General features: G+C 36.7%; 1 protein-coding gene, 1 long non-coding RNA gene and 1 pseudogene across 3 annotated transcripts; all 3 read right to left on the bottom strand.

The window, feature by feature from the left end:
- Positions 1 to 3,149: 3,149 nt before the first annotated feature.
- LOC121779716 (structural maintenance of chromosomes protein 6B-like) lies at positions 3,150 to 39,992 on the bottom strand. Of its 2 annotated transcripts, XM_042177106.1 has the most exons (18): positions 39,761 to 39,988; positions 39,547 to 39,652; positions 38,527 to 38,663; positions 37,352 to 37,407; positions 33,586 to 33,672; positions 33,143 to 33,463; positions 32,634 to 32,753; positions 32,130 to 32,264; positions 29,946 to 30,022; positions 28,478 to 28,552; positions 7,304 to 7,336; positions 7,124 to 7,226; positions 6,936 to 7,015; positions 6,752 to 6,830; positions 6,570 to 6,627; positions 4,555 to 4,652; positions 3,655 to 3,749; positions 3,150 to 3,403 (listed from the first exon to the last, which is right to left on the bottom strand). In XM_042177106.1, the coding sequence occupies exons 1-18, from the start codon at positions 39,918 to 39,920 to the stop codon at positions 3,346 to 3,348; spliced, it is 1,878 nt and encodes a 625-aa protein (XP_042033040.1). In that variant the 5' UTR covers positions 39,921 to 39,988; the 3' UTR covers positions 3,150 to 3,345. The 2 variants fall into 2 exon arrangements, with proteins under 2 accessions (XP_042033040.1, XP_042033041.1); XM_042177107.1 differs by lacking the exons at positions 3,150 to 3,403; positions 3,655 to 3,749; positions 4,555 to 4,652; ... (3 more) ...; positions 7,124 to 7,226; positions 7,304 to 7,336 and adding exons at positions 28,164 to 28,391; positions 29,773 to 29,848 and having other exon boundaries at positions 39,761 to 39,992.
- Positions 7,917 to 8,196, bottom strand: LOC121779717. The gene is made up of 2 exons (XR_006045891.1): positions 8,082 to 8,196; positions 7,917 to 8,003 (listed from the first exon to the last, which is right to left on the bottom strand). It is a non-coding gene; the product is annotated as an uncharacterized LOC121779717 (long non-coding RNA).
- A 27,923-nt stretch (positions 39,993 to 67,915) lies between the features above and the next one.
- The window catches only part of LOC121779003, a 7,583-nt pseudogene continuing 3,409 nt past the window's right edge, over positions 67,916 to 72,089 (bottom strand).

Raw genomic sequence — 72,089 nt, forward strand, 5'->3', positions numbered from 1 at the left:
TTCGTTTCGTTAATCGATAGAAGGATATAATCATTTTGGGGCCTATACCAATCATTCTTTTTCTACCCAATTTATTTATTTTTCCTAGCCCAATTCTTTTTATGAAACTACTTTTGAAAGCCCAATTATTCCATAAAGAATTAAACGGCCAACACAAAAATTTCAGCTCTATAAAATCTTTCAGGCCATGATCTGCGCTAGCTGAAAATTCGGAACTAAATCAGTTTCAGCAATAATCTATTTACTTTCACGTTACACACATCCAAATTTATGGAGGCGGTTTTGAATCTATCAAGGAAGAGAGAGAGGAGATGACGAAGGCGGAGTCTCGCGGCGACGGATGGTATGTGGGGCGCACGCAGCGGCAACCGCTGCACTAGGCGATGAGGCTGGACGGAGTGACGATGGCTGGAGATAACAGTGTGAAAGCAACGAGGCTGCGTTCTGACCGAAGGAGGAGCTGCCAACTAAGGAAGGGAGACGGCGAGAAAGAGAGATATGCAGCAGGACGGCGGTGGTGTGAATTGGAGGTCACCGGTGCTACAGCCTGCTGAACAGCGGGTAACACCGCGAAAACAGCACCGGGCAACAGGGGCGGGGCTGACTGCGACGATGAAGAAATCACTGCTGGAACGCGATGGAGTCTCGCGGTGGCATGATTTCGGATGGAGCAAGGCAGCGATAGAACGGGATCCACTCCGGGCTGAACCGATGTGGAGCTGCGACGGAGGAAGGGTGAATCAGCGAGCAGCAGCAGCAGCTCCTGCTGCGTCGCGGCATTGGCAGCGGTGGTGTTGTATTTTGCCGTTGGAAATCAGCGAAGGAGGAGAGAGACGGGACGGCGAAAGCACCGCGCGGCTGCTCGACGAGTCTCGAACAGCAGCGGCGGCAGGTCGTACGAGCAGACAGCAGCAACAGCCGCAGTGGAGGTCGCTGGAGTGGGCAAGGCGCCGGCTGGAGCAATGACGTCGGCGCAGAATTTGTGAAGAAGAGTCGAGATTTGAGAGAGAAAGAAGACGATGGAGGGGATGAGAAGTGAAAATTGAGAACAGAGGGAGAAAGAGTTGACGTGAAATTGGGGGAGAAAGATGAGTGATTATGGGCTGCTCTTTTCTTTTTGGGCCAAAGTAATAATTGGGCTTGTTGAATATTAATTTTGTTAGTTTAGGTATGCAGTTAGGAGTATAAATTAGTTGGGCTGATTTGAATACAAGAATCATTAGAGCTCGGGTGACCTCAAAAATAAATGAAAGACAAGACAAGCTTGGACTTAAGGAAGGGAATTCTCCGCGAATCAATTTGAAGTCGAAGTAAGAAATCAGAAAATTAAACGAACGAGGTGGGCTTTCTTTTTAAATAAGGGTTATGCCCTAAGTATATTTTTATGTGAAAATGATATGAATATTTGTCATGCCGTGTTTTGTTTTATTCTATGGAAACCTATCTGATGTGGCTTTTGCCATCAATGGATAATCGAATTCGGGTCTGTCTAGGGAGTGAGTCCCTATTCAGGCTAGTGTACACCTATGGAGATCGTGAGCCGTCTTTTGGGTCGGCCGGTCTAGTGACTTGGAATGTGGCCACGTTCCTTGTCATCAATGGATCAGATATGGTAGACATCCATGGGAAAATGACTGCAGTCACGAGTTTTACGATGGAAATGATTTTAGTGTCTTGGGGCGATTTCTAAAGTTAAAACCCCAAGGTCACTCAATGGTGGCATGATAAATACTTTTGTATAAAATGTTTTCGGCATGAGTCCACTGAGTGCATCAAGTACTCAGCCCTGCTTTTCTTTTTTAAAAATTGCAGGTTGAGAGTGACCGGTGCGGTGGGTGTTGAGCAAGACCGTTGAAGAAATTTAAGTGTGTAGAATGTGTCATGTCTTCATACATAGCATTATTCTACTCTCGAAATGCTTCCGCTAAGTAGTTGTTCTTCTTTTGAGTTCTTGTATCGTTGAGATAGTATTCATTTTGAGTTGTTGATTGTTGAGATACTCTGATTTTATTCGAGTTATTCCCATTTGTTTCGGGCTACGGTTGAGTTGTGTTGTTTTCCCCTTTCTTCCCCGCTTCTTTAATCCTCCCCTAGTCGCGATCAACTGTGTTTTCTATCCTTAGAAAATGCGGGCGTGACAAGCGCGGCAGTGATGATGTCGACCTCGCTCCGGCCGCTCCCGGCATTCCGCGACTCCTAGAGGAAATAGCCATTGAACTTGCCAATTTCTTCGTTGACTCGGCCGATGCAGTTGCGCACCATACTCTCGTTGCGCTCGATCGTTCCCGGCGGCCGGTTTGCATTGTACCGGCGAGAGACGCGCCACCAAAAGTGATCGCCAGATTGGTTCGTGCCAACCGCCGCATCTTCAGAGATTTCGAAGTACACCTTGAACAATTTATCCATCTCCGCCGGAGTGTACGGTGTTCGGACACCGCTACGAGTAGGAGCCGGTAGAGTTTGGGAGGGGGCGGTCGGCCTAGGCTCCGGTGTCCACCCGTATCGCCCTTCGGAGGCACCTTGGTCGTCTATTGGGTATGGCCGGTAGCCACCCGAAACGGCCGAATCTTGGGTGAGAGGAGGGGTCGAATATTCTGTTTCCGGACTAGGAAACGGTTGTGCACCAAACCATTCGGGGTTCCAATCGTGATAGGGAGGGTTGTCATCGCCTTGGCTGGACATTGTTATGGTATGAGAGAATGAAGATGAAAATGAATATGGGAGAATGAAGATGAGAATGGATATTTGAGAATGAAGATGAGAATTGTGTAGTTTGATGTGAATTTTTGGGTGTGAAAGTGGGGGTATTTATAGATGAAAGTGTGTATTTTTGGAGGGGAAAAAATAAAAAAAAATTAAAAAGTGTAAAAATCGGTAATAAACGGTTATAATTTTTTTGGGAAGTGAAAAAAATTTTTTATCGTTTTTTTAATTAAAAACCGATTTTAAATTAAAAAAAAATATTTAAAGGCAACGGCTATGCAGTTGCCCAATCGCCGCGCGGCGCGAGCGCAGCGGCGGCGAGACACATCCGTTCCAGCGGCGCGGACGGCGGTGGCGACGGCTGCCACCGTTGCGGATGCTCTAAGTAGGCAAAAATTAAGTGAGCAAAACAATGCTGTCTAGGAAAGCAAGTTCACACCAAGTCACTCCTCAACATGACTCGTAGACTAAGTGAAACTGCAAGCAAGAATCTGTGCCATTTCTGAACCCATAAACACCAATGCGAAAAACTTACATAGTTAAAGCGAAGAGACCACCTAACAGAGATGATAAAAAAAACCTAGATAATTGGCAGAACTGATAGTCGAAACACCCTGTGATACGAGTTGCAGTTTTGAAGAATCACCCTCGAGGAGCACCCATTTGTTGCTTCTTGATCCTTTCATCATTTTTAACCATACTGAACAAAGCGCAGAAGACGATGGATTTGAGTGTATGCCCAAGTATATTAATTTTCACTAAACTAGAAATTTCATCATTGAGATCTACCCATTCCGCACGATTAACATAGCTCTAAACGTATAGTTTAATGACACAAAACCCGATTTTTTATGCTCGAAGCTGTTAAATAGAAGCCAGCAGGATTTTGCACAGTAGATAAAAGTCTAGAAAAGCATAAGAAAATGGATGGGTTGATTTATGCTCTGTTACCTGATGACATGTGGGGTTATAAATATCCATTGAGAACCTTGGGCCAAAGCAAAATCCACTATAGCATCCAAGCTGATTTTTCTGCTAACTGCATCCTGCAATTTAGAGCAGCATATAAAATTATGGCTCTTATCTAGTTATTTAGTTTCAGATATCATAATGATGAGCACTGACTACATGAACCCCATCGTACTTGAAGACACTGTGAGTCATGTGAATCATATTGAAGTATATGATCGAAGAAATACATGTATCATTAACATTGATAGCACCACCAAAGCCAATATTCAATTCTGGGTTACAAGTAACATGATTTTCAGCTGAACATCAAGACTCGAAACCAATATTTACTTTAAACTAAAACGATTTTCTGTTAAGCAAACTGAATAACTGAAAGACCACTACGATTCAATAAACTTGTATGGTACAGTACAAGGCATATAGATATGCTTCTCATTCTTCTTTTCTATGCATATAAGAAATCTTATAAAAACGGTTCTTGTTTAAAGTACTATATATTCAGTATATTTAGCTAGTTTATTGGGCATCGACTTGCTTTTTTTGTAACCATCGAGGAAACCTACAGATGCCACTTTATTGTTACCAGTGAGGAAACACATTCTGATGATATTTGCTCTTTGCATCATTGTATCATATATTAATAAATATGCAGTTCCTTCCACAGTTGTAGTAATTTTATATGGTATATATTGAAGGATTCCCAAAATTTCTGTATCCTTAATTTTCAGAATATATCAAAACCTAAAACATGTCAACCCTCAACTCCAAATGATTTACAATAATCAGAGAAAATTTAAATTAATGACAAACGCATAGGATATAGTCAATCTAGAAGCATTTTGTGGATAGGAAGCCAAAAGTAATTGAGGGAGGACATACCATAAATACATCAAATTCATCCATTGCCCGAAAAGGTGCTTCTGTCATCTCATGAAGTGCAAGGGCAAAACATAATGTTGAAAAGGATCTCTCACCACCTGTTGAAACATCAAATAACAGTTAATCGCAAGCAATACCACCATACCCGATTGTGTTTTGTTTCAGTTCAATTTTTTTTTTACTTTTTTCTGTTTAATATAAAAGTGTAAGCCAATGACAAAATTCTAGGAATCACAAGCCAAAAGAAATGTGCAATGCATTAATTTAATCATTGATCAAACAGTATTTGCTCGCTGTTCTAACCAGTTCAGACAATTAAATGATAAATCTAAAATGCAGATAGAACGAGATGTATGAGAGGCATTGCCTGAGTTTTAAACTAACTATTTTACTTTTGTCTTTTCATTAGCATTAGCACTGTGGATTGGCATTGTGCATTTCCGTAATCTTTGGATTCCAGACATGCCAAAGTTGTTAGAGTAAAGAGACGAAGAAGGCTGGCAACGAACAATAAGAATAGAAAATATAGTTGATATTAATATATAAACTGAAACGAAACAAATGATAATACTCTTATGAGGACACTCATCTAATGAGGCTCTACGACATATTATTCCTTAAACTAAACAAATGATTGAACATTGCTCACAAACCTCAAGGGGCCTACATGTAGGACCTTCAAAAGATTAAAAAGACTAAGGAAATAAATATTACGATAATGATCATAGTGTAATAATTAGAAACTCCACTCCACCACCTCCACCATCCTGTAACCTCTCCTTGTAATAACTCTTCACTACTCCATTATAATCACAATATAATTATTGCAGCACAATGTTCATGTTTGAGAACATGAGGCTGCATGCAAAACCAAACAATTTATCAGAGGAATCATGTACTGAGGCAGGGCCGGCAGTAGTGGAAATGGCATAGGGAAGCCAAGAAGAAAAATTGTGGGTTCAGACCAACGGAAAGGCAACTCTGGATCGAAATGTTGCGGCAAGAAGAACAAGGGGGGTGTGTTTGATAACTTAGGCACTGCCGCAAACACTGTGGTGGCAGTGGGGCAACAGAATTAATCGGAACCAAATTTGTATACCAAACTAGCACTCATGTTGCCCTTAAATTTTAAGGAAGGGCGGAGCGGGAAAAGGCAAAAGCAAAGTAGAGGTTTGGTCAGGCAGCTCGAGCAGATGGGCAGTCGCGGACTCGCGGTTCACTCTGATCCAGAGGAAGGGTGTAGCAGTGCACGACAATGTGAGCAGTTGGCGTCAGGTAGGGGCGGTGTGGAGAGAATGTAGAGAGAGAAGTGTGGAGAGAAATGCAGAAAGCGAAGGGGGATTTAGGGATTTTGAGATAATTGAAGAGAGGTGTGGACAATAGGGTACACTACTCATCCGAAAGTCTAAAAATTGGGTACGTATTAGTTTTATTAAGCTCCCAACTTACTATTAGTTTGACTATCCTCATTGGCTAATTAGGTAAACTAACACTAATTTGAAAGTGATGATCTAAGTATTGTACCCTATTTCTAATCAATTTGAGACGTTTCATTCTTTATTTTTGTTCACACCTTATATCTACACATAAGTATATTATCATTTCTACAGAATATGTTCAAAGAGCTGGTTGTTTTGCAGCAATATACAAATAAGCTCTTACTCCCTCCATCCGCGAAATGTTGTCCAAGTTTGACTTGGCATGGGTTTTAAGAAATGTGAAGAAAAAGTGAGTGGAAAAAGTTAGTGGAATATAGGTCCCATATTTATATATTGGTTTTATAATTGAATGTGAGTGTAATGAGTTAGTTGAAAGTAGGGTCCATTTACCAAAAATAGAAAAAAAACAAAGTGGACAACATTTCACGGACGGACCGAAATGGCAAAACTGGATAATATTTCACGGACGGAGGGAGTAGCAATTATTGTAAATTAGCACAAATGATACAAAATTGGTTTCTCCATATTGTCCACTAGCAGTCAAAACATGAAACATATATCTGCAAAGGATCAAACCTGAAAGTCCACTAGTGTCACGAACAGTGCTGCTTGATGCATCTTGCGGCATCTTTACCTGGTAAGATAGGAACAATGAGGGAAATTATCCAGCCACATATCACTTATTTTTAGATTGGAGACATGGAACCTTGAAAGTAACCATTCTGATCAGGTAGAGTTTCATAGTTCAAGCACTTTACCTCTACTGAGAGAGTCTGCTCTTCATAACTAACTTTGATCTGACCACTGATCCCTTTCTTTTTCAAATGGCCATTGAATCTATCAGATATAATCATTAGATCACAAATCATTGTCCTCCTACAAATAGAGAAAGAAAGATACATCTAATGAGGGGACAAAAATAAAAAAGAGAAGAGGTCCTACTGCCATGTTAGCTGACGCTTCAAAAGAGTAGCGTTCCTCTGGAATTTGCCCCATCTCACGTTTAGTGCCTTTTCACATGCCTAAAATGAACTTTCATATAAAATTAACATACTTCAAGATGCAAAACAAGTATAGACCACTTTTATAGCAAAGAACAAGCGTGAGACATTAAGGATGCTTTAACTCACTTCCAACTTTTCCTTGAAGGCTTTGTAAGTACGCAGTTTTCTTGATATTTTACGCTCTTTTTTCTCATGTAACATTCTGAGATCATCAATTGATTCTGGAAATCTGCATTAGAAACTACCATTTCAAACCACAGAAGCACAAATCAACCCAATGTCTATGTATTTCAATATTTTACTTAACTTTGGCCCTCACGCTTAAGTCTTTCAGTCAACCTAGTAAGTTCAGCACTGAGGGTCTCGGGATTGCTTTCCTTAAGGCATCCTAATGCCTCAATCTCACCCTCGGGAATTATAATTGACGCTTTATGACGACTCTCCTGCAATTTCATCATAAACCAAGTGTAGATTTTATTTGAGAACAAACTTACAATTGAGACCTATGAATGCAGTGATTAAGTAATGTCGGTTTAAATGGGTAATAGGGAAATTAAAAAAGGACGATCGCAGGGGAGTAAAATCGGAAACAATTGTGTTAGAACTGATGCGGCAAGGCAAAGCTATTAGAAAAGTAAAAATATATTAGCACTTGAAGAAACTTAAAATATCTACTAAAGACACCACCATATCAACTACAAACACAAAATGTAATCCATCTCTTTCCATAGCACCTGACAGCTGTGCTCAAGCTCCCGATACCCTGCCTCAGCATTTTTTAGGTCAGCAAGGACTTTTGTTTGCATAACTCCTTCATAATGCTTTTTATCCTGAACAAGAATCATATAGGTAAACGTCAAAGAACTTGTAGCAAAAAGAAGGGAAACAGTGAGAATAAGTAAGAAGGCAAAGAAATGGACCTTTTCTGCTTCTTTTAGATCTCTCTCAATCATCATTAATTCATTCTCTGCTTCTGCTAATGCCTCAATTTCTGTCTTTGCCGAATCTACATTATAAATGCTAAAGTAAGGAATAAAGAAACCAATAAGACTCAACATAACTAATTGATACAGAAAGAGGATACCACAAAGATTCTCCAGTGACATTTTAAGTTCATTAGCTTTAGTTCCGGCTTCTTTCACCCTATTATGAACTTTTGCTAGTAAAGCTTTTTTTTTTCTTGTATTTCATCTTGCAGTTTCTGCACATAAATTCCAAGTCAGAAAACATGAATAGATAACTATATAAGATGCCCAATATACAGACCAGATCTCTCTAGCTACACTATTTAATTAGCTCTAGAAAGTAGGCCAAGGATTAAGGTGGAATTATTAAAAAGACGCACAGATATCTCTTGACGAATGTCGTCCAGATTAGAATCATCTGCTCCATTAGCTTCTGAGGAAAGCAGTTTCTTCACATCTTTCAGGTCTAATTCTTTTGACCTACAATGCCGCTCCAGATCCATGCGCCTTCTCTGCAAGAATTTAGACCAACTATGAATCAGCATAACGAAGCAACACTTCAGAAAATACAAAAAAATGTACGAACAATTTTAGCATAATTCATAAATTGAATACCATAAGCAATATGACTATATGTATTTATCCTAATTTCATTTAATTTTTTACTTGAATTTCTTTTAAGAATGCCTTGTTATATAGTACTCCCTCTGTCCCAACTAAGTTGAGTCTTATCTACATTATTCCTTTTTTTACTTTACTATATATCCGCTTTAACTATTTATTACTCCCTCTGTCCCATAATAGATGGCACACTTGGGGAATGGCACGGGATTTTAAGAGATGTTGTTTTGTGTGTTAGGTGGAGGGATAAAATAGTATATTTATATTAATGTGAGAGAACTTTTTTCAAAAAAGGAAATATGACATTTTTGTGGGACAAACTAAAAAGGAAAGTGTGACATCTATTATGGTACGGAGGGAGTACGATTTTTTCAAAACGAGTGCAAAAAAAAAGTGACTCAACTTAGTTGGAACAGAGGGAGTATAGTCTTTTATTACAAAACGATCACGTCTTGATTTAATGTGAAGCTTTGTTAAGGTTCTTTTACCAATTGATTCAAACAATATCATTTAGCTCCTTACATGGAATATCTATTCCCATCAGCAAACTATTATGTCTTAATGAAATAATAATAATCCTCTAGCATTCAGCATAAGAGAGAGTTTAGTAAGTTAAGAGCAAGTTAAGAGCTCTTATATAGTGTTAACTATATTATTGATATTATACGCATGTTAGTCTTAGTAAATGAATCATGTTATTTTTATGGCCCGAGGAAGCCTACCTTAAAACATACTCTCTCCGTCTCCCAAAAATTGACAAAGTTGTATAAGGCACGGGTTTTAATGTGTAATTGGTAAAGTAAGAGAGAGATAAGAAAAGGTAAGAGAGAAAGGTAGTGGTAGTGGTAGTGGTGTTAGTGGATTGTGGGGCCCATGTTATTAACAGTTCAAAACTTTTCTTATTTAGACTTCGTCTAATTTGGAGGGCGGCCTAAAATGGAAATACTAGCCTATTTTTTTGGGACGGAGGGAGTATGTTTCAGTGTAGAAGATTAATCTTTAATTTTGTTAGATTACACTAGCAGCTTTGCTAGTTGGACCTACATAATGGCAGTTTAAGTCCGGAAAACTTACAATTGCTTTGGTGTTACATGACATCATGAATTTGCAATTAAGATTTAATGATAAGCAAGAATTATCTACAGGCTTTTAATGTTACAGTTCTATCGCTAATACTGAGACTGCAATTAATGCAATATTTTAGAGACTATTACTGACTCCAAAGTTGGAGGGTATGAGGGGTTGGTTACCTTCATATTGCCTAACGTGTTTCGGAGATCCGTGGTGCAGAATTGGGGTCGCCGGGACTGAGAACGGCGACCGGAATTGCACCTACACAAATGGACTGACGCGGGGAAGAAGATAGAGTAGAAACAGAGGAATTTTGCATTAAAGTATCAAAGATGTGTTTACAATGGAAGTAGCTCAGCTTATATAACAGAGTAGTACCCAACAAACAGCCTAACTACTTGGATTAACTACCTATCATACGCCATGTGCTGATTCAAAAATCTCAACAAACGATCCACGTGTGTATGCATCCATGCACACGTTTATTTCGTGTAAAAATCACCTTAGCGTTTATTTACTTCGATCTCGATCCATTTCATGCACCAAACGTCCCCCCCTCAAGTAACCTTGCCCTCAAGGTTGGAAAAGAGGGAAACGTTCCTTGATGTCATGAAGAAACTCCCACGTAGCATCCTCCGGGAACGAATTCGACCAATGAATCAAAACCTGCGTCGCCGGTTGATTTCCCCTCTTAACCAAGCGGCGATTTAAGATTTGTACCGGTTCCATGAATGTGGAATTTCCAGGGAAAGGCAGAGTGCCGTGAAGCTGAGAGAGTGGACCAACCATCCTCTTAAGTTGAGACACGTGAAATACGGGATGAATTTTAGCACCCGGGGGCAGAGCAATTTTGTAAGCAACCTCTCCAAACTTATCAATGATCTTAAAGGGCCCAAAGAATCGAGGACTGAGCTTGTGGAATTGGCGATCACGTAGTGTGTTTTGACGATAAGGTTGGAGCTTGAGATAAACCCAATCACCGATAGTAAAACGGCGATCCGAACGATGTTTGTCGTGTTGTTGCTTCATACGACGCTGTGCTCGGCCTAAGTGGAACTTAAGTACATCCATCATAGCCTCACGGGCAAGAAGACTTTCATTAACATCATGAACAGCCGAGTCCCCACGAAAATAAGGAATATGAATAGGAGGAGGGTAGCCATATAAAGCCTCAAAAGGAGTAGTTCCAATGGCCGAGTGGAATGAAGTATTGTACCAATATTCGGCCAAGCTCAGCCATTTACACCAGAGAGCAGGCTGATCCCCGCACATACAACGGAGATATGTTTCCAAGCAACGATTCACCACCTCGGTTTGACCATCGGTTTGAGGATGATAGGCCGTGGATAAGTGGAGCTCAACTCCTTGGAGTTTAAAGAAATCGGACCAAAACTTACTGAGGAAAACCTTGTCCCTATCGCTGAGAAGGATGGTAGGAAGGCCATGGAGCTTATAAACGTGATCAAGGAATGCCTGAGCCACGGTAAGAGCAGAGTAAGGATGAGTAAGGCTCATGAAGTGAGCATATTTGGTAAGTCTGTCGACCACAACCAGGATGGTGGATTTCCCTTGAGACAAAGGGAGTCCTTCAATAAAATCTAGGCTTACTTGTGACCAAGCAGCCTCGGGTATAGGCAGAGGCTGAAGTAATCCCGGGGAGGCACTATTGTCATATTTATAACGTTGACAGATATCACACTCCCGAATGAAGTTCCGGATTTGTTTCTCCATATTTGGCCAATAGAAAAGAGAAGAGAGTCTCTTAGAAGTAGCAAGCACCCCAGAATGACCCCCACTACTCGAATGGTGGAATAAATGGATGATTCTTAGACGTAAAGCTGAGTCATTGCCAACCACCAATCTGCCTTTCCTTCTCAGTTGGCCCCCTAACCAAGAGTATTTGGAAGGCAAGGACGGGTTCTGCTGTAAGTCAGTTATCACCATCTTTAATGCAGGATCTGAGTCCCAAGTAGATTGAATGAGGGGGTATAAATCATCAGAAACCGTAGTGATAGCCATGCAAAATATTTCTGATGAATGGACTCTAGAGAGAGCATCAGCAGCACTGTTCTCCACTCCTTTTTTGTAAGTAATCTCAAAATCAAATGCCATCAACTTGGAGAGCCAATTCAGTTGCCCCGGGGTGGTGAGTTTTTGCTTCATCAGGTGGCTCAGGGTCTTGTGATCAGTTCTAACCTCAAAAGGTTTAGAACTCAGATAATGACTCCAATAAGTAACAGCAAACACAATAGCAAGAAGCTCCTTATCATACACAGATAGACATTTGTTTTTTTGGAGAAAGAGCCTTGCTAATGAAGGCAATAGGATGACCAAGTTGCATCAATACAGCACCAATACCATAACTCGAAGCATCAGTTTCAATTACAAAGGGCAAGGAAAAATCAGGCAAGGCTAAAACTGGAGGGGAAATCATAGCCTGCTTGAGCTCCAGAAAAGCTTTCTCAGCTGCATCATCCCAATGAAATGCATCTTTCTTGAGAAGGTCAGTGAGGGGTTTACCAATAATGCCATAATTCCTAATAAATTTCCTGTAGTATCCAGTAAGACCTAGAAAACCCCTCAGCTTAGAGACATCCAAAGGTGTAGGCCAATCTTGCATTGCCTTAACCTTTTTAGGATCAGTGGAGACGCCATAAGCAGATATAATATGACCCAAGTATTCAACCTGATCCTTAGCAAAGTCACACTTGCTAGCTTTAGCAAAAAGGGAGTGATCCTTGAGCTTTTGAAAAACCAATCTGAGATGGTTCAAGTGAGTCTCTGTGTCCCTACTGTAGACCAATATATCATCAAAAAATACCAGTACAAACCTTCTCAAAAACGGCCTGAAAACATCATTCATCAAGCTCTGAAAAGTGGCAGGAGCATTGGTGAGGCCAAATGGCATAACCGCAAACTCATAGTGGCCATCGTGAGTTCTAAAGGCTGTTTTATGGATATCCTGTACTTCCATACGAATTTGATGATAACCAGCTCTAAGATCAATTTTAGAGAAAATAGAAGCACCTCTCAATTCCTCCAGCAATTCATCAATAAGAGGGATTGGGTATTTATCTTTAATAGTAAGCTTATTCAATCTCCTATAATCCACACACATCCTCCATGTGCCATCTTTCTTTTTAACTAATACCACTGGAGAAGAAAAAGGACTAGAGCTGGGCCGGATAAAACCTTGTTGTAGAAGCTCAGAAACTTGCTTCTCAATGATATTCTTCTGCAATGCAGAATGTCTATAGGGCCGAGAAGAAACAGGAGCAGCCTCAGGAAGAAGAGTGATCTTATGATTGTGGGATCTCATGGGAGGAAGTGTAGATGGTTCAGCAAAAACAGAGCTGTGCTCTTCCAATAATGATTGAATCTGGGGAGAGTGATGAAGTTCTACTGTAGAGTCACTTTTCATCGTGAAAAGGTCAGAGTGGCCCTCCTCATTCATTTGTATACAGCATAATTGAATACCATCATTATGAGACAGAAGCTTACTCATCTCCCTCTCAGATACAGCCTGCACAGTGTGGTCATTATAGCTCCCACGCAAAAGGTGTCTCTTTCCATTCAGGGTAAAGTCCATAGTTAAGTTTTTAAAATTCCATTGAATTTCACCCAGTGTCTCTAACCATTGGATACCAAGCACCATATCACAGTTTCCCAAAGGCAAAAGAAGCACATCAGTCAAGAAAGCAGTACCTCGCAAAAACCATTGCAACCCTTTACACATAGAGTTACATTCCAGTCGGTTTCCATCTGCTACATCGACAGAGACAGGAGTTACAGCCGTGAGGGTAAGGCCTAGCTTTTTAGCTAAATGTAAATCAAGGAAGTTATGTGTGCTTCCTGAATCGATGAGTATATGGAGAGCCTTTTTCCCCACACGACCAGTGACTCTCATGGTCCTAAAATGCTTTGAGGAAGAGCCATTAATAGCATGTATAGAAATCAGAGGGTTCTCATCCTCACCACTATCATCACACAAAGAATCAGAAGCTATTTCCACAGTGTGTAGACTATCATCAATTTCAAGTAGATAAAGTTGCTTCCGAACACAACGATGTCCTCGCTCAAATTTCTCATCACATCCATAACAAAGACCCTTAGCACGTTTATCAGCCATCTCCTCCTCAGTCAGTAAACGTCTAGATTTAAAAGCTGGAATAGTAGGTGTAGGAAGCAGGGGTGTGGAAGTGTTTTGAGAGCGAATATCAGAGGAAGTGAACCGACGAGTAGTAGAAGTGACATTCTCTTTCAATGGTACATACATGTCCTGTAATCGAGCTAAAGCATATGCATGCACTAGAGTTTGAGGCATAAACATGCGTACCGCTCGTTGAACAGTTGGTTTCAATCCATTAATGAAGTGACTAATTGCATAGGATTCAGAGAGAGAAACACGGCCCAATAGCAGTTCAAAACGATCATGATAGTCAGCGAATGAACCTGTTTGTTTGAGCGCAAGGAGTTCAGTCATTGGGTCTCCCAAGAGTTGCTCCCCAAATCGAGATTCAAGCGCCTGTAAAAACATCGGCCAAGGCGTCGACATAGCCCGATCCTGGTATTTAGCCAAATTCTGGAACCATTGAAGAGCTCTTCCTTCGAAATTAATCACGGCCAGACGGACTTTAGAGTCCTCAGGGGTCAAATCAACCGCGAAGAAATGATCGCAACGCAGGATCCACCCGGCTAAGTCCTCTCCGGCGAAGATCGGGAATCCTACTTTGGATTGGCGCGTAGCGAAGTATTGCTGGCGGTGGTGCGGTCCTCCACCAAATTGACCGTGTGAAGCTCCACCAGCAAAATGCCCAGCCATGTCATGCGTGTGAGGCGCGAAGCGAGTGAGGAACTCGTTTTGTTGGAGTTGCAGAGCCAAGAGACTTTCGCGAAGTTCCTTCATCGCTAGATCGCGAGATCCATCAGAGGTGTCACGGATCTTATCGAGCTCTACACGTCGCCTATCAGATTCAGCCATCCGATTGGAGAGATCCGCCATAGCTGCCTCTAGCATCTCCTCCAACCGACGCATGTCGCCGGAGCGTGTTTCGACCATCACAGGAACAGGATCGATAAAGCTGATACCACTTGGTGCAGAATTGGGGTCGCCGGGACTGAGAACGGCGACCGGAATTGCACCTACACAAATGGACTGACGCGGGGAAGAAGATAGAGTAGAAACAGAGGAATTTTGCATTAAAGTATCAAAGATGTGTTTACAATGGAAGTAGCTCAGCTTATATAACAGAGTAGTACCCAACAAACAGCCTAACTACTTGGATTAACTACCTATCATACGCCATGTGCTGATTCAAAAATCTCAACAAACGATCCACGTGTGTATGCATCCATGCACACGTTTATTTCGTGTAAAAATCACCTTAGCGTTTATTTACTTCGATCTCGATCCATTTCATGCACCAATCCGTTAAGAAGTTAATATACTTGTAATATGAATGCATTTAGATCAATATACTTGTAATATGAATGCACTTACTTTATCCTTAAGAAGTTAAAAACTCATAAAATAATTAGTCCATCAAAATTCCAACTTACTCTCTTCTTTTGTCGACTTAGTAGGTTACTAATATTAGCTTCACAAGTAGTACATCAAAATTTCAAAAAAATCTGCCAACTTACTCACTATTACTCCCTCCGTCCGCCATTAAATGTCTCATTTTTTCTTTTTCGTCCGTCCGCCAATAAATGTCTCATTTCACTTTTACTAAATTTGGTAAGTGGACCCTACATTTCACTCATTTCACTCACACTTTATTATAAAACTAATATATAAAAGTAGGCCCCACCTTCCACTAACTTTTCTACCCACTTTACTACTACATAAAGTTAAACAATTTCTTAAAACCCGTGCCGGTCAAATATGGGACATTTAATCATGGACGGAGGGAGTATTTCACAGGCTGTACCAAACAGCATAATATCAATACTAAACATCCCATTGATTTTCTATTGAAACAAGATCAATTAAATTTTGCAGCAGAAGATGAATTAGTGTGATGCATTCCTACAAAGAAATGGTATAAAAAAAGGCAAGAGAAGACTCTTGTTATTTGGATGTGCAGGGGTTCCAGATTAGCTTACATTTTGTACCCATCCGATGTGTAAACCTCCTTAAGGTTTGGTATCCTCTGATCAAAGGCAACAGTTTTACCAACTTCATAATCTTTGACAAGCACTTGCCTCTCAGCATTACCCTGCAAAAGATGCACATATAATATTAAAAAAGGGGGGTAATAGCACCAATACCCTGCTGAAGAAACAAAATATAAACAGGAAGACTCTTGATTAAACATGAAGGGGAAAATCAAATTTAACACTGCATAACCAAACAGCTAAAGCCTTCTCCAAAAAAAAAAATGTTTGCAGTAACTCTCTGAATGTATGCAATGTTCCTTTATTTTATATTTTTATAACAAAAGAAAACAATACAAGGAATGAACCATCACTATAGTGCAAAACCTTAAGATATATAGGCCACTTGGCCTTTAAAATAACGCAAATGTACCCATTTTGTTATCAATTCCATTTATGGGAAAAACGCCGATGAAGTTGGCGTGTTTATAAGTAAAAACGCCATTGAGATTGGCGTGTCTATACTGTAAAACGCCAACATAGTTGGCGTTTTACAATGGCACCGTATTCTGCTCGTATTTTTAACCAAAATACTTAAATTTGAACACGCCAATCGTGATGGCGTCTTGACTAAATAAAACGCCAAGTTCATTGGCGTGTTTAACGTTAAAAACGCCAACCTGATCGGCGTCTTTACTAAAAGACGCCAACACCATTGGCGTCTTTGTTCAGAAGCATATAATAGCAGCAGACAGTCGCGAAAAATAACCTCACATACCCACTTCGCGATTTTCTCTAGCAGCGGCCAAATCCTTCGCAAATTCGTCCGTGTCTTTGTGATTTCGCCCTCCATTCATCAATCGGTGCTAGTTTTCCCCAAATTCGTCCAATTTATTCGGTTAGTATGCTTATCTTTTACATTATTAGAGTAATTGTTGGATACTTAGCTATGGTTTGTAATGTGTTGCGATTTGAGTTGAAATATTGTGCATATGGATTATTTGTATGACGGTAGTGTTGATTATTATGTTGGATTGTTTGGGTTAAGTGAATTTGTGTATAAATTTGATTATAAACCAAAATCGTAGGGTTTGATAGCTTAAAAATTGGGCAAATTGATTTGGTTTATGTGGGTTTTGGTTAATGTCTTTTTTTAGTTTGAAATGTTAATTTTGTGTACATTGTTAGGTTGAAATTGAAATTGTTAGGTTGGTTAAACTAAAATTGGGTAAGTTGAATTGGTGGAAAATTGATGTATATTGTTTATTTGAACTGTTACTTTTGTGTAGGTGAATTGTGTTATGATGTGTAGGTGAATTGTGTTATGATGTTGAAGTTGTGTATTGTGAATTGTTTGATATAGGTGTTCCATTTTGTGATATTGTATTAAATTGTTTGTAATTATTGAATTTGTTTAGGTTTGTTTGTTGTTTAATTTGGAATATGAATGTTGTGTAGGTGATTTATGGCATCTTCTTCAACTTCTCGTCGTCGGCTCTTATGTGGTCCTGAGGACCCCTCCGTATTATATCTGCAGAGACAACACGTCTCTAATAACATATGGGCAGGAGTGCCATCGGAAGACGTACGGTGTAGAAGATACGAAGGAATCATATGGGATGTTCCCATAAATCCTCGTGTTTTGGCGGTTATAGATGAGATGGGGTTCGGCGGGATGTTGAGGTGTGGTCAACCGAAAGACATTGACCACCATCTTATCACCGCTTTGATTGAACGTTGGAGGCCAGAGACTCACACGTTTCACTTTCCAGTGGGTGAAGCGACTGTGAGCTTAGAGGACGTGGAGGTCTTATGGGGCCTCAAAACTGACGGTGAGCATCTGACGGGTTACATCCCCAGTAAGGATGTCAACTATTGGAAGGATGTTTGTTTGGATTTTCTTGGATTGATCTAAAAGAATTGAACTGGAAGCAGACAAGCTTATCAAATCAACTGCGGATTGAGTTGAGTGATGACCACGAGCAATACATGTACAATCAACGTGCTCGTGTGTATTGTCTGCTGTTACTGGGTGGTCTACTGATCCCGAACGCTACCGGTAATAAAATTCCCTTCTTCTACCTTCAGTTTTTCATGGATATAGAACAATGTGCTAGCTATAGCTGGGGAGGTGCGACTCTTGCCTGCTTGTACCACAATCTATGTGAAGCTGCACTTGGTAAGAGGACCGATGTCGGGGGAGCTCTTACATTGTTACAGCTGTGGGCTTGGGAAAGAATCCCAATTATTAGACCGCAGATGCTGAACCCCGCGCCCGTAGACTACTTACCATGTGCAGTCGCGTAAGTTGTCCACTAATTACTCTTTTAAGCATAATTTTTATTGATTTTTGTGTTGTTCGCTCATAATTTAATTTTTGTAGATGGACTGGTCGGGCCTCTTATGTAAAAGCACCGGGGCATTGCATTGAAACTTTTAGAGATCAGTTCTCAACAATGCATGCCAATCAGGTAATTTACGTAAACTAAATTGTTGCTAGTGTGTTGTTTTGATTGAACTTGTTTTGACTAAATAAGTTTCATATCTAGTTTATTTGGAGGCCGTATGAATCGCGAAATCTGCCAGATGTTTGTGTTGCCGGTCGTCCTATATGGACGTCGATGACAACACTAATCTGCTGGAATATGGTTGAGCCACACATGCCACAGCGGGTGTTGCGACAATTTGGGATTGTCCAACCTTATATCCCGATTGTCGACCGGTTCCACGGATCTGATTTTACGAAACAGGATCGACGTGGCAAAGCAGGTCGGAACTGGGTTCAGTGGCACGCCAATCATATACAAGATTGGCATAATAGGCACGACACGGTGTATGTTGATTTGGAGTACTCAATGGTGCCTGTTGCTACTGATGAGTACATGGATTGGTTTCGCCGGATAACCGTGGTGTACCTAACAAAACCTGGGGTGCATTCTCATGAGGGCTTCCATGAAACGGCGGCCTCTCATCACTACGCGGTAGATTTCAACAACTTTTCTTTGTTTAATTTCATAAGATGAAATGTAATTAACACTGAAAATTGTAGGTGGAGACCCTTCACAAAATACGCCACTTTCTTAGGGAGCAAGACATGTCAGGACGGCCGGATTTATTCACCATTTCGAGAATGGTTGAAGATGGCCTCCAGATATGTGGGGAAGCTGAGACGATGGACCACCGTCCTTCACAGCGCTCTGAGCTGGACCCTGACATGCCCGTGCGGCAAAAAGCGAAGCGGCGTGGAAAGAAGAAAGTTGGTGGAGAGTCGTCATCATCAAGGATGGATACTCAGTTGGTTGATGATTCTGATGACGATTTTGTGGCTCCACCTCCACCAAGATCTGCCGTGCGGGGTCGTCACTCAGTCAGCCACACGGGTGGTACAGGAGAAGATTTCGGTCTCAGCGATCAACAATCTCCACCTCGGTCTTCTGCGAGAGACGACATTGATTTAGAGAATGCCGTCGTTGAAGATACTCCTTCGTCTAGAATCCCTAAGACCAGCATCGGGAAGGGAATCCGTAGTCTGTTTATGCGTAAAAGGCGAGACGAGTGAACGTTGCCCGAACTTTTTATATTGGTGTTTTTACATTGATTTGAACGCTTTATATAAGTAATTTGATATATTGTATTGATATTGGTGTTTTTTCATTCATTTGGCGTATGTATATTAGTAATTTGATAAATCCGCTTTTTTATACGTGTGCATGTTGATAATTTGAACTCGTATAAGTTGGATTGGTACATTTTTTTGAAACACGCCACTCACGATGGCGTTTTTAACTTGAAACATTTTTCCAATCTTTTGCCACGCCAAGGCTGAGCTTCTGAACAAACACGCCAAGCTTACTAGGCGTCTTTTAAAACACGCCAACGACGATGGCGTTTTACCTATAAAACGCCATATTCAGTGGCGTTTTTTTAAACACGCCACTCAAGATGGCGTGTCTAAGTCCGAAATTTTTTTTGCAATTTTCTGCCACACCGAGGCTGAGTTTCTGAACAAACACGCCAAGCTTAGTAGGCGTTTTTTAAAACACGCCAACGACGATGGCGTTTTACCTATAAAACGCCATCGTCAGTGGCGTTTTTTTAAACACGCCACTCAAGATGGCGTGTCTAAGTCCGAAAATTTTTTTGCAATTTTCTGCCACACCGAGGTTGAGGTTCTGAACAAACACGCCAATCGGCGTTGGCGTCTTTAAAACACGCCAACGAAATAGGCGTTTCTAGATAAAAACACCAACTTAGATGGCGTTTTTAACACAAACCCGCCAACTTAGATGGCGTTTTTATTAAAAACGCCATCTTGAGTGGCGTTTTTAAAAAATTAAATTTTACGTTTTGCATATACTATGACTTGCCAAAATATTAGTAAAACAGAACAATGTTCTATTCAATAAATAACTACGACGCCGCCAAAATATAAGTAAAACAGAACAAACAGAACAATGTTCAATTCAGCTAAATAGTTGTTACCCATTCAGTTGTCTCGCCTTCTCCGGGTAAAGAAGCTACGGATACCCTTCCCGATTCTGGCGGTGGAGAGTCTAGACGGAGGAGTATCTTGCACAACGACATTCTCTAAATCCACCCCGAAATAATCGTCTCGCACAGAAGACCTAGGTGGAGAATGTGGGATATCACTGAGACCGATGTCTTCGCCTGTACCACCAGTGTGGCTGACAGAATGCCGACCTCGAACTACAGATCTTGGTGGAGGTGGAGGCATAACATCATGATCGGCATCATCAGTGTGGCTGATAGAATGACGACCTCGAACTGCAGATCTTGATGGAGGTGGAGGCATAAAATCGTCATCGGCATCATCTACCAACTGAGTATCCATCCTTGAAGAAGCATTCGGGCAGTTGCGTCTGTCGTGCCCTGGTTGACGGCAATGTTTACATCGGCGTCGGGCGCTTGGCTGGTCAGCTTCACGGACATCCATCTGATTAGGAATCCTAGTAGTACGATATCGACCTCGACTTTTAGGCATTAACTGGGCTCGTGAACATTGCAAAGTCCATTCAGGCACAGCCCAATAATCTTGGTGTCTGATTGGATTGAACACCGTAGAATACTGGTGTACCCAAACACTTGTGCGGTATACGTTATCAACAAGCGACAGCATGGGCTCGTTTCTAAACCGCGCAACTGCCGCTGCATGTGAACATGGAAGCCTCCACATCTGCCACTTTTGACATTTGCAGTTCGACTCCAAGTACTTTACCTTCCACTTATTACCGCCCTTTCCACCAATTCGACGCTTTGTTCGAACCACGTAAAGCCCTGCAATTGTGTTTGGGACTCTCACATTATGTAATTGACCTTTTACATCATTTTTGAACACCTTTGCATGGGCCCACGGGGTAAGTGGTGTGGCACACTGTGTTGATGCAATTGACCGCTCATTAAACCATTCTATTGTCCTCCAAAATATCAGATCAATGCAAGCTTTAATTGGGAGTTGTCTTGCGCCTCTCAACACATTGTTGTAAGATTCAACCATATTAGTGGTCATCTCACCCCATCTTTTGTGTTTGTCATACGCCAAACTCCATTTTTCTAACTCCACGGCATCAAGGTACTGCACAGCCTCGTTGTTGATGGTTCGAAGTAAACGACGTCTGATCTTAAACTTGCGTTTCTTTGTAGCAATACCAATTTTCCAAACAAGTTTTTTTACCATGATGCCTTTGTGATTCTGCAAAACATTTTTTCTAACATGTACCAAGCAAAATCTGTGATGCCCCACATTGGGTTCTTCTTTCCATATGGGAGAATTCATTGCATCTATGATTCCCACATGCCTATCAGATATTACACATATTTCATGCTTGGCTACGTGAATTCTAATACGTTCCATAAACCAATTCCAACTTTGTATGGTTTCCTCATCAACAATGGCATATGCAATAGGCAAACATTTCTTATTAGCATCAAATCCAACGGCAATAAGAATTTTACCTCGATATCGTCCACGTAGATGAGTTCCATCAACGGTTAAAACTGGTTTGCATAGTTGAAAAGCCTCCACAGCTGGACCAAAAGCCCAAAATACGTACTTGAAAACCTTGTTCATACCGTTGCTTAATCTTTCATCATGTAACCATTCGACAATTGTGCCAGGATTTTATCTTTGCAACTCATTCAAATAACCTGGTAAAACTTTGAAATTCCACGCCCACGAACCATACACAAGCTCAATAGCTGTCCTCCGAGCATACCATGCTTTCTTGTAACTAACTTGCACATGAAATCTATTTTCAATATCCGCGACAATTGCTTTTACCTTGTAGCAAGGATCGTTTTCTATCTGATGTCGAACACTCAACGCTATCATACCCGACGAAAGATTAGCGTGCCCATTATAATTACGATCCCCCATGCAAGTATGAGCAGTGCTAAACACTCTAATTTGCCAGTGTTCATCATGCTTCCTCAATGTTGCTCGGCACTCCCACAAACATGGCGGTAAGGACTTATCTTTCGGATTTCCTTGTGGCCACTTACAAACTGCATGCCATGTCTTTCCTTTACTTTCAACAACTGTATATTGTCAGATTTTTTCCAAATGCCAAAAAGTCACAGCTGACTTCAATTCCAATTTGGTTTTAAATTTAGTATGCAAACCGACATTGCTCGGATCTTTTTCACTCCAATAATGCACATTGAGATCATCAGACTCAAAGTTTTTTGGATCAAAACTATCATATGGACCTGGTAAGGTGCGAAAATAGTTCATACCAGGCTGTGGGAACTGTGGAACTACTCTTTCTCGTACTGCTCTTCCTCCAATTGATGTTTCGCCAACCACTGTTTCTCCAACCGGAATGGATGTACTTGGAGCAACAAATTGGTCCTCATCCGACGAAGCACCATCTGAATCTGTACTATCCGGATCGACATCTTCAGAATCATAAGGTGATTGTGGATCAAGAAAGTCGGCTTTATCAAGACCAATTATGTCCTCAACCACAGCTGGGTTGTCACTGTCCCCTAAATGCACGCCTCCAATATCAAAATCTTGTGTTGTATCGAAGCATGGTTCTTGGCCTCTCGTAGACGTACCAACATCAAAATCTTGTGTTGCAGCGAAATATGGTTCTCGGCCTCTCGTAGACGTACCAACATCATTACTCATGAGATGATGACTATGTTGTTGAGTAATTGACGAATACTCAACATACAATTCAATTTGACCTCCTGTAGTCATACTCTCACTAAACATTAGTGGCATGTATACTTCTTCTAGTAAAATACCTATATACGTGATTGAAGATCCATAGAATATATGACGTTTCCATACTATTTGAAGTTTGTTTTCAAATATGTTTATCCCCATTCTTTCACAAATTGTTTCCACAAGCTTTTCGTAGGAAATACTTTCATCCAACATAATCAATCCTTTTGCAAAAGGAGGATCATATGAAATAACTGTTCCGGGAATTATATTTCCACCCCAATATAAATGGACACACCACGTCATACTATCTGCATTAATGTCAAACACAAATATTGGTCAAAAATATTTCTTTACAGTACACTACAATATATACTATCATAACAACCTATCAAATATGGGTAAAAAATTAGATATACTACAACATATAATACCATAACAATTGGTCAAAATATTTCTATTAATTACAATACAATTTATAATACTATAACAATCCATCAAATAATTATTTAAATTACACTACAATATATACTATCATAATAATCCATCAAATATTGGTAGACTAATGTTTGGAAGAATGAGTTAAAAATTAGATATACTAACCGATTGCGAGTACTAATATTTGGAAGAAATGAGCGAAAATAGAAATCTACACGCTTCAATCCACCACCGGGTTAACCCGACCAAGGCAAGCGTTTTCGCATTTTTCAGCTTTGGGAAGGTTTTTCGCGTTTTGGGGAGGGAGGAAATGTGATTAGGGTCTGCGATTTTGGGGGAGATCTGAGATATATGGTTCAACCGAAAAACGCCGATCAGGTTGGCGTTTTTTACGTTAAACACGCCAATGACCTTGGCGTTTTATTTAGTAAAGACGCCATCACGATTGGCGTGTTCAAATTTAAGTATTTTGGTTAAAAATACGAGCAGAATACGGTGCCATTGTAAAACGCCAACTATGTTGGCGTTTTACAGTATAGACACGCCAATCTCAATGGCGTTTTTACTTATAAACACGCCAATCTCAATGGCGTTTATACAAACAAAAAACTAAAAAAAAACCTTGTCAGACTGCTAGTCTAATTATTTTCTATAACTCTACTACTACTAGTAGTCACTAATGCATTTGAACTATTTTTTATATTTCACTTATATTTAATTATAAAATTAATATAAATAAAAGTAGGGTTAATAGCCAATTAAATCACGCAGTTTGGTCGAATTCTGCTCCGTCTCACGAAGTTTAAAATTGAAATATTAAATCATAAAGTTTCAATTTTTCTCAATTATCCCATCTATATGCAAAATTTCATCTTTAAATGATATTCGAAATGACGTGTTTTACGAAAATAAGTATATTTTTTTCTTTTAATTATCTTTCTTTATCTTTTCTTTTCTTATTTTAATGAAAAAGTTAATTTTTGAATATCATCAAAAGATAACATGTACATGAATGGCACAATAGAGAAAAATTGAAACTTCATGATTTATTATTCCAACTTTAAACTTTGTGGGATAAATCAGAATTTGACCAGACTTCATGATTTAATTAACTATTAACCCATAAATGTAAGATGCACATTTTACTAACATTTTCTCCATTTATAAAAGTCCCGCTACCGATCCAAAATATGAACATTTATTGTGTCCTAGTAACATAAAATCAGTACAAATTTTGCTGGCTGCATATTTGTACACTTAAAATTAATCTCAAGTAGACATAAACATATATTCGTACATAAACCTGCGGGCTGCATATTTGTACAATTAAATTTCATCTCATGTATGCATAAACATAAACTATTAATCAAGGTTGGGCTTGAGGGGCTCTAGAGCTTCAATCCTGGGGAAAATCCTACTACATGAATAAATCTCACAGAAATCCTGAATACACACCAACAACAGTATCGCTATCGCAGCCACAAACGTCAGAATCTTCCACGACCCGAACACATAATCCCTCATGAACCTCCCCATCCTAACCCTCCACTTGCCGTTGTAAAACTTATTCACATCCACTATGGCTTTATCCAGCAAGGGCACTTTCGTCAATCTCACCGAGTTGCACATCCCATTCCACATCTCCGCCACCTCCTTCTCGCTCTTCATATAATTCACTATTATCCCCTTCCCGCATAGATACTTGGCGTCCCCGTCCGTGTCGATTATCCCGTTCATCATCTCCATGTACCGCGCCAGGACCAGCGGCCCTGGTGCCGTACAAGCCTCGTACGCCACCAGATTCCTCAGCACCACCCCCGAGTTCGCGTCCAGCTTTATCACCGGCATGTGTAGGGTTAGGGTTTTTTTGTCGAATCTGATGCTCGAGATTCCTCCGCTCGTCGCTGCGAACTTCACCCCGACCTTCACTAGCTGTGTAACGGAGGGGATCGCGATTTCCTCCATCAGCGGAGGCTTCTCGTGGTTGCTTTCTTCGTCTTCCTCCTTCTCCGTGTGTAGGCTTTCGCTCACGTGTTCGAATTGGGCTTTCAGAATTCTGAATATGGGGATTTTCATCAGAATCGCCCAGGGAATCTTCACCAGTAATTTCAAGGGTTTCCAGAAGATGATGCATTTGATCACACGGATAAACCCTAATATTAGTTTGGATAATAGTTCCCATACTGTATAAACCAGCTTACACAGTTTTGTGGGCTCCGCCTCCGCCTCGGTCACCTCTTCCTTCTTCTTCCTCTTCTTCTCCTTCTCCTTCTTCGAATAACACATGTCGGCTTCTGGCACGATGAAGTGGTACAGAAAGTCGAGCACGTGCGCGTACTCCCTCACCGCGGCCATCTCTGCCTTCTCGGCCGCCTTGAAAGGCGACAGATCTATGCTCATCGACGTCAGAATCGTGAGCAGGTTCTGATCCGCCGTCTCTTTTGAACAGAAATGGAGCTCGAGAAGCGTCCTCATGACGAACAGTGGGATTTGATTTTCCAGCATGAGCATGTCTCTGAGGATGGAGTTGTGGGCCATCTTCTTCCCGGAGGCATCGATGATGTGGGAGAGGCCGGAGGGGACCTTCTTCAGGATCTTCCCGTGCTTGAGGCCGCAGGCGTGGGTGAACTCGAAGGTGAAGCACGCGTCCAGGGCCATTATCCAGGCCAGGGCCTCGCGCCCGAAGTTGACCGGGCGGTGGTAGCAGGCGCGGACGTGGTGGTCGCGTTTCATGAGGCGGTCTACTAGGGTTTCGAGGTTCACGTTTGGGAGGACCTGCTGGATGCGCTTGGCCGCCTCGACCTTGTACCGCTCCGTGTCGTACAGCTCGATGCGGAGGCGGTGGTACGGCCCCATCGACACCTGTGCCCACAGGAATTTTTTTCAGTAGAAGAAGGGAATTTTATTACCGGTAGCGTTCGGGATCAGTAGACCACCCAGTAACAGCAGACAATACACACGAGCACGTTGATTGTACATGTATTGCTCGTGGTCATCACTCAACTCAATCCGCAGTTGATTTGATAAGCTTGTCTGCTTCCAGTTCAATTCTTTTAGATCAACTGCATCTGGAATAAAGCCAAGAAAATCCAAACAAACATCCTTCCAATAGTTGACATCCTTACTGGGGATGTAACCCGTCAGAGGCTCACCGTCAGTTTTGAGGCCCCATAAGACCTCCACGTCCTCTAAGCTCACAGTCGCTTCACCGACTGGAAAGTGAAACGTGTGAGTCTCTGGCCTCCAACGTTCAATCAAAGCGGTGATAAGATGGTGGTCAATGTCTTTCGGTTGACCACACCTCAACATCCCGCCGAACCCCATCTCATCTATAACCGCCAAAACACGAGGATTTATGGGAACATCCCATATGATTCCTTCGTATCTTCTACATCGTACGTCTTCCGATGGCACTCCTGCCCATATGTTATTAGAGACGTGTTGTCTCTGCAGATATAATACGGAGGGGTCCTCAGGACCACATAAGAGCCGACGACGAGAAGTTGAAGAAGATGCCATAAATCACCTACACAACATTCATATTCCAAATTAAACAACAAACAAACCTAAACAAATTCAATAATTACAAACAATTTAATACAATATCACAAAATGGAACACCTATATCAAACAATTCACAATACACAACTTCAACATCATAACACAATTCACCTACACAAAATTAACAGTTCAAATAAACAATATACATCAATTTTCCACCAATTCAACTTACCCAATTTTAGTTTAACCAACCTAACAATTTCAATTTCAACCTAACAATGTACACAAAATTAACATTTCAAACTAAAAAAAGACATTAACCAAAACCCACATAAACCAAATCAATTTGCCCAATTTTTAAGCTATCAAACCCTACGATTTTGGTTTATAATCAAATTTATACACAAATTCACTTAACCCAAACAATCCAACATAATAATCAACACTACCGTCATACAAATAATCCATATGCACAATATTTCAACTCAAATCGCAACACATTACAAACCCTAGCTAAGTATCCAACAATTACTCTAATAATGTAAAAGATAAGCATACTAACCGAATAAATTGGACGAATTTGGGGAAAACTAGCACCGATTGATGAATGGAGGGCGAAATCACAAAGACACGGACGAATTTGCGAAGGATTTGGCCGCTGCTAGAGAAAATCGCGAAGTGGGTATGTGAGGTTAATTTTTCGCGACTGTCTGCTGCTATTATATGCTTCTGAACAAAGACGCCAATGGTGTTGGCGTCTTTTAGTAAAGACGCCGATCAGGTTGGCGTTTTTAACGTTAAACACGCCAATGAACTTGGCGTTTTATTTAGTCAAGACGCCATCACGATTGGCGTGTTCAAATTTAAGTATTTTGGTTAAAAATACGAGCAGAATACGGTGCCATTGTAAACGCCAACTATGTTGGCGTTTTACAGTATAGACACGCCAATCTCAATGGCGTTTTTACTTATAAACACGCCAACTTCATCGGCGTTTTTCCCATAAATGGAATTGATAACAAAATGGGTACATTTGCGTTATTTTAAAGGCCAAGTGGCCTATATACGCGATTTCCTCCTTATGTATGTTCCATGTAGATACACATTTAAGTTAATTGATCAAGAAAAACTCTGGTACACTAGATTTATGGCTTGTTTAAATGGCTCCCAAACTTTGGCTGAAGTTATCTACTTTTCCTTTTCACCAGAATCCAACAACAAACCTTTTCATCCTCCAAAAGCACTAATTGGTTACATTTTCATCAATTATATATGGAGAAACAAAAGCAGAAAATTAATTATATATTACAAAAACCAACAGTAAACCATGAAGATCCGTTAACAAGCATAAATAGGTAGCATCAATATCATGCGGGATGAAGTATGCCAATGAACTTGTATAATATACCACATGGGCACCTAAGGGACCAATGGGTGGAATACTAAATTTATGCTGATTCCGCTCGATCGCCTGTAAAAGATTGGTTACCCGACCTCCTCCAAATGCAGTAACCTTCAATGAAAAAGAAACTGAGATAAAAAAAAAAACAAAGTAAACGTAACAGAATATACGAATATCAACAAGATGAGAATCGAGACCTTATTCCTTTGATGCATTTGGATTTCCCGTATCCGTGAGGAAATATCACGATTGCTTTTATCGACATCTTCAATCTGGAGAAGGACATGCTGACTAAATTATTCCATGAACAGTGACTAAGTAGTTAGTGGGCCGAACTATGTATAAAGTCAGTGGTCCAGAAATATCGCCACAAGGTGTGTCCAACCAATCACATATGCAGAAACCACTTCTCTCCTTGATCTTATTTTCCCTCTTTCTGCAATTGTGATCGATTCAACTCACCACGTGGCAATATATGAACATCTCAAACAATTTTACTCCCGAATCATTTTTAACAATTATGAAAAAAATTGGAGTCGGTATCGGTATCGGCATCGTCGGATGCAACCATGTGCCATTGTTAAATTTATTGCTACGTTCCTAGGCATCATTAATCGAAAAACATTGTTATAAAATAATAGAATTTTTTGGCCATATATATTTTGAAATATTGAATATATTTCATGGAAACTAATGAAGTACAATTAAACATAGAAAATGAATGAATAAATACAAATTATTTCTATTTTTAGGGCACAGAGGTAGTATATATTTTGTAAAGATAAAATGGGTGTGTGCAAATTAAAGTGATGTGCCCATTAAGAGATAACATAGATTAAAATAACATAATCATATACTCCTTCCGTCACACTCTATGTGGAGCATTTCTTATTCAGCACAGGATTTTATGCAATGTTGTTTTTGTAAGTTAAGTTGAAAGAGAATAAAGTAAGAGAAAGAGTGAATGAAGTTTCTATTTTAAAAAATGTGCAATTTAGAATGGGACATCCCAAAAAGAAAATTGTGTCGGTTATAGTGGGACGGAGGGAGTAGTAATTTTTACAATAATTAAAAAAAAACAGAAGATGAATAGGCATGTAAAATAATATAAAGGGATGTTGTTAGCAAGATTCGATATATATACATAGTATAGATAAAAGTGAAACTGTTGGGGGCAACATCAAATTCGGGGGGGGGGGGGGGGGGGGGCTAGTGTAGCTTCGTCTATGCCATAAATGAAGATTTTCTTGAAAAGAAACAGGAACTGGAAACATTTAGAAACATGACATGTTGCGAAAGTTCAATTTGTTAAATTTCAGAACAAAAAAGGACAATGTAAAGACTAATGACTTCAATTCTTTTGACATTTCCACACATATAGAACATACAACCAGTTCGTGGTATGCAATTCCATTGCATGTCTTTAGCTTGCACTGTCCTGGTGCATGATTTTAAAGATGCACAAGCTGACGCATCATACAGATACCATTACCTGAATGAAAATCTGGTGTATTTCATTTTCTAACATAGCTATTCTCTGCTGCATGTTTTCCTCTTCTTCCTTCGATCTGAATGACGATTTCATTTTGATGAAAAGACCTTTGAATTCTGAAAGTATGAAAGCTAGCACATAGCAGATGAAAGAATTTTAGAATGGAATGCTACCTCTGAGTGTTGACATTAGCTTTATCAACTTCAGCTTGAAGTTCCCTAAGCCTTTCCTCCATCTCATTTTCTTCAGCCTATTGAACCATATCATATTTGCAAGTTATATCTGGTTCAGTTGTATTTTGGTGTAAGATATACTCCCTCCATCCCAAGGTAGTTGGGGCATTTCTTTTGGGCATGAGATTTAAGAAATTGATGTGTTAAAGGTTAAAGTGGAGAGAGTAAAGTAAGAGAGGGAATAAAGTAAGAGAAATGAAGAGAGAATAAAGTATGAGAAAAGATAAAGTTTTTGACATAAAAGGAAACGACGCAGCTAACTTGGGACAACCCAAAAAGGAATACGACTCAACTACATTGGGACGGAGGGAGTACATTTTATGAACAGATTCCTTATGATCCCATATTAATATGCCACATTCAAAACACCAACTCACTCTAAAAACAAGTCTGAGTTCAATGATTTAGTATCCATACTTTTTTATGGGTAAACGAATATAAATTTAAAGATTGTACCATAGAGGACTCGAACCTAAGAACTTTGGCGTCAGGCATTATCTCTTAAGTATGTATGTATTTTTTTCTTTGTTTTAGCCATAAATGAATATAAAATTTAAAAGTAGCTTTAGCCATAAGCTATTGGAAAGTAGTGAGGCACTTGCTTTAGAAAGACTAAAGTCCAAAATTGGTTCTTTACATTAGCCCAAATGAACTTTTTGTTCCTTAACATTATGTTTGGTAGCATTTGGTCTGTAACAATATGAATCGGTCAAAAATTGGAGCCGTATAAAATTGACGGTCAAATGCATTTGACCAGTTTGGCCACTTAACCATATACTATTAACTAATCAGTTTAACCTAATAAATTTAATGTCTGAAATCCATTTTTGGTCCCAAATATTTGCTCAAGCTCACTTTTTGGTCCTACACATTATGAATTGGTCCAAAAATTATACTCCCTCTGTCCCACAAGAATATGCACCATTTCCTTTTTTGTCCGTCCCACAAGAATATGCACTTTCTAATTTTAGAAACTATTTTCTCTCTAATGAGGTGGGACCCGTTCTCCACAAACAATATTAATTACTTTTTCTCTCTAACTCTCTTACTTTACCAATTTTGCATTAAAACATGTGCCGAACCCAAAGCGCATATTTGGGGACGGAGGGAGTAAAAGAAAATATAACTTATTTTTGAAAAATTAGATCATGAAATACAATTCATATAGCTAATTATATCAAAACATCCGGACTAAAGTCCAAAATTGGTCTCTTACAAATGTGCAAAAAAACTTTTGGTTCGACCCATTGAGTGTGTTAGCTTCTCATCTTAGATTTGTTTTGGTCCATATGTAAAGGTTTGTCAAAAACTAACTATCAACCACGTTGACCTGATTAATTACTGGGGTAAATATAGACCAAAACATAACAGTGTATATGACCAATAGGTTTTTTGAACAAATGTGCGAGACCAACTTGTACTTCCATTTGATTAATTAAAATAATATTTAACCCATAATCAGGCCAAAACATGGTTGAGCGTTTAATTTTTTACAAAACCATTAAATATGGATCAAAACATATTGTTTAGGACCAGAGGCTATTACATAAAATGTATATGACCAAAAAGTTTTTTTGGTAAAATGTACTCTACCGATTTTGGACTTAAACTGCCATTTGTCCATATTTCGAGAAACAGTAGTCTAAAATATAATTCATATAACTAATTAAATAAAATAATAATTATATTTTCAGAAAAACATTTAGAGAGAAAAATAATTTATTTTCTTGAAAAGAAACTCTTCTTATGTCAAGCTTAAAATTACAAGGAAATAAATATTTTCTCAAAAAAATATATTAGAAAATATAATTCATATAACTTATTATATCAGAGGGTTAAATTAGAAAATACTTAATTTCTAAAAAAATTGTAAAAGAAAATTGTATTGGAACATATAATTAATCATTTGGGGTAATGTAGGAGCACTTTTGAACTCTTAAATTATATTGGCATTGGGAGAAACTGCACTTATGGAGTAATCTGTATTAGATTCCCACGGTAAATAACATCAATGCACATCTCAAGACTCAAAGTAACACCAATGACCTTGGATTAGTTTGTTTCACCTATGTCAGTTTTAAAAGGCCAATTGGTATGTATATCATATCTCAGCAAGTGTGTTACCTGTGTATTTTGCTGATACTGCTCATGCATTTCCTGGATCTGCCTCTCGAGTGATCTGACCTGTTTAACCATATTATCAATTTGCCTATTTATGCGCTCTTGTTCCCCTGTTAGCTCAAGCTGCTCCTTCACAGCCTAAAATAAAATCTTTACATTTCAGGATCTTAGTCACAAAAACAATACTGCTATAGAACTCTACAAGAGTGAGTACACCGATTATGCTGCTGTGTATAGAAGAAAAGAAGCTCAAGCAATTACCAAACTAGATGAGGCAAACAATTTTTCTCAAAGAAACTTGTAAAGGAGAAGATATACACTTCAAGATTTAGTCGAGGCAGACTCTAAAGAACAGTTATTTGGCACAGGCAAAAGAACATTAAAGAGAATGAATGACAAAACTAGAACGTAAGGAAAATGGGAGATCTGAGCAAGAATACATTTTTCATCAGCCTTTGATAATTAAAAGAATCTAGTGTAATACAGAATATCAAATAAATACCATACCATAGAAAGATTTTGCTGTAGATCCTCCTTCAATCTTCTAACTTCAGATGTTCTTTCCATCATATTTGATATTTCATCTTTCTTTGCTGCCAATCGATCATTCAATTTTTCCATCTTGTGCTGCAATAAGCAATGTGGGTATTATCAGTTAGCCAACTCTTTGAATCAAATCTCAGCGGACATCTCAGGTTATTTGGCAAAATAAATTTGGCCAAAAACGAACCCAGCAGGATGGATGCACTAATAGTCACCATTTAGCTAGTCTTATCTTTGGAAACAACCCAATAAGAATTTACTAAGTAATCTGAAGAGTAAGGAGTTTCCACTAAATCGTTTACAACCAAAGCAATCAATGACATCACCAGCAGCTTATTATCACTACTCAGTAGAGGTAAATCAAACATCAACACAGAAGATCTTCCGCAATATGCTTCCAGGTCACTTTGGAGACACAGACAAACAGACAAAGAACACAAAAGATTTTTCCAGGAGATAGAAAAACCACATACATGATTCTGGTCAATCATTGCTTGACAGCTAGGTATCCTTCCTTTTAGCTTTTCAATCAACGTATGTTGCACATCAAGTTTTCTATCAGCATCATATACCCACGACCAAGCTAGTTTCTTTCTTAATAGCTGCACCTGTTGTGACATCTCCTCCATAATTTCCATGTTTTTTATCTTTTCTTGTAATTCATCAAGTTCCTTCTTTGCCGGCCTTAAGGAATCTTCCAAATGACTAATTAGGCCATTTGCATCTTGTAGCTGCTTGTCAATACCGCTTAGTAGGTCATCCACTTGTTGAAGAAGTGTTGCCTTGAAGTAGAACTGTAAAGATGGTGTTACTTGTTTTGTTATAACTAAAACTAGTGATTACATTTATCCAAATTAATGAGATTCAGTTGGCTATGTGGAAGTAGCAAAGTAGTTAATTACAAGTTCACTGTTACCTTGAACTTGTCTTTGTCATTGCCTGAATGCAGAAATTCTCTACTCTTGTCTTGTGTCATGGTTGTGCATGGATTCTCTACATCAATCTATATAGCGAAACAGGTCAACCACATTAACAGAAAGATTGTAGTATTATCCATAAAAACTGAAGGCAAAGAGTGGGGAGGGGATATAATAATTAGATTCAGTGTTATTAAAAAGCGGAGATGGCGGCGCCGTGGCGGATGCCCGTGGCGGATTTTAGGCTCAACGCCACCGCCACCATGTGATATGGCAGTTTACTCCCTTTTTTGAATGGCGGCCGCCATTTGCGAAGCGCCGTGGCAGGATATGGCTTTCATGGCGGTCAAGATGCCTTTTTTCCTTGTAAAACGACCCCACTTACCCCACTACCCGGCCCACGTGACATGTAACCTAGCCCATTGGCCATTATAAACAGTCTATTTATAGGGTTTATGGGAGTTTCTGGCTTCAATATCATAACCGCTGCTGTCAATCCAAGTTATCGTCTCTCCAGTCTCCACACGCACAAGGCTCCAGATTCTAGATTTTCATTCACGATAGCTGAAAATTTTTATGTACTACTACTTGAACCATCCACAATAGCATCAGACTAGCATAGTCTAGCCAAAAACTCTTCCTGCCACATCATCATGCCCTTCCTTCAGCCTAGCCACTGTCCTAGCCAAGTAACAACCTAGCAATAGGCTAACAATAGCCTAGCCAATGCCCTAGCCCGACAAATAAATTGACAAATACGATTTAATTCATTTTAATTATTGGTGTTTATCAAATATTAAAAAAATGAAGTGGAATGAGTTGTAAATATAGAGTATAAATAATAAAATAAAAATAAATAAATAAATCGAGTAGCCTATTGCTCGCCGCAAAATAGGCGGCCAGCGATCGGCTAGCAGGTTAGTCCATGCCCAACCTCTCGTCCGCTCCGCGCTCGTCCTTACCGTTAGCCGATTGCAATAGTGGACTAGACGCCCGCCCTAGCCGCTAGAATGTGGCTAGGGCGGGCACTAATCCACTATTGTGGATGCTCAGTTTGTATTAATTCCACTATTTAATTCTCTCTCTTTTCTTATAACTGTTCTACTCGATACATGGATTAATTCCACTGTATAATTCTCTCTCTTTTCCTATAATTATTCTACTCGATGAAAGCGTCTCCATAATTATTGTCTTCCACCATTTAATTTTCTAATTTTCCTATAACTATTCTAATTTTTTGTATCTTATGTTATGTATTATATTTTATTTATTTGTTAATTTATCGACCGCCATTTACGCCATAATACCGCCATGCCAACTGCAATATCCCTATGGCGGTTTTTTGACCGACCACCATAAGCCGCCATACGCTATTAATAACACTGATTAGATTAGAGAATAATAATTAGATTAGAAAATGAAACTATCCAATAAAAGTATTAAGTCCATTTTAGTTCCCAGAACACACTCATATTTGAGAAGTATGACCTTTTTCGATATTGAACAATATAATAATGAAATATTAAAATGAGAATCATGAGATGCAGTAGCGAAATCCCATCAAAGCACTATGATCATTTACACCAAAAGTGGCTACAAGAAATCCCAAACATGTATGTCCCAAGTAAAGACACTACCTGAAATATTTAAATTGATATTCCACATTAATATGATCATAGGTTCTAAATCTATGTACTAAGAAAAGGAAAGCCATGTTCATTAATAGATTTTGTTGCCACTGTCATGACAAATAAAAGCAACGCAGCACATGACAGCTCAACCCTGTTGACCAACATCTGTTTAAATTTGACATATCTGCTTTCACAGTGCACAAGACATATAAAAAGCTAAGCAAAAGCTACATTCTTGCCAACAAACAGACAATGCTGGTAAAAAAGCTCAGTGGAAAATTACACATGGAATTTTCATATTAACTAGAACAGTCAAAGCATACAACTCTTAGCTGGGACGGAGGGAGTACAGTACTTGAAATTATATAGTTAACTCTTACAATACTTGAAATCTCAAACTGAGTAACATGTGGCTAAAAATATATGGAGTTAGATTTCCAATCCCTCTAACCATTCAGTTCAAGGTTATAAAACTTTATTTTTCTCGGTCTTTTATGGCCAATGCACTAGTCTCAGAGTGGATTGACATCCCTAAGAGTAAAAACAAATCCCGTAATTGTAATAGGCACATAAGTTCTAGCTAGTAGCATTTTCCTCACCTGAATTGATACCGCAGTATCTAAGATAATACGATATCAACACAAAATGATAGTCCAACCATTGGTCTAGTTGAGGACAGCATTGTAGATGACAGAATTAATTCTTGATCTGATCTTTTTCTCTCTCCACTAGTATAATGTGATAATTCTCAAATGGGAAAGATAGTTGAGCACACTAAAGCATCAAACATTCCATGAAACGCTGCATCATATAAAGCTTAACCAACTACTAAAACATATTGACAATATTTGCATTAGTAAACTATTTCCAGAGCCTAAAAGACATTAACACACAAAGCAATGTTATCAATCTCATATGGCGGCTTATGGCGGTTTTCCTAAAAACCGCCACAGGGATATGGCGTATTGGATATGGCGTATTAGTATGGCGGATATGGCGGTCAAAAATTAAATAAATAAAATAATACTTACATATTTATATATAATTCAAAAATTAAAAATATTAAAAATATAACCTCTAAAACACTTTAAACAATTAATAAAGCATAATATACCACTCTAACCACCATGTTTCTTGCATAATGCCCTATTCCTAAATGCATTACACACGCAATGTTGTCAAATGTCGGATATGGCGGTGCTATGGCAGCGTCATGGTGCTATGGCGTTTCCACCACTGAACGCCATGCCATAGCGCCATGGCGCCGCCATATCCGCTATTTGATAACACTGACATAAAGAATGGCATACTTTAAGGACGGAAGATAAGGTGTCAATATAATGATATCTCACTAGCAACATGGAATGGAAGGGTGGAACCAGACAGCATAGGAAGATATGTCATATGTGTACACTCAAACATATATTCTTTAAGTTGAGGTGAAGTAAAAGCTATTGAAGTTGTCCATCATAGGCCTGTGGTCACCCTTTCAGTCAAATGTCTATGTCATTTGCTAAGTAACTCAGTGACCCAATAAAGTTTGATCTATAAACATCAAGTGAGAGAGCATCCTGAATCAGCAACAAGGTCAGACACAAGAACTTAGATAAGGGACAGAGAACCAAGTCAATAACATGTCCATATCATATAACTAAACAAAAAGATAGCTTTTCTAGTCATCAATGAAGTAAACAATGTTATCAATTTCGTATGGCGGCTTATGGCGGTTTGCCTAAAAACCGCCACAGGGATATGGCGGATATGGCGGTCAAAAATTAAATAAATAAAATAATACTTATGTATTTATATATAATTCAAAAATTAAAAAATATTAAAAATATAACATCTAAAACACTTTAAACAATTAATAAAGCATAATATACCACTCTAACTACAATGTTTCTTGCATAATGCCCTATTCCTAAAAGCAGTACACACGCAATGTTGTCAAATGTCGGATATGGCGGTGTTATGGCAGCGACATGTTGCTATGGCGTTTCCACCACCGAACGCCACGGCGCCGCCATATCCGCTATTTGATAACATTGGAAGTAAAATGAGATAAAGTTTGCAGCAGAATCAATTCATCTTTCATAAGTTTAAAAAATGCATTGAAATGGTTAGTAGTACTGACATTGAAGTATTCTACAATCTCACGGAGATCATCTCTCTTGGAGCCAATTTTTCTACCTGAATAGTGAGCAATCAGGATAGCATACAAATATTTAACATTATAGTTGTCATTATTAACTAAGTAATAAAGAGAGACAAGCATTAGATAGTAATAAAAATAGAAGATAACCACGATGTCATAAATAAATCCCCACGATTAAATCATTTTCTGGAAAAAGAGCACATAGGAAGGGTGGAACCAGACAAGCATATAGGAAGAAAAATAAATCCCCATGATTGAAGAGAGAGAAAACATTTTCTTGACAAAATTTAATTTCTCGGTTATAGAAATAAACCATCAACCAACCTGCAGATAAGAGAAAACTCAACAGAAAAATTAAAGTATAGGCATTATAGAACATCCCATTTATTCAATTACAAATTGACTTTTATGAGTAAAAATATGCCACAAACGAACTTCAAGAATATCATGAAAATTCTCAAAATGAAAAGTTCAAAGGAAACAACCTCTCACTAAGGGTTTTTCTTACACCAGTTTTCCAAAGGAACAGATGTCATTGTCAATGATCATCAGTAATCCAACTTGGGCAAAAATCTTTTTTACAATGAATTGACAAATGCAGGAACACATCATAGAAAAATCACTGTGTCACCTGAGCAGTGTGAAAAAAAATCAACACAATCAAGTATCAAGAAAGATTTTATTAGTGTAAATTTCAAAGCTAATGTTACAGTGTAATTTTCTTCCTATATAAAAAGTGAATTTTTACTACTCCCTCTGGTCCCCCTTTCTTGTTCCATTTTGCCATTTTCCTCATTCCCCATTAATTGTCCCATTTCAGTCACCTCATTTTTCACTAACACATTCCACTCACAATTATGATAAAAATATGCATGTAAAACAATATTATGGTAATTTTAGCACTAATTCTTTTGTAAGTTGCAGTAAAATGGTGAGAAACTAACTAACTTATTGTTTGATGAGTTCACAAATTCATATTTATTGCTAAGACAAAGCATCAACACATCTGAACAAATGAGCTCACTAATTCATAATCACTTCTACTCGCACATATATTTCTTAATATAGCAGTTTAGGCAGGGATATTGGAAATATTCAACTTTTTCTGGACATGTACCGAAAACAAATGAGATATTAGACCAAGCAAATAAAACCTTGACTGTTTTTTAATGTGATGCTGCCACCAGCAGATTCTGAGATTCTACGCTCCACGGTGATGGTGTCTCCATACAGTTCATGCTTGAAAGCATCTTCACCTTGATTCTTTATCTCAACTTGGACAAGCGCAGAGCTGTATATGGACAAAAATGGATTGAAATAACTTATAAGACATGGTATAACAAGAAACAATTTAGTCAAGCACCATCCATAAATAAATTACGTTAATAACAACTTGCTAGATCCAAATTGGAGACATGATGCTACAGCATGTAATGTATATGATAGGCACACATCAATAAACATTATAAAAATGAGATGTAGAAAATCATATGCAGTGGCATCTCATGAATTACGTCAAGTTGGTTATTTTTCATATTTTAGACTTTAGAGGGGTTCAATTTTTAACTCATAAGGGTAGAGAGGAAGAAATCATATTTGAGAAGGAGGCGAGAAATTTTGATTTAGAGACTTAAAATTTCAAATCAAAGAAGTACATACATATAAGACATAAGTCTTCCCCCTAAAGCAAGAGCAAGTAGATAGGGATACATAGGATTCAATAAAACCAGTAATTACCTCCTAGACCATTCGGGCCAATGAGAGAAAATCAGTGCATCATTGTTGATACAACATATTTACATTTGAGTATTTAAAAGCAATTGGTTTCACTACTTGAGTCTCAATTCTCTCTACAACTCAAATTAGTTTTATTTTTGAGTAGTTTACAAACGATATCCACTAAAGTTGCATTCTCTTTGATGAAAGGTATATATTTTCACATTTTTTAACATATTCTATAGAGTGGATCATTTTCCCCAGGCAACCCTTTTCCCCTCCAATTTATGATAATATTAGTGGTGTGTGTGATAAAACTTTCTGACGATAAATCTTCAACCAAAGAGAAGGCACTGTAAGTTTACAACAATGTAAAAACATCTGAAAATGTAAAACATCTTAAAATGCTGATTGCAATTCCTTACCCAAATACTTTCGAGAAAAAAAGGAAAACAAACCTGCAGCCAGTTTTGATAAAATCCTTTAGTGTATTCGCTCGCTGCGTACCACGAGCTCGGCAGCCGAATGCGACACAAAGTGCCGTTAATATTGCGCTCTTTCCACCTGAATGAGTTAACAGGATAAAAATGAAAATAGGAACGAAGATTGAGTGCAATAAGTTGATATACACACAGTGACGGAGATAGAATTAGAGAGAGCGTGCGTGCGTACTCCCATTTTGACCGGTGATGAAGTTAACCAAGTCTCCGAACTCAATGTCGAGATTGCTGTGACACATGAAGTTCTCGAGATGGATCCTAGAGATTATACCGGCTTCCAGGCGTTTCGGCCGGCGAGCGGGGTCGTCAGTGAAGAGAGGAGAGGGCTCCATACAGTGAGAGCGGGGATTAGCAGTCACTCACCGGTAAAGGGATTTCAATTTCAATTTCACTTCTAGAGAAGTGTTGCGGCTTTTTCAATTGTTTTCATACTATTGATAAAATATTTTAAATTTTGTTAATTAGGAGTATTGTTTATTGACATAACTAGTATTATCACTAACACTTTCAAATGAAAATAAATTATAAAGTAAGTAGGACATAAGATTTTTAAATAATAAAGATAAATTTGAGTATTGTTTATTGACAGAACTAGTATTGTCACTAACACTTTCAAATGAAAATAAATTATAAAGTAAGTAGGACATAAGATTTTTAAATAATAAAGATAAATTTTAAGGTAAGTAGATTAAAATAAAAAGAGGATAAGAAGAATATAATGATGTTTATAGTTAAGAATATGTGTTAATTAAAATAAATATTCATAATATTATAAACAAAATATTATGGAGAAATATCACTCTTCTTCCTCTGTTCTGATCTCTTTTGGCCCACTTATATTTTTTGCAAGCTTAGTAATTAAACTTGCTTTGCCATCATAATTTATGACGTACCGCTTGTGTTCTATTAGGCGTTGATGGATTCTTCTCTTCTCAACTGATTCTTTTCACCTTCCTTTCTGAAAAAGGTAAAATGTCATTCTAAGATAGTACAGTTTATGTGTAACATGAAATTTTTGCGACTTATTTTATTTTTAATTAATGAGGATGTTGAATAAGAATATCTTTTGTGGAAATTGAGTCTCTATGTGTTTGAGTTAATTATGTAAAATTAGTTGTTGTGGGTTATGTGAGTTAATGTGATTAAGCTACCAATGTGTGAATTAAATTAAATGGGATCATGCATAATCATTCTAGCTATTTTATTTGAAATTTTCGGCCCTCCTATTTATTGGAAATAATAATTTTTCTTGGATTTAATTAATTGCTTTGGGATATTTATCCAAATTAAATCCAAACTAAATTATGTCATCCCTGGAGATTTTCGACTTCTCCTAGTAATTAGGAGAAGGAATTATTTTGTGGATTTAATTGGTATCTTGTTTGTCTTCTTCCTTGAATTAAAATCCAATTAAATATTACCATATCTTACCAAATTTGAATCCTATTCCTATTTGATTTAAGGATTTAAGGATTTAAGTATTTTTTCCTTGATCTCTCCCATTCCACACGCCTACTTTCATTTTTAATTGTGGGATTTTATTTTATTCCCCCACCAATTTAATTATTTTATTTAAGTGTGGGATTAAACCTAGAGAATAAATAAGCCAAACTCTAACCCTAGCCCCATTATCGCATCAATTATCTTTCCTACCGATTGTTTTTTTAACAAGAAAGGTATATTTGAATTCTCTTTCTCATCATTTCCATTGAACCCATGTTTCTTGACTCCCTCATGCATATAGTGAGTGTATAAATCATAGATCTAAAAATTAATCGGTTGGGATTGATGTTTTGCATGAGAAAGTAGTGGATATGCGTTTATGTATGTGTATGTGTGAGGTTGTGGATGATTCGTTGGTGAATGATATGTGAATATATGAGAACATGGTTGTGAGATCTTTTTGAAGCATGATTTTGTGTTGGAAGCATGAATATATGTGTTTGGATGACTGATAGATAAACCCTAATTCGAATTTGTGAAGCATAAAAACTGTGATCTTCAAACAGTAGATTCCGACGTGTGTTTGACCAACCAAACGATCTTATTTTCGCAAGACATTTTAACTGAGTAAAATTTGAGATGTCTTCTGTGTTGTGTATAATTTCAGCCTCTTTTGACGAAGATGAATTTTAAATGAATTTTTAAAGTTAACTTCGTCGTTCTGTCAGAATTTGTATTCTCGCCTAGTGAGTTTCGTTTTTGGTTTGACCGACCTAAAGATGTGATTTGATGTGAAATTTTAACTGGATGATCTTTGATGTGTCTACTATGTTGTGATAAGATTTCAGCCCCAACGGAGGTCGAATGGATTTTTAATGATTTCTACAAAACGACTGCGCAGTTCTGCCAGATTTCTGTCATGTTAAAATAATACATGTTGTCAAGTTATGAGTGAATAAATGATACATGTGTGAATACGAAACGTATCATATGATGTGGCTATGTGTTACACGTTGATGTATGCTTGAGTGTTCGTTTCGTTTAAGATGGTGAACGTTGGGATGAGCAAATATAAGAAACGATGAAAGGAACGATAGGACATGCATGAGTAATGTGTTGATAGAAAACTGATTGTGTTGTATTATGTGGTTATGATGTTGATAATGGTTGTTGTGCGTACGTGGGTACGAAGAGCAAGGATTTCAATAAGTTGTGAATCGTGTTTGTAAGCAATCGAGGTGGGCCTTTCTTTTTACTAAACTCTTTTACGTTTCAAAAGTATGATTGTGGAGCTATAAGGGTGGTTTAAAAGTGTTATGTCATGTCGTGATTGTTTTGATGTTGAGATTGTGTGCCTGATGTCGAGTTCGTTTGAGCTTGCTCCGTTAGGCTATATGGCTATGTTGAGATTGTGCTTGATGCCTAGTTTGTGAGTTTGCTCCATTAGGCTATAGGGCTATGATAAACGAATTCGGGTCTGAGTAGGGCCGCCAAACCCTATCAGGCTGTGTACACAGAGGGGATCGTGAGCCGTCCTTGCTAGTCGGCCGGTCTCGTGGGCGAATAGTATGGCCACACTTTCGTCGCACTATGGTAAGATGGATGTGAATGATTGGTTTGTGAGAAAGTGGGAGATTGATTTGCATGGCCAGGCTATGAAACTGTTTTTTTGTGATACTCGATGATATTTCTTTTCTAAAATGTTAAACTCAAGTTCACTATGGTATGGATGACATAACTTCTATCAATATTTGGCGTGTGTCCACTGAGTATATCAAGTACTCAGTGCATGCATATGTTTTCCTTTATGGCAGGTTGAGCGGAGTGATGTTGCGGCGGATGTTGAGTCGAGCCTTAAGAAATTCCTGATGCGTCGTGTCTTCATACATAGGCGTCTCCCTTGACTCTCTTAAATACTTGTTTTTTCGCTGCCGTGTTTGAAATTAATTTCTAGAAGTCTTCCGCACTATTTAATACTGTTTTATGACATTAAGTATTTTGAGGCTAAAATCCGTTGCTTAACTTTTCAATAAACTAAAATATTTCTTTTTGAAGTTAATTGGGTTTTCCATTTGCGTCCCTCTTTTCTTCCCCGCTCCTTAGTCCATCCCCTCGTCACGTTTTCCCCGTCTTCACTATCCTAGTAAGGGTGGTCGTGACATTATGAGAGTATTTGTTAAAGAGCAAATCAGATACTAAACTGATGAAAATTGAAAGGCGATGAATGTCGTGAATAAGAACATGTTTACTAAACATGTAAAATTGAGAGAGAAACTGAATTAGGTTGAGAAATTTTGTTATTAGGAATTCCTCAGTGCCATATTTATAGGCTGTTAAAACTTCTCTGGAATAGCTTTTGTCTTATTTACTTGGTATAAAATTGTTCACCATATTTCGATCTTAAGATCAGTTTTTTATTTGATAGATTTAAAAATTGATATGACCGCCTCTATTATGGAAATTGCCAACTCAATACTGATCTGACCGCATCTCTTAAGACACACTCCCTCTCATTTCTAAGGGATTGACTGTTTTTCACCGTGAGTTTCGGAAAAAATAATATAATAAATAGTAAAAATATAAAGAAAATAAAGTAGGTAAGAATGCTGATACGATTCTCTTCTATATTATTCTCTTTCTTACTGTATTTTCTTCTTCACTTTAACTATTTATTATCATTTTTATAAAACAACGGCAATAACTTGAGCTGGGATGGAAGGAGTATATCAACTCAATAATTTCCTCTCACTTCCACATAGATCACGAGGCTCGAGATATAAAGTGGGAGAAATAGTTCATTTAATCACTAGCTTCTTTCTAACAAAGTTGACTTTTTCACTAAGCGGCTTATTACCCCATGAATATTCACGTAATGGGTATTATTGCAAAAGCTTACTCTGCAATATGTAGCTAAGAAGTTAATATACGTTTCAGCCATATTTATCAAATTGGGCGGGAAAATTGAGCCTGAAAAAACTGTGGCTTTATATATTTATAGATTATAGATGATAGATATAAATTATAAATATAAAAAAAAATGGAGTAATAACATTAATATTTATAAAATTATAAATAAAATAAGAGAGAGGAATAGGGCGGGGAAAAATACTGAAATATATGCCTTATCATATAGACAAAATATCGAAAATACAAAATTTTCGGTTATACCGTGATTTTCAGTACGGTATGATACCTTACCGAAAGATTTCGGTATGGTAACGGTATGAATTTTCATATACCATGCTTACCAATGCATACCGAAATTCCGGTATATATAGTTAATTGAGTAAAGGTCAATTTTGGTCTTAAACAAATGACTAAAATACGAATTTGGTCCAAAACATTCACTTTTTGAAAAACAAGTCCATTATCAATGAAAACGTCGACGAAGTAGTAGTCCTTTTTACGGTTTCGTCAAAAAACTAACAGTCAATGCTAATTGCACAGGCATGACCGTTAGTTTTTTGACGGAATTGTCAAAAAAAGGACCAATGCGATAAGAATTTCATTTGTTATGGAACTGTTTTTTTAAAAGCGAGTTTTGTACCAAATTCGTTTTTGGTCATATGTTTCGAAAAATAGACCTCTACTCTTAATTAAGGTATATACCGTAAATTATAAATATAACTGCATATAAAATATCTTTTTAAATTAGAAAATCAATTGTGAAATATAAAATATATTTAATATACTTTTAAATTAAAAAATATAAATAAAACTCAAATTGTTTATTTTTTATTGATGTTGCAAGTCAGGTATACCGTAAAAGTACGGTATACTGAAAATAAGGTATGGTATTAGTATGGATTTTGTCATACAGAAAATAGGTATACCGAGGTAAGGTAAAAGTATGATTTTTTTCATACCGAATTTACGGTAAGGTATACGATATGGTGATTTCAGTAAGGTAAATCGTACCTACCCACCCCTAGAGAGAGATGAAAGGTAGTGTGAATAGTGTTAGTAGAGGTGCTTCACCTCATTAGTAGTGTGTAGTATAATGGTATAAGTTGCAAACAAAATGATGTATAGTGAAAGTATGTTGTTTATCTATTCCAAATTAGAAAGTTTATACTCTCTCCTTCCCACTTAACATGACACACTTTCCTTTTGGTTTGTCCCAACCAAGATGATACATTTCTATTTGGTACTTTCTCTCTCCAATTAATACACTCAACAACTACTATTTTTTTCTCTTTCCAATTAAATATTCAACTTTCTTCCTCTCCTCATGTAATACTTCCACACCCTCTTCTCACTCAAATTAACCAGAATAACCAATAACTCTAAAATCTCGAGCCCATTAAGAAATGTGTCATCTTAGCTGAGACGGAGAGAGCTTTTCTGGGACGGAGGGAGTAGATTAAATTATAACATGTACTCCCTCGCTCCCACAGAGTTTGTTCCGGTTTGACCAGGCATGAGTTTTAAGAAATCATTTGATTTTGTATTAAATGGAGATGCGTACTGGAATAAGGGTCCCACATTGAGGAGATTGAGAGTTGTCTTAATGTCTATTTTTGGTAAGATTCCAAGTGGGACAAAACTTTGTGGGGCGAACGAAAATGGTAAAGTGGGACAAACTTTGTGGGACGGAGGGATTAATAATTATAGTGGGTTAGGAAGGGCGGCATAGCCCACACACGTACGCCCCGGGGTCGCGCACCTGTCTCGCCTCGTCGAGGCCAACAGCCCCAGCCCGCGCATGCCGTGGTCATGGGTGGGGCGGAGGCGTAGCATTGTGCCTTGTGCTGGACGATAAATGATCGGCGCTTGGGACTGGTCATTGGGCTTGGCGCTTTGAATTATTATTATCATGATACTAGTAATTGGTCTTTGGCTATTCTTTGGGTCTGGTCTTTAGACTTGCCGCTTGAGCTTACCCGAGCTCAGTATATATAATTATTTTAGACCACCTCACCAATCCAAGCTAGCTAGCCACATAGTCAACATGGCGCGGCAAAGCAAACGTGGTTGACACATTGGATGTCCACATTCGTGAACGAACCTGAACGCGCAACACGTCCAGATACAATCCATCCAGGTTAATCCTCTAGCTTCCAACACTGGTGTCTGTCACAAAACTTGTAACCCCCGGCAGTTATACTCAAGCAATGTTGACATACTTATTGTCTTTATTGACTCCAGCCTCCACATGCATTGGAAAACAACGAACTTATTACTAATCACAAAACAAAACGAACTATATACAATATACACAAAACACATTCACTATACAAAAAGTTATACACGCATTAAACAAACTATACAGCAAATATACATTATACACAAAAATATACATGACAAAAATAAACACACAGCTCCTCACCATAAAACACATTATACTTATAACGCACACTTTACATACTAATCTACACACAAAATACACAAAATACAAGTATTACACGTGCCACACAACACAAATACAACACATCAAAACAAACAGCTAAATAAAAACATACTCAAAAATACACACATGGCACACCGTATAAACACAATGTACACATATAGAAAATACACACATAGCATACACCTTAAACAAATTATGCACAAAATACAAGCATAACACCTACATGTACACATCACAAAATACACACACTACGCATACTAAACTACATACATGATACACAAAATACACACGACCCACGTTATACATAGCATAACCAAACAAAAAATATACATAGTAATATAAATTACACATATAGCACAAAGTATAAACACGCAATATACACACACACTATGCCCAAATTACACATTACACACAAAATATACATGTACAAAAAATAAACACCGAACTCACACCATAAACACATTATACATATACACACACTGTACATACTAATCTACACACTATACACAAAATACAAATATTACACCCACACAACACAAAATTCATACATCAAAACAAACGGGCTAAATAAACTATACACACATAGCACACACCTTAAACAAATTATGATCAAAATATACACACACTAAGCATACTACACTACATACATGATACACAAAATACACACGACCTGCATTATACAAAGCATAACCAATACAAAGAATATACATACTACTAGTAATTACACACATAGCACAAAGTATAAACACATCATACACAAAATACAAGCATTATAACCACATTTACACACAACAAAAAATACACACTTCAAATATTGTAGATAATACACAAAATAAATGCACACTTTACACAAACTATAAACACAATACACACAATATTGCACATAATATACAAAATGTACATTACACACTCAATACACAAAATATGCAAAGCGTACAAAAAATACCTACAATACTCCCAATATGCACACATTGCACATGCTGCTCTACACTCACTGTAAACAAAATAAACAAGCATATAAAACACACATATACCACACACTATAAGCACGTCATACACAAAATACAAGCAATGCACCCACAATCACATCACATAATACATAAAAATTATAAACACACGCTGCATGTACTAATCACAAAACAAACGAACTATATACAATATACACAAAACACATTCACTATACAAAAAGTATACACGCAATAAACAAACTATACACAAATTATACATTATACACAAAATATACATGTACAAAAAATAAACACACAGCTCTCACCATAAACACATTATACATATACGCACACTTTACATACTAATCTACACACAAAATACACAAAATACAAGTATTACACCCACACAACACAAAATACAAAAACAAACGGGCTAAATAAACTATACTCAAAATACACACATGGCACATCGTATAAACACAATGTACACATATAGAAAATACACACATAGCATACACCTTAAACAAATTATGCACAAAATACAAGCATAACACCTACATGTACACATCACAAAATACACACACTACGCATACTAAACTACATACATGATACACAAAATACACACGACCTACGTTATACATAGCATAACCAAACAAAAAATATACATAGTAATATAAATTACACACATAGCACAAAGTATAAACATGCAATATACACACACACTATGCACAAATTACACATTACACGCAAAATATACATGTACAAAAAATAAACACCGAACTCACACCATAAACACATTATACATATACACACACTGTACATACTAATCTACACACTATACACAAAATACAAGTATTACACCCACACAACACAAAATTCACACATCAAAACAAACGGGCTAAATAAACTACACACATAGCACACACATTAAGCATAGTAACTTATCTGTGATGAGACTATCAAGGGTCTTCTCTTTAAGTGCATAAGCAAGCCTCTTATTCTGCAACAAAAGTAATAAAAACTTCAGACCTCAATTAACACCCAAATAATAAATATCTTGACATGACTCAACAAAAGCAATAACTTACTACTTGCATCCAAGTATTTTTAGGGTTTATGGTTTAGGGTTCAAGACAAATTTACAAGATCATGAAGAGGCACGAGTGAGGCTGAAGTCAAAAATCTTCGCAACCTGCGAGAAATGAGAACAATTGTGAGTATCTCTTGGAAAAAATGTCGATGTGGTATGTCAAAAATATCATAATAATTGTCTTATTAGCCCGGCATGAAACTAGTCTATCAGCATCTTTCACTATGCCATCCATTGTGCTGCCCTCGGGGTCAACAATTGCTGGTACCAATTCATGGCACACAACTTTCATCCCTCCAACGGCCTGTTTGAAAAAATAAAACAATAAGTTTCTCAAAAGAAAGCTATAATTGCCAAAATAAATGTAGAAACGACATTGGATAAACAAAACAAAATCGGAGATAATGTAATTAGACAACTTTATGAAGAAAAATTAGAATAGATAAACAAAGTTCTAATTCAAGTAATAAGAAACGTGCTAATATAATTTTGAAAATCAAATCATTACATGAGATCATGTGAATATACAAATTATGAAGGTTATGCAAAGGTCTTAACAGAAGCAATTCTTTAAACATATTTCAGACATTACTAAACAGCATTAACGACTCGGTAATGCAGTCTTGTTAGATTTTAAAAAAAGGGCAGTTGATATGCTTCTTGTGTATTGTACAAACTTTTCAAACTAAAATCCAAATAATTATTTACACAATTATCTAGTTAAGATGTCCCCAATGGATTATAACACTATTTGATTGTCGGGACAACTTTTTTCAAAAAAATTATAACACTATTAAGTTCTTTGGACAAATTTTATCAAAAGTATCGATGAACAAATCTAGCAGATATTTCAAGGATATACCTAATCTTTTTAATAAGCTTTCCATTGAAAAATGTTCCTCATCTTTACCCTATCCCCGATAAGACTTAATAACTACATCTTGACACATCATGCACAGGTATTTAATTATATACCAATTCAGGAGAACCATATTCTATGATTTCCAAATCTTCATTCCAGTCTATGAAAGATAATAAGACATTGGATCTGGTTGAGATATTACATATTGAAAAGAAAATTCAATACAATTCAAAACAAGCATAATCATTTGCAATAGACTTACACACAGACACAAGCATACACATACACATACACCCTATACACAAATATACACAATGCACGAACTATAAACACACTATACATACTGGACAAACTATAAACAAAAAACACACACTATAAAAATGTCTAAAATTACCAACATTGAGACATGACAACATTGGCCGGAAATATTTTTTAAATATCAAACAATAACATGACTTCAGAGTACACATACCATAGCCTCATAGACAACTTCAGGTTTGTGCTCTTTGTCCAGCTTAAACCTGACGAGTAGAAAATGCAAGATATAAGCAAGCCATCTATGGAACCCTATCATCCAAAAGCCATAGTAACTTATTTGTGATGAGACTATCAAGAGTACTCTCTTTAAGTGCATAAGCAAGCCTCTTGTTCTGCAACAAAAGTATAACAACTTCAGACCTCAATTAACACCCAAATAATCAATATCATGGCATGACTCAACAAAAGCAATAACAACTTACTTGCATCTTAGTATTTTAGGGTTTATGGTTTAGGGTTCAATACAAATTTACAAGATCACGAAGAGGCACGAGTGATGCTGAAGTCAAAAGTCTTCGCAACCTGCGAGAAATGATAACAATAGTGAGGATCTCTTGGAAACAATGTCGAAGTGGTATGTCAAAAATAGCATAATAATTGTCTTATTAGCCCGGCATGAAACTAGTCTATCAGTGTCTTTCACTATGTCATCCATTGTGCTGCCTTCAGGGTCAACAATTGCATGTGCCAATTCATGGCACACAACTTTCATCCCTCCAACGGCCTGTTGGAAAAAATAAAACAATAAGTTTCTCAAAAGAAAGCTATAATTGCCAAAATAAATGTAGAAACGACATTGGATAAACAAAATAGAATCAGAGATATTGTTAGTAGACAACATTATGAAGAAAAATTAGAATAGATAAACAAAGTTCCAATTCAAGCAATAAGAAAAGTGCTAATATAATTTTGAAATTCAAATCATTATATGAGATCATGTGAATATACATATTTCAGACATTACTAAACAGCATTAACCACTCAGTAATCCAGTGTTGTAAGATTTTAAAAAAAGGGCAGTCGATATGCTTCCTCTGTCTTGTAAATACTTTTCAAACTAAAATACAAATAATTATTTACACAATTAGCTAGTTAAGATGTCCCCAATGGATTAAATGTGATTTAAAGACTATTGATTCACCATATCTATAAGAAAATCATCACATTATTTGATTGTCGGGACAACTTTTTTCAAAAAATTATCACACTATTAAGTTCTTTGGACAAATTTTATCAAAAGCATCGATGAACAAATCTAGCAGATCTTTCAAGGATATACCTAATCTTTTTAAAAAGCTTTCCATTGAAAAATGTTCCTCATCTTTACCCTATCCCCAATCAGACTTAATAACTACATTTGGACACATCTTGCACAGGTATTTAATTATATACCTATTCAGGAGAACCATATTCTATGATTTCCAAATCTTCATTCCAGTCTATGAAAGGTAATAAGACATTGGATACTGGTTGAGATATTACATATTGAAAAGAAAATTCAATACAATTCAAAACAAGCATAATCATTTGCAATAGACTTACACACAGACACACACATTGTACACAAATATACACAATGCACGAACTACACACTATACACACACGATAAACAGAAAACACCCACTGAGACATGACAACATAGGCTGGAAACATTTTTAAATATCAGACAATGACATGACTTCAGAGTACACATACCATAGCCTCATAAACAACTTCTGGTTATTCTCTTTGTCCTACTTAAACCTGACGAGTAGAAAATGCAAGATATAAGCAAACCATCTATGGAACCCTATCATCCAAAAGCCATAGTAACTTATCTGTGATGAGACTATCAAGAGTACTCTCTTTAAGTGCATAAGAAAGCCTCTTGTTCTGCAACAAAAGTACAACAACTTCAGACCTCAATTAACACCCAAATAATCAATATCATGACATGAATCAACAAAAGCAATAACAACTTACTTGCATCTGAGTATTTTAGGGTTTATGGTTTAGGGTTCAATACAAATTTACAAGATAATGAAGAGGCACGAGTGAGGCTGAAGTCAAAAGTCTTCGCAACCTGCAAGAAATGATAACAATAGTGAGGATCTCTTGGAAACAATGTCGAAGTGGTACGCCAAAAATAGCATAATAATTGTCTTATTAGCCCGGCATGAAACTAGTCTATCAGTATCTTTCACTATGTCATCCATTGTGCTGCCTTCAGGGTCAACAATTGCATGTGCCAATTCATGGCAAACAACTTTCATCCCTCCAACGGCCTGTTGGAAAAAATAAAACAATAAGTTTCTCAAAAGAAAGCTATAATTGCCAAAATAAATGTAGAAACGACATTGGATAAACAAAATAGAATCGGAGATATTGTCAGTAGACAACATTATGAAGAAAAATTAGAATAGATAAACAAAGTTCCAATTCAAGCAATAAGAAAAGTGCTAATATAATTTTGAAATTCAAATCATTATATGAGATCATGTGAATATACATATTTCAGACATTACTAAACAGCATTAACCACTCAGTATTCCAGTCTTGTAAGATTTTAAAAAAAGGGCAGTCGATATGCTTCCTCTGTATAGTAAAAACTTTTCAAACTAAAATCCAAATAATTATTTACACAATTAGCTAGTTAAGATGTCCCCAATGGATTAAATGTGATTCAAAAACAAATGATTCACCATATCTATAAAAAAAATCATCACACTATTTGATTGTCGGGACAACTTTTTTCAAAAAAATTATAACACTATTAAGTTCTTTGGACAAATTTTATCAAAAGTATCGATGAACAAATCTAGCAGATATTTCAAGGATATACCTAATCTTTTTAATAAGCTTTCTATTGAAAAATGTTCCTCATCTTTACCCTATCCCCGATAAGACTTAATAACTACATCTTGACACATCATGCACAGGTATTTAATTATATACCAATTCAGGAGAACCATATTCTATGATTTCCAAATCTTCATTTCAGTCTATGAAAGATAATAAGACATTGGATCTGGTTGAGATATTACATATTGAAAAGAAAATTCAATACAATTCAAAACAAGCATAATCATTTGCAATAGACTTACACACAGACACAAGCATACACATACACATACACCCTATACACAAATATACACAATGCACGAACTATAAACACACTATACATACTGGACAAACTATAAACAAAAAACACACACTATAAAAATGTCTAAAATTACCAACATTGAGACATGACAACATTGGCCGGAAATATTTTTTAAATATCAAACAATGACATGACTTCAGAGTACACATACCATAGCCTCATAGACAACTTCAGGTTTGTGCTCTTTGTCCAGCTTAAACCTGACGAGTAGAAAATGCAAGATATAAGCAAGCCATTTATGGAACCCTATCATCCAAAAGCCATAGTAACTTATCTGTGATGAGACTATCAAGAGTACTCTCTTTAAGTGCATAAGCAAGCCTCTTGTTCTGGAACAAAAGTATAACAACTTCACACCTCAATTAACACCCAAATAATCAATATCATGGCATGACTCAACAAAAGCAATAACAACTTACTTGCATCTTAGTATTTTAGGGTTTATGGTTTAGGGTTCAATACAAATTTACAAGATCACGAAGAGGCACGAGTGATGCTGAAGTCAAAAGTCTTCGCAACCTGCGAGAAATGATAACAATAGTGAGGATCTCTTGGAAACCATGTCGAAGTGGTATGTCAAAAATAGCATAATAATTGTCTTATTAGCCCGGCATGAAACTAGTCTATCAGTGTCTTTCACTATGTCATCCATTGTGCTGCCTTCAGGGTCAACAATTGCATGTGCCAATTCATGGCACACAACTTTCATCCCTCCAACTGCCTGTTGGAAAGAATAAAACAATAAGTTTCTCAAAAGAAAGCTATAATTGCCAAAATAAATGTAGAAACGACATTGGATAAACAAAATAGAATCAGAGATATTGTTAGTAGACAACATTATGAAGAAAAATTAGAATAGATAAACAAAGTTCCAATTCAAGCAATAAGAAAAGTGCTAATATAATTTTGAAATTCAAATCATTATATGAGATCATGTGAATATACATATTTCAGACATTACTAAACAGCATTAACCACTCAGTAATCCAGTGTTGTAAGATTTTAAAAAAAGGGCAGTCGATATGCTTCCTCTGTCTTGTAAATACTTTTCAAACTAAAATACAAATAATTATTTACACAATTAGCTAGTTAAGATGTCCCCAATGGATTAAATGTGATTTAAAGACTATTGATTCACCATATCTATAAGAAAATCATCACATTATTTGATTGTCGGGACAACTTTTTTCAAAAAATTATCACACTATTAAGTTCTTTGGACAAATTTTATCAAAAGCATCGATGAACAAATCTAGCAGATCTTTCAAGGATATACCTAATCTTTTTAAAAAGCTTTCCATTGAAAAATGTTCCTCATCTTTACCCTATCCCCAATCAGACTTAATAACTACATTTGGACACATCTTGCACAGGTATTTAATTATATACCTATTCAGGAGAACCATATTCTATGATTTCCAAATCTTCATTCCAGTCTATGAAAGGTAATAAGACATTGGATACTGGTTGAGATATTACATATTGAAAAGAAAATTCAATACAATTCAAAACAAGCATAATCATTTGCAATAGACTTACACACAGACACACACATTGTACACAAATATACACAATGCACGAACTACACACTATACACACACGATAAACAGAAAACACCCACTGAGACATGACAACATAGGCTGGAAACATTTTTAAATATCAGACAATGACATGACTTCAGAGTACACATACCATAGCCTCATAAACAACTTCTGGTTATTCTCTTTGTCCTACTTAAACCTGACGAGTAGAAAATGCAAGATATAAGCAAACCATCTATGGAACCCTATCATCCAAAAGCCATAGTAACTTATCTGTGATGAGACTATCAAGAGTACTCTCTTTAAGTGCATAAGAAAGCCTCTTGTTCTGCAACAAAAGTACAACAACTTCAGACCTCAATTAACACCCAAATAATCAATATCATGACATGAATCAACAAAAGCAATAACAACTTACTTGCATCTGAGTATTTTAGGGTTTATGGTTTAGGGTTCAATACAAATTTACAAGATAATGAAGAGGCACGAGTGAGGCTGAAGTCAAAAGTCTTCGCAACCTGCAAGAAATGATAACAATAGTGAGGATCTCTTGGAAACAATGTCGAAGTGGTACGCCAAAAATAGCATAATAATTGTCTTATTAGCCCGGCATGAAACTAGTCTATCAGTATCTTTCACTATGTCATCCATTGTGCTGCCTTCAGGGTCAACAATTGCATGTGCCAATTCATGGCAAACAACTTTCATCCCTCCAACGGCCTGTTGGAAAAAATAAAACAATAAGTTTCTCAAAAGAAAGCTATAATTGCCAAAATAAATGTAGAAACGACATTGGATAAACAAAATAGAATCGGAGATATTGTCAGTAGACAACATTATGAAGAAAAATTAGAATAGATAAACAAAGTTCCAATTCAAGCAATAAGAAAAGTGCTAATATAATTTTGAAATTCAAATCATTATATGAGATCATGTGAATATACATATTTCAGACATTACTAAACAGCATTAACCACTCAGTATTCCAGTCTTGTAAGATTTTAAAAAAAGGGCAGTCGATATGCTTCCTCTGTATAGTAAAAACTTTTCAAACTAAAATCCAAATAATTATTTACACAATTAGCTAGTTAAGATGTCCCCAATGGATTAAATGTGATTCAAAAACAAATGATTCACCATATCTATAAAAAAAATCATCACACTATTTGATTGTCGGGACAACTTTTTTCAAAAAAATTATAACACTATTAAGTTCTTTGGACAAATTTTATCAAAAGTATCGATGAACAAATCTAGCAGATATTTCAAGGATATACCTAATCTTTTTAATAAGCTTTCTATTGAAAAATGTTCCTCATCTTTACCCTATCCCCGATAAGACTTAATAACTACATCTTGACACATCATGCACAGGTATTTAATTATATACCAATTCAGGAGAACCATATTCTATGATTTCCAAATCTTCATTTCAGTCTATGAAAGATAATAAGACATTGGATCTGGTTGAGATATTACATATTGAAAAGAAAATTCAATACAATTCAAAACAAGCATAATCATTTGCAATAGACTTACACACAGACACAAGCATACACATACACATACACCCTATACACAAATATACACAATGCACGAACTATAAACACACTATACATACTGGACAAACTATAAACAAAAAACACACACTATAAAAATGTCTAAAATTACCAACATTGAGACATGACAACATTGGCCGGAAATATTTTTTAAATATCAAACAATAACATGACTTCAGAGTACACATACCATAGCCTCATAGACAACTTCAGGTTTGTGCTCTTTGTCCAGCTTAAACCTGACGAGTAGAAAATGCAAGATATAAGCAAGCCATCTATGGAACCCTATCATCCAAAAGCCATAGTAACTTATCTGTGATGAGACTATCAAGAGTACTCTCTTTAAGTGCATAAGCAAGCCTCTTGTTCTGCAACAAAAGTATAACAACTTCAGACCTCAATTAACACCCAAATAATCAATATCATGGCATGACTCAACAAAAGCAATAACAACTTACTTGCATCTTAGTATTTTAGGGTTTATGGTTTAGGGTTCAATACAAATTTACAAGATCACGAAGAGGCACGAGTGATGCTGAAGTCAAAAGTCTTCGCAACCTGCGAGAAATGATAACAATAGTGAGGATCTCTTGGAAACAATGTCGAAGTGGTATGTCAAAAATAGCATAATAATTGTCTTATTAGCCCGGCATGAAACTAGTCTATCAGTGTCTTTCACTATGTCATCCATTGTGCTGCCTTCAGGGTCAACAATTGCATGTGCCAATTCATGGCACACAACTTTCATCCCTCCAACGGCCTGTTGGAAAAAATAAAACAATAAGTTTCTCAAAAGAAAGCTATAATTGCCAAAATAAATGTAGAAACGACATTGGATAAACAAAATAGAATCAGAGATATTGTTAGTAGACAACATTATGAAGAAAAATTAGAATAGATAAACAAAGTTCCAATTCAAGCAATAAGAAAAGTGCTAATATAATTTTGAAATTCAAATCATTATATGAGATCATGTGAATATACATATTTCAGACATTACTAAACAGCATTAACCACTCAGTAATCCAGTGTTGTAAGATTTTAAAAAAAGGGCAGTCGATATGCTTCCTCTGTCTTGTAAATACTTTTCAAACTAAAATACAAATAATTATTTACACAATTAGCTAGTTAAGATGTCCCCAATGGATTAAATGTGATTTAAAGACTATTGATTCACCATATCTATAAGAAAATCATCACATTATTTGATTGTCGGGACAACTTTTTTCAAAAAATTATCACACTATTAAGTTCTTTGGACAAATTTTATCAAAAGCATCGATGAACAAATCTAGCAGATCTTTCAAGGATATACCTAATCTTTTTAAAAAGCTTTCCATTGAAAAATGTTCCTCATCTTTACCCTATCCCCAATCAGACTTAATAACTACATTTGGACACATCTTGCACAGGTATTTAATTATATACCTATTCAGGAGAACCATATTCTATGATTTCCAAATCTTCATTCCAGTCTATGAAAGGTAATAAGACATTGGATACTGGTTGAGATATTACATATTGAAAAGAAAATTCAATACAATTCAAAACAAGCATAATCATTTGCAATAGACTTACACACAGACACACACATTGTACACAAATATACACAATGCACGAACTACACACTATACACACACGATAAACAGAAAACACCCACTGAGACATGACAACATAGGCTGGAAACATTTTTAAATATCAGACAATGACATGACTTCAGAGTACACATACCATAGCCTCATAAACAACTTCTGGTTATTCTCTTTGTCCTACTTAAACCTGACGAGTAGAAAATGCAAGATATAAGCAAACCATCTATGGAACCCTATCATCCAAAAGCCATAGTAACTTATCTGTGATGAGACTATCAAGAGTACTCTCTTTAAGTGCATAAGAAAGCCTCTTGTTCTGCAACAAAAGTACAACAACTTCAGACCTCAATTAACACCCAAATAATCAATATCATGACATGAATCAACAAAAGCAATAACAACTTACTTGCATCTGAGTATTTTAGGGTTTATGGTTTAGGGTTCAATACAAATTTACAAGATAATGAAGAGGCACGAGTGAGGCTGAAGTCAAAAGTCTTCGCAACCTGCAAGAAATGATAACAATAGTGAGGATCTCTTGGAAACAATGTCGAAGTGGTACGCCAAAAATAGCATAATAATTGTCTTATTAGCCCGGCATGAAACTAGTCTATCAGTATCTTTCACTATGTCATCCATTGTGCTGCCTTCAGGGTCAACAATTGCATGTGCCAATTCATGGCAAACAACTTTCATCCCTCCAACGGCCTGTTGGAAAAAATAAAACAATAAGTTTCTCAAAAGAAAGCTATAATTGCCAAAATAAATGTAGAAACGACATTGGATAAACAAAATAGAATCGGAGATATTGTCAGTAGACAACATTATGAAGAAAAATTAGAATAGATAAACAAAGTTCCAATTCAAGCAATAAGAAAAGTGCTAATATAATTTTGAAATTCAAATCATTATATGAGATCATGTGAATATACATATTTCAGACATTACTAAACAGCATTAACCACTCAGTATTCCAGTCTTGTAAGATTTTAAAAAAAGGGCAGTCGATATGCTTCCTCTGTATAGTAAAAACTTTTCAAACTAAAATCCAAATAATTATTTACACAATTAGCTAGTTAAGATGTCCCCAATGGATTAAATGTGATTCAAAAACAAATGATTCACCATATCTATAAAAAAAATCATCACACTATTTGATTGTCGGGACAACTTTTTTCAAAAAAATTATAACACTATTAAGTTCTTTGGACAAATTTTATCAAAAGTATCGATGAACAAATCTAGCAGATATTTCAAGGATATACCTAATCTTTTTAATAAGCTTTCTATTGAAAAATGTTCCTCATCTTTACCCTATCCCCGATAAGACTTAATAACTACATCTTGACACATCATGCACAGGTATTTAATTATATACCAATTCAGGAGAACCATATTCTATGATTTCCAAATCTTCATTTCAGTCTATGAAAGATAATAAGACATTGGATCTGGTTGAGATATTACATATTGAAAAGAAAATTCAATACAATTCAAAACAAGCATAATCATTTGCAATAGACTTACACACAGACACAAGCATACACATACACATACACCCTATACACAAATATACACAATGCACGAACTATAAACACACTATACATACTGGACAAACTATAAACAAAAAACACACACTATAAAAATGTCTAAAATTACCAACATTGAGACATGACAACATTGGCCGGAAATATTTTTTAAATATCAAACAATAACATGACTTCAGAGTACACATACCATAGCCTCATAGACAACTTCAGGTTTGTGCTCTTTGTCCAGCTAAACCTGACGAGTAGAAAATGCAAGATATAAGCAAGCCATCTATGGAACCCTATCATCCAAAAGCCATAGTAACTTATCTGTGATGAGACTATCAAGAGTACTCTCTTTAAGTGCATAAGCAAGCCTCTTGTTCTGCAAAGTATAGCACGAGTGATGCTGAAGTCAAAAGTCTTCGCAACCTGCGAGAAATTGGCCGGAAATATTTTTTAAATATGAAACAATAACATGGACTTCAGAGTACACTTACCATAGCCTCATAGACAACTTCAGGTTTATTCTCTTTGTCCTACTTAAACCTGACGAGTAGAAAATGCAAGATATAAGCAAGCCATCTATGGAACCCTATCATCCAAAAGCCATAGTAACTTATCTGTGATGAGACTATCAAGAGTACTCTCTTTAAGTGCATAAGCAAGCCTCTTGTTCTGCAACAAAAGTATAACAACTTCAGACCTCAATTAACACCCAAATAATCAATATCATGGCATGACTCAATAAAAGCAATAACAACTTACTTGCATCTTAGTATTTTAGGGTTTATGGTTTAGGGTTCAATACAAATTTACAAGATCACGAAGAGCACGAGTGATGCTGAAGTCAAAAGTCTTCGCAACCTGCGAGAAATGATAACAATAGTGAGGATCTCTTGGAAACAATGTCGAAGTGGTATGTCAAAAATAGCATAATAATTGTCTTATTAGCCCGGCATGAAACTAGTCTATCAGTGTCTTTCACTATGTCATCCATTGTGCTGCCTTCAGGGTCAACAATTGCATGTGCCAATTCATGGCACACAACTTTCATCCCTCCAACGGCCTGTTGGAAAAAATAAAACAATAAGTTTCTCAAAAGAAAGCTATAATTGCCAAAATAAATGTAGAAACGACATTGGATAAACAAAATAGAATCAGTGATATTGTTAGTAGACAACATTATGAAGAAAAATTAGAATAGATAAACAAAGTTCCAATTCAAGCAATAAGAAAAGTGCTAATATAATTTTGAAATTCAAATCATTATATGAGATCATGTGAATATACATATTTCAGACATTACTAAACAGCATTAACCACTCAGTAATCCAGTGTTGTAAGATTTTAAAAAAAGGGCAGTCGATATGCTTCCTCTGTCTTGTAAATACTTTTCAAACTAAAATACAAATAATTATTTACACAATTAGCTAGTTAAGATGTCCCCAATGGATTAAATGTGATTTAAAGACTATTGATTCACCATATCTATAAGAAAATCATCACATTATTTGATTGTCGGGACAACTTTTTTCAAAAAATTATCACACTATTAAGTTCTTTGGACAAATTTTATCAAAAGCATCGATGAACAAATCTAGCAGATCTTTCAAGGATATACCTAATCTTTTTAAAAAGCTTTCCATTGAAAAATGTTCCTCATCTTTACCCTATCCCCAATCAGACTTAATAACTACATTTGGACACATCTTGCACAGGTATTTAATTATATACCTATTCAGGAGAACCATATTCTATGATTTCCAAATCTTCATTCCAGTCTATGAAAGGTAATAAGACATTGGATACTGGTTGAGATATTACATATTGAAAAGAAAATTCAATACAATTCAAAACAAGCATAATCATTTGCAATAGACTTACACACAGACACACACATTGTACACAAATATACACAATGCACGAACTACACACTATACACACACGATAAACAGAAAACACCCACTGAGACATGACAACATAGGCTGGAAACATTTTTAAATATCAGACAATGACATGACTTCAGAGTACACATACCATAGCCTCATAAACAACTTCTGGTTATTCTCTTTGTCCTACTTAAACCTGACGAGTAGAAAATGCAAGATATAAGCAAACCATCTATGGAACCCTATCATCCAAAAGCCATAGTAACTTATCTGTGATGAGACTATCAAGAGTACTCTCTTTAAGTGCATAAGAAAGCCTCTTGTTCTGCAACAAAAGTACAACAACTTCAGACCTCAATTAACACCCAAATAATCAATATCATGACATGAATCAACAAAAGCAATAACAACTTACTTGCATCTGAGTATTTTAGGGTTTATGGTTTAGGGTTCAATACAAATTTACAAGATAATGAAGAGGCACGAGTGAGGCTGAAGTCAAAAGTCTTCGCAACCTGCAAGAAATGATAACAATAGTGAGGATCTCTTGGAAACAATGTCGAAGTGGTACGCCAAAAATAGCATAATAATTGTCTTATTAGCCCGGCATGAAACTAGTCTATCAGTATCTTTCACTATGTCATCCATTGTGCTGCCTTCAGGGTCAACAATTGCATGTGCCAATTCATGGCAAACAACTTTCATCCCTCCAACGGCCTGTTGGAAAAAATAAAACAATAAGTTTCTCAAAAGAAAGCTATAATTGCCAAAATAAATGTAGAAACGACATTGGATAAACAAAATAGAATCGGAGATATTGTCAGTAGACAACATTATGAAGAAAAATTAGAATAGATAAACAAAGTTCCAATTCAAGCAATAAGAAAAGTGCTAATATAATTTTGAAATTCAAATCATTATATGAGATCATGTGAATATACATATTTCAGACATTACTAAACAGCATTAACCACTCAGTATTCCAGTCTTGTAAGATTTTAAAAAAAGGGCAGTCGATATGCTTCCTCTGTATAGTAAAAACTTTTCAAACTAAAATCCAAATAATTATTTACACAATTAGCTAGTTAAGATGTCCCCAATGGATTAAATGTGATTCAAAAACAAATGATTCACCATATCTATAAAAAAATCATCACACTATTTGATTGTCGGGACAACTTTTTTCAAAAAATTATCACACTATTAAGTTCTTTGGACAAATTTTATCAAAAGCATCGATGAACAAATCTAGCAGATATTTCAAGGATATACCTAATCTTTTTAAAAAGCTTTCCATTGAAAAATGTTCCTCATCTTTACCCTATCCCCAATCAGACTTAATAACTACATCTTGACACATCATGCACAGGTATTTAATTATACACCTATTGAGGAGAACCATATTCTATGATTTCCAAATCTTCATTCCAGTCTATGAAAGATAATAAGACATTGGATACTGGTTGAGATATTACATATTGAAAAGAAAATTCAATACAATTCAAAACAAGCACAATCATTTGCAATAGACTTACACACAGACACACACATTGTACACAAATATACACAATGCACGAACTATAAACACACTACACAATGCACGAACTACACACTATACACACACGATAAACAGAAAACACAAACTGAGACATGACAACATTGGCTGGAAACATTTTTAAATATCAGACAATGACATGACTTCAGAGTACACATACCATACCCTCATAAACAACTTCTGGTTATTCTCTTTGTCCTACTTAAACCTGACGAATAGAAAATGCAAGATATAAGCAAGCCATCTATGGAACCCTATCATCCAAAAGCCATAGTAACTTATCTGTGATGAGACTATCAAGAGTACTCTCTTTAAGTGCATAAGCAAGCCTCTTGTTCTGCAACAAAAGTAATAACATCAGACCTCAATTAACACCCAAATAATCAATATCATGACGTGACTCAACAAAAGCAATAAATTAAATGTGATTCAAAGACTATTGATTCACCATATCTAATATTAAAAAATTATCATACTATTTGGTTCTTTGGACAACTTTTTTCAAAAAAATTATCACTATATTTGGTTCTTTGCACAACTTTTTTCAAAAGCATCGATGAACAAATCTGAGCAGATGCTTCAAGGACATACCTAAACTTTTGAAAATATTGAAAAATGTTCTTCATCTTTACCCTAACCCCAATCAGACTTAATAACTATATTTTGACACATCATGCATAGGTATTTAATTATATACATGTTCAGGAGAACCATATTCTATGATTCCCAAAGCTTCATTCCAGTCTGTGAAAGATAATAAGACATTGGATACCTAGAATCCAATTCTTTAAACATTTTTTAGACATTACATATTGAAAAAAAAATTCAATCCAATTCAAAACAACTAGAATCATTTGCAATAGACTTACAGACAGAAAACTCTTAACAACAAAGAAAAGCATATCACATAGACAGTTCACATCAATTACCTTCTCAACCATGTAAGGAAGAAAGATGGTAGCCTCTGCTTCAGCCATAGTGTAGCCCTCATTTCTCAACAGATCCAGAAGCCTATCGAAATTACAGAAGATCAAGAGTCAAAAGATTCGAGATAGTTTAAATATGATACATAAGAATTATCAGGATATATATATTCACTGACTATAACATCGTCGGAAAATCATTAACAATTTGTAATTTTAGCAATTCCACAAACAAACTGAATAAACAAATGTTCTAGTAACAAGTGTCTTGAGAACACTCATCAAGTATGCAACCACTCATTTCTTTTTCAAAAGTATCATATGATAAATTCAGGCAGCCAAGCACTCGGGCATGCTGACAAAAAAAACAGACAAATTACTAAAATCCAATTTACCTTTAATACTATATCTAAGACTTCAATCACCTCCCTTCCCATGGATAGAAGAGCCTGTATATTATAAACAAACAAAAGGTTAAAAGAAAATTTCAAGTTACACAATCAAAACTAGAATTTATGTTGAAAGAACCTTTTGAAACATCTCAATGCCATTAACTTGCTTTTTGAAGTCAGCACTTAAGAGCCTCTGATGCAGACCCTCTCGAAAGTATTGCATAACATCATTCTGTTTGAGAAATAAGCAAAGTCACTTAATAGCATCTATAAAGAATGCAACATATCATAACATGCAAAAAAATTACAGAAGCCACACAGATGCCAAAACAAGTCAACACTGATGGTATGTTACCACTTCCCCAAACCCAAAAGCTGATCTACAAAATTAATGATTTTTTGAATATTTGTTATAGGTAAATGACAAAGATAGGCAACTTACCAGTCAAAATCCAGAATTCTCCAAAGGCATCAATATATAAACATTATCGACAAGGTCATACTCATCTATCTCCTAGGTGCTGATAGGGAAGATATATTAGATTCGTAAAAGATAGCCATAAATCTAAGCCACTAAGGTAAAACAACACAAAGGTATAACAGTACTATCATTTAGAAATCTAGCTTCAATTAATTATAGCATAAGATGGTTGGGCCACAAAAAGTGTTCACATAAAATTGTGGTTCATGTGGAACCTAGAACCTAGTCAAGGATCGGGCTAGGCCAGGGGATGGACGTATACTGCAAAAGTAAGAGACAACATTGAATTGCCTCGACCCTAGGCTATGTGGGGACTTGACAACGATGGCCAGAAACATTGTTCAAATGCCAAACAATTACTTGAGAGTACACATACCATCAGCTACACTCTCTTCTGTGGGTAGGGCTCAGAAACAACTTCTGGTTCGGGCTTGTCCTGCTCAAACCTGACAAATTGAAAATGCAAGATATAATGCTACTTATCAAAATAAAATTCATTTTATACAAGTTGCATTTTAAATAGAGACTAAGAGCTGCATATGTCAAGTAACTAGTATACAAAAGCAGAGAAGATCGGCATACACCAGTTGCATGATAAGCATAAAATATTGGAACACGAAACCAGGAGAACATAGTGTCGTATTAAATCAGGCTAAAAACTAAGAGTGAAGCACCTGCATAGAACTCCAACAGTTAAAACAATAAAAATCAAATCGACTAAGTCAGACTATGCAAACGCTCACAAATCAAGTTTTAAAAAAACCAATGTAATGACTAACAAACACTTTTAAAAAAATCATGTCACCAATTACCGATTGAGTTCTCCAGCTAAATCTCCTAAAGTCTTGATTCCTGATCCATACAGGGTTTTCAATTTCTCTAGATGATCTTGAAGTGGTTCAGTAGCCTATTAGTACAAAAGTTGAGAGTTGATAAATTTAGCATCTAACCATTTCATAAATCACAACTCCTTGTGTGTGTTTACACTATACCTCAATCTTTGAAGATACAAACAGATGCATATCTTCTTCCATTGTTTTAAGATGGTAGTAGTGTAGGACTCCCCAGGTCCAGTTTGCCCGTAGGCAAAGATGGTAAAAGTGTAACCATCCAGAACTTCAAATACAATGGGACACACTGCTTGATTGTACAGATCCTTTTGCTGGGATGATGGACCAAAGACCTAAATATAATATAATTTTCATAGTATTCAAGACCAACAACTAGGGAAGCTAGAGCAAATTTTAACTGCAGCTATGGAAAACCTATGAACTCTTCGCATATTCATGTATTCAACTATCTCTAGTCTTTAATGAGAAAATCAAGTTTTAATTTAAATAAACCACGGTAATTGATCAACACAAACCTTTTCTAGATCTGAAGATTGATTGGAAATTTCAGTGTTCATGTCACCACTTACCGATTGAGAGTTACCATCAAGTTCTCCGGCAAAATCCCCTAAAGTCTTGATTCCCGAGCCATACATGGATTTCAATTTCTCTAATTGATCTTGAAGTTGTTTAGTAGCCTATTAGTACAGAAGTTGAGACCGTTGATAAATTTAGCATCTAACCATTTCAGAAATCACAAGTCCGTGTATGTGTATAGACCATACCTCTATCTTTGAAGATACAAACAGATGCATATCTTCTTCCATTGCTTTAAGGTGGTGTTCTTGCTGCGTGGTGGCAGATGCTACCGCCTTATATAAGATCCCATGCTGCTGAACCAATTTGGATTGGAATTTCTGTATAAGCACTCTATTGTTGTCTTCAATGTTATCCTTCCTCTGTGGAACAAAAACGACATTATAAATAAACGATATTTGATCTGAGAAAATATACTTGGGTGTTTTGAAGTAAGTATCCTGACCAATTTTGGCGAATAGAATAGAGACATATGATTCAGCAGTTTCCAGGTCCTCTCGGAGGCCAAGTGCTTGTTCCCTTTAACAATTTCCATATGCTCGATATTCTCTAACATCACCTGAAATGTTTGGCATAATGTATGCAAAAATCAGGGTATATTTCTATTATAACTTCCAAGAGGAATTTACTAAGTTTAATAATACTCCACACTAAACCTTTTTCTCAGCCTCATCCTTGAGAAAATGATCTTTTGGTACATAGATTTCATTCTTCTCTCTTGTAACATGTACCTCTAAACGACAGAAAAATCTTTGTTAGGAAAAATGTGACACAACTCAATAATGTAGATCATTAAAGTAGACAGTTGGAGGGCAACTAACGACCTTGTTTTAGTCGATCAATTTCAAAGTAGAAATCCTTGATTAGGACGGACTTAATCATCTTCTGATTAACCTGTAATTATTAACAATTACGTTCGTTTAGATGATGACTTTGGAATCACTTAAGTGCACATAGTTAAATATGTAAAGACTACTACTAACCTCCGGCTTTTTCTTTATGTTTTTGGCACGATGAGCATAATCTAATGTACTGAGTGTCCCTTCTAAACAGTGGGAGGAAGGTGATATCGTAGCAATTATACAGGTCTTTGTTTCCCCTCCCAATGAATCTTTCAGCAACCTTGTTAACTTGCTATCTCTGATATTTCATGAAACATTTTAGATGACAAACTTATGCTAAGTATGATATTTACACAATTATCTACCTGTAGGGTATATGAGCAGAATGTTCAACCAAGGCATTTATGACTCGACCAAGTGTCAGCAAACTTTTGTTTATCTCACCTGCTTCCCTTGCTCTTTCCTGGTGAAGAAAATAAAATATACTATATTCATAACATTATTATAATATTGTAATGAAAAATAATTTTATTTTGCTTCCAACTTAAATTTTGTATCAAGTTGGTTGGTGAGTTCATTCAGAAAAGGCCAAGAGAAAAGCCTTAGCACAGATTTCTAACCTCCCTTGCACCGGAACGTGAAATATTTTCTGAGCCAGCCAGGTCGACTAAGTTTAGCTTCCCACATTTGATCATCTTCTCTTCATGTGGAGTACACTCCTTGATACGAATAGTGATAGAAAATACAGAGTGAGAACGGCTGCTATGTTTGTCGAGAAGGGTCTCTGATGTTCTCCTCTTGGCAGAACCTTTCTCTAAGATCTTATATAGTTCATCAGTAGTTGTGACAATCTCCTCTTCCAATCTCCTAACAGAAATCCCCCCTCTTCCATCCTCCAAGAGGGCTACTGGTTTCTTTGACTTGTCTTTGGAACACTCTTCTTGCGCCAAAAGATCTATTATTTTCACAATGTAATGTTCTAAGAATGTGACCTTCAATCTGTACTCAGCATTTTGAGCTTCTAAGATGTAAAAATTTTGTCTAATGGCACTTGGAATAACCCCAACGTCACTTGGGATATTACCATTCTGCAATAAGAAGAGTTTAATCAACAAACCATTTTACTAAAGATATAAGCGTGGATGGGCACTAAATTTTAAAGACTCCATATCAAACCTTTTTTCTTGACCCACCCTCCGTAGTGTAGGTCTCCCCGGGTCCAGTTTGCCCGTAGGAAAAGATGGTAGAAGTGTAACCATCCAGAACTTCAAATACCATGGGACACACTACTTGATTGTACAGATCCTTATGATGGGTTGATGGACCAAAGACCTAAATATAATAAAATTTTCATAGTATTCAACACCAACAACTAGGGAAGCTAGAGCAAATTTTAACTACAGCTATGGAAAACCTTTAAAACTCTTCACATATTCATGTATTCAACTATCTCTAGTCTTTAATGAGAAAATCAAGTTTTAATTTAAATATACCATGGTAATTGATTAACACAAACCTTTTCTAGATCTGAAGAATGATTGGAAATTTCAGTGTTCATGTCACCACTTACCGATTGAGAGTTACCATCAAGTTCTCCGGCAAAATCCCCTAAAGTCTTGATTCCCGAGCCATACACGGATTTCAATTTCTCTAATTGATCTTGAAGTTGTTTAGTAGCCTATTAGTACAGAAGTTGAGACCGTTGATAAATTTAGTATCTAACCATTTCAGAAATCACAAGTCCGTGTATGTGTATAGACCATACCTCTATCTTTGAAGATACAAACAGATGCATATCTTTTTCCATTGCTTTAAGGTGGTGTTCTTGCTGCGTGGTGGCAGATGCTACCGCCTTATATAAGATCCCATGCTGCTGAACCAATTTGGATTGGAATTTCTGTATAAGCACTCTATCGTTGTCTTCAATGTTATCCTTCCTCTGTGGAACAAAAACGACATTATAAATAAACGATATTTGATCTGAGAAAATATACTTGGGTGTTTTGAAGTAAGTATCCTGACCAATTTTGGCGAATAGAATAGAGACATATGATTCAGCAGTTTCCAGGTCCTCTCGGAGGCCAAGTGCTTGTTCCCTTTAACAATTTCCATATGCTCGATATTCTCTAACATCACCTGAAATGTTTGCATAATGTATGCAAAAATCAGGGTATATTTCTATTATAACTTCCAAGAGGAATTTACTAAGTTTAATAATACTCCACACTAAACCTTTTTCTCAGCCTCATCCCGGAGAAAATGATCTATTGGTAGATAGATTTTATTCTTCTCTCTTGTAACATGCACCTCTAAACATAAGAAAATTCTTTGTTAGGAAAAATGTCGCAGAACTCAATAAAGTAGATCATTAAAGTAGACAGCTGGAGGGCAACTAACGACCTTGTTTTAGTCGATCAATTTCAAAGGAGAAATCCTTGATCAGGACGGACTTAATCATCTTCTGATTAACCTGTAATTATTAACAATTAATTTCATTTAGATGATGACTTTGGAGTCACTTAAGTGCACATAGTTAAATATGTAAAGACTACTACTAACCTCCGGATTTTTCTTTATGTTTTTGGTACGATGAGCATAATCTAATGTACTGAGTGTCCCGTTTAAACAGTGGGAGGAAGGTGATATCGTAGCAATTATACAGGTCTTTGTTTCCCCTCCCAAAGAATCATTCAGCAACCTTGTTAACTTGCTATCTCTGATATTTCGTGAGACACTTTAGATGACGAATCTTATGTTAACTATGATATGTACACAATTACCTACCTGTAGGGTATTTGAGCATAATGTTCAACCAAGGCATTTATGACTCGACCAAGTGTCAGCAAACTTTTGTTTATCTCACCTGCTTCCCGTGCTCTTCCCTGGTAAAGAAAATAAAATATACTGTATTCAAAACATTTTATCATATTGTAATGAAAAATGATTGCATTAGGCTTCCAACTTAAATTTAGTATCAAGTTGGTTGGTGAGTTCATTCAGGAAAGGCCAAGAGAAAAGACTTAGCACAAATTTGTAACCTCTCTTGCACCGGAACGTGAAATATTTTCTGAGCCAGCCAGGTCGACTAAGTTTAGATTCCCACCTATGATCATCTCCTCTCCTTCTGGAGTACACTCGTTGATATGAAGATTGATAGAAAATACAGAGTTAGAACGGCTGCTATGTTTGTTGAGAAGGGTCTCTGATGTTCTCCTCTTGGCAGAACCTTTCTCTAAGATCATATATATTTCATCAGTTGTGGTGGCAGATGCTATCGCCTTATGTAAGATCTCAAGCTGCTGAGCCAATTCGGATTGGAATTTCTGTATAAGCACTCTATCGGTGACTTCAATTTTATCCTTCCTCTGTGGAACAAAAACGACATTATAAATAAACGATATTTGATCCGAGAAAATATACTTGGGAGTTTTGAAGTAAGTATCCTGACCAATTTTGGCGAACAGAATAGAGACATATGATTCAGCAGTTTCCAGGTCCTCTCGGAGGCCAAGTGCTTGTTCCCTTTAACAATTTCCATATGCTCAATATTCTCTAACATCACCTGAAATGTTTGGCATAATGTATGAAAAAGTCAGGGTATGTTTCTATTATAACTTCCAAGAGGAATTTACTAAGTTTAATAATACTCCACACTAAACCTTTTTCTCAGCCTCATCCTTGAGAAAATGATCTTTTGGTACATAGATTTCATTCTTCTCTCTTGTAACATGTACCTCTAAACAACAGAAAAATCTTTGTTAGGAAAAATGTGACACAACTCAATAATGTAGATCATTAAAGTAGACAGTTGGAGGGCAACTAACGACCTTGTTTTAGTCGATCAATTTCAAAGTAGAAATCCTTGATTAGGACGGACTTAATCATCTTCTGATTAACCTGTAATTATTAACAATTAAGTTCGTTTAGATGATGACTTTGGAATCACTTAAGTGCACATAGTTAAATATGTAAAGACTACTACTAACCTCCGGCTTTTTCTTTATGTTTTTGGCACGATGAGCATAATCTAATGTACTGAGTGTCCCTTCTAAACAGTGGGAGGAAGGTGATACCGTAGCAATTATACAGGTCTTTGTTTCCCCTCCCAATGAATCTTTCAGCAACCTTGTTAACTTGCTATCTCTGATATTTCATGAAACATTTTAGATGACAAACTTATGCTAAGTATGATATTTACACAATTATCTACCTGTAGGGTATATGAGCAGAATGTTCAACCAAGGCATTTATGACTCGACCAAGTGTCAGCAAACTTTTGTTTATCTCACCTGCTTCCCTTGCTCTTTCCTGGTGAAGAAAATAAAATATACTATATTCATAACATTATTATAATATTGTAATGAAAAATAATTTTATTTTGCTTCCAACTTAAATTTTGTATCAAGTTGGTTGGTGAGTTCATTCAGAAAAGGCCAAGAGAAAAGCCTTAGCACAGATTTCTAACCTCCCTTGCACCGGAACGTGAAATATTTTCTGAGCCAGCCAGGTCGACTAAGTTTAGCTTCCCACATTTGATCATCTTCTCTTCATGTGGAGTACACTCCTTGATATGAATAGTGATAGAAAATACAGAGTGAGAACGGCTGCTATGTTTGTCGAGAAGGGTCTCTGATGTTCTCCTCTTGGCAGAACCTTTCTCTAAGATCTTATATAGTTCATCAGTAGTTGTGACAATCTCCTCTTCCAATCTCCTAACAGAAATCCCCCCTCTTCCATCCTCCAAGAGGGCTACTGGTTTCTTTGACTTGTCTTTGGAACACTCTTCTTGCGCCAAAAGATCTATTATTTTCACAATGTAATGTTCTAAGAATGTGACCTTCAATCTGTACTCAGTATTTTGAGCTTCAAAGATGTAAAAATTTTGTCTAATGGCTCTTGGAATAACCCCAACGTCACTTGGGATATCACCATTCTGCAATAAGAAGAGTTTAATCAACAAACCATTTTACTAAAGATATAAGCGTGGAGGGGCACTAAATTTTAAAGACTCCATATCAAACCTTTTTTCTTGACCCACCCTCCGTAGTGTAGGTCTCCCCGGGTCCAGTTTGCCCGTAGGCGAAGATGGTAGAAGTGTTACCATCCAGAACTTCAAATACCATGGGACACACTGCTTGATTGTACAGATCCTTATGATGGGTTGATGGACCAAAGACCTAAATATAATAAAATTTTCATAGTATTCAACACCAACAACTAGGGAAGCTAGAGCAATACAGCTATGGAAAACCTTTGAAACTCTTCACATATTCATGTATTCAACTATCTCTAGTCTTTAATGAGAAAATCAAGTTTTAATTTAAATATACCATGGTAATTGATTAACACAAACCTTTTCTAGATCTGAAGATTGATTGGAAATTTCAGTGTTCATGTCACCACTTACCGATTGAGAGTTACCATCAAGTTCTCCGGCAAAATCCCCTAAAGTCTTGATTCCCGAGCCATACATGGATTTCAATTTCTCTAATTGATCTTGAAGTTGTTTAGTAGCCTATTAGTACAGAAGTTGAGACCGTTGATAAATTTAGCATCTAACCATTTCAGAAATCACAAGTCCGTGTATGTGTATAGACCATACCTCTATCTTTGAAG

This window comes from Salvia splendens, chromosome 19 (genome assembly GCF_004379255.2).
Source record: "Salvia splendens isolate huo1 chromosome 19, SspV2, whole genome shotgun sequence".
Classification (NCBI taxonomy): Eukaryota; Viridiplantae; Streptophyta; class Magnoliopsida; order Lamiales; family Lamiaceae; genus Salvia; species Salvia splendens.

Coding starts and splice junctions, on each gene's coding strand:
- LOC121779716 (XM_042177106.1), bottom strand. CDS start 39,920: ATGGAGCCCTCTCCTCTCTTCACTGACGACCCCGCTCGCCGGCCGAAA. Junction 6,628..6,751: donor AGCAGACTCTCTCAGTAGAG/GTAAAGTGCTTG, acceptor CTATCTTACCAG/GTAAAGATGCCGCAAGATGC. Junction 3,750..4,554: donor ATGAATTTGATGTATTTATG/GTATGTCCTCCC, acceptor TCTAAATTGCAG/GATGCAGTTAGCAGAAAAAT.